The sequence below is a fragment of the Pinus tabuliformis genome, chromosome 3_2 (assembly GCF_031772625.1).
Source record: "Pinus tabuliformis cultivar Carrire ecotype Pingquan chromosome 3_2, CPIR1, whole genome shotgun sequence".
Classification (NCBI taxonomy): Eukaryota; Viridiplantae; Streptophyta; class Pinopsida; order Pinales; family Pinaceae; genus Pinus; species Pinus tabuliformis.
The window spans coordinates 57,348,342-57,420,430 of NC_142302.1; the positions used below are offsets into that span (position 1 = coordinate 57,348,342).

The 72,089-nt window shown below is 38.0% G+C and overlaps 1 protein-coding gene across 2 annotated transcripts; it reads right to left on the reverse strand.

Annotated features, from left to right (window-relative positions):
• Positions 1-5,774: 5,774 nt before the first annotated feature.
• LOC149179789 (Basic-leucine zipper (bZIP) transcription factor family protein) lies at positions 5,775-49,550 on the reverse strand. Of its 2 annotated transcripts, none has more exons than XM_089415810.1 (6): positions 48,995-49,550; positions 46,700-47,447; positions 8,084-8,159; positions 7,863-7,989; positions 7,193-7,567; positions 5,775-5,992 (listed from the first exon to the last, which is right to left on the reverse strand). In XM_089415810.1, exons 2-6 carry the CDS (start codon positions 47,428-47,430, stop codon positions 5,820-5,822), a joined length of 1,482 nt encoding a protein of 493 aa, XP_089271936.1. In that variant the 5' UTR covers positions 47,431-47,447; positions 48,995-49,550; the 3' UTR covers positions 5,775-5,819. The 2 variants fall into 2 exon arrangements, with proteins under 2 accessions (XP_089271936.1, XP_089271937.1); XM_089415811.1 differs by lacking the exon at positions 5,775-5,992 and adding an exon at positions 6,682-7,014 and having other exon boundaries at positions 48,995-49,548.
• Between the last annotated feature and the right edge of the window lie 22,539 nt (positions 49,551-72,089).

The window sequence follows — 72,089 nt, forward strand, 5'->3', positions numbered from 1 at the left end:
GTAAACTCAAATCTGCATCGAGGAACAAGAGGATCAAAGAAGATGGGGTGGCCAAGAGATTGGATCATTTTTAGTATATTTCTTATATGACTCCTTAAGGCTAAAACAATGTGTGAATGCCCGCAAGGGACCTAGTCACTTTTCTGTGGTGCTAGAGTTAGCTTAAGTTGGTAAAATACCCCCTTATCCCTTCAAAGTTAACCTAGGTTGGTTAGAAAAAGAGGAATATGTTCAATTAGTGAAAGGGTGAACCCACCACATTACACTTGAATCAAACCTAACAAAATTTAAACAAGCCATCATAAGGTGGGTCCATAGGAAAAAACTTAGGATGGTGAGGATCTAGAAAAAGTTGACGAAAAATTGGGTTTAATCTATGAGATTGAAGGGAATGGATATCTGCTTGAGAATACTGAGATAGACATTGCATATCAAGTATTAAAAAGGGGAAATTTGTTAGAGGAGAAAGTAGTTACTAAGTGACTAAAAAGTATGGCCTTTGGCTTTCTAAAGGTGATAAAAGAGGTAAATAAGTTTGAGGATATATCAAGGGCTAGGGTGGAATACTTCAGTGCTATGTTCCAAGCAAAAGAGAGGGTCTTTGTAATAGAGGTAGTTAGGATGACATAGTTTTATCTTGGTTTTGTTAATGAGGAGAACACTACTTTAAGAGGTGTCAAAGGAGGAACTATTGACTCTATTTTGTAGTTTTCGAAAGGACAATAGTCCTAGAATAGATGGTTGGCCTATGGAATTCTTTTTGTTTGAAATGAGATACCAAAGATTGATTAGTTGAAGGTGATTGAGGACTTTGGAACATGTAGAAAGATGTTAATAGTGTTTAATACTACACTCATTTGCTTTGGTGCCAAAGAGTTATAACCCTTTGACATCAAACCCATATCACTTTGTTTACCAACTATTGAATTGGATAGTATCATTTTACCCATGTCACTTTGTAACTATGTTTGCAAGATTTTTGCAAATGTAATAGCAAGAAGGGTAAAAATATTTTTGTCCAATTCAATATTTGATTAAAAAATAATTTTTTGAAAGGTGGGAGAATCCATGAGGTAATTGGGGTGGCACAAGAAGGACTACACACAATCAAAACCAATAATTTAAAATTTTGTCAATGTGCACAAGGAATCTAATCACTTCTCTATGATTCTGGAGTTAGCTAAAGCTAGAAAGAGGCCCCCTTGTCCTTTCAAATTTAACCAAGGTTGGTTAGCAAAAGATGAACGTGTTCAGTTAATGAAGGGGCGAATTGACCTCATTACAATTTGAATCAAACCTAATGAAACTTAAACAAGCCACCATAGGGTGGGTCCATTGAAAAAACTTAAGTATTACAAGGATCTACCAAAAGTTGAAGAGAATTTGGGTTTAAGGGGAATGGATATCTATATAAGAATACTAAGGCAGAAGGTGCAAAGATGTTATTAAAAAGGAGAAAGTTATTAGAGTAGAAAGAAGCTACCTATATACTAAAAAGTATAGCATTTTGACTTTCTAAAGGTGACGAAAATTCAAAAAAAAACTATTATTATGCAAACTATAGAAGAAGAAAAATTATTATTTGGATAGTTACAAGGCCAAATGGTTTAGAGGTAAATAAGTTTGAGGATATATCAAGAACTAGGGTGGAATAATTAAGTTCTATGTTCAAAGTAGAAGAGAGGGTATCAATAGTAAAAGTAGTTAGAATGAGAATTATTTCCTAGTTTTGTTACTGGGGAGAATACTACTCTGAGAGGTGTCAAAGGAAGCACTAGAAACTCTATGTTATAGTTTTTGAAAGGACAATAACCCTATACTAAATGGTTGGTCTATGGAATTATTTTTGGATTTTATTGAGATAATAGAGATTGATTTGTTGATGGTGATTAAGGACTGTAGAACTTGTGGGAAGGTATTAGTAGCCTTCGATACTACATTTCTTTGGTTCCAAAAAGTGATAACCCTTTGACTCTTGAAGACTCAAACCCATATATTTCTGTCACTATGTTACAAGATTCTGGCAAAGGTAATAGAAAGAAGGGAAAATTGATTATGTCCAATTTAGTATCTGATAAATAATCTACTTTTTTAAAGGTAGGCAAATCCATGATGCAATGGGGTGGCCCAGGAGGGACTATACACAATCAAAACAAGGAATTTAAAAGTTGTGGTGTTCAAGATAGATATTTCTAAAGCTTATGACAAGGTCGGTTGGATGTATTTATGATTGATGTTACCCTAGGATTTTGTGTTCCTTTCATTACTTGGGTGATTAGTTGCATCACATTTGAATCTATTTTTGTTCACATAAATGGAGTTGCGTCGAATTTCTTATTATAGTTGAAGGATTAATCGAGGCCTTACTTGAGCCAAGACAAGCGAAACTTTAAAAGATTGAAACTTCGAAGGACATTTTATCCGCCACATCTTTTCTATGTGGATAACATCTTAATTTTATGTGATGGTATTAGGTTACATTAATAGAGATTATGATCTTCACTATGTCACTACAAGTATGGAAAATATGGAAAACTAATCCATTTCAATGGTAGATGTAGATATAGCAAAAGGAGTACTTCCTAACTTTGTTCTCTTTCAAACAAGTAGGTCCAATGTGACTGAATGAAATACTTGGAGTTCCATTTAAAACATAAATCCTATTTGAAAAAAGATTGGAATTGGCTACTAGTAAAATTATAAAAGAGAATCTTCACTTACATCTTTACTTGGTTGTCCAAAAGTGGAAAGTTAGTGCTAGTCAAAATTATCTTGGTGGCAAATCCAGCATATTGGATGGGATTTCAATTCCAAAAGGGATTTTTAAGAAGATGAAAGGGGCAAGAGTAGTGAAAGAAAGAGGTGTTTCTTAGGTGGGGACTCATAGACATGTTTCTTTCCACCAAGGCTTTGGCAGCAAAAAGTGTCTAGAGGATCATTAAAGGGAACACATTATGGTGTTTAGCTATACAAATATATATATACATCCAAGATCAACTTAATGGCTCAAATGACCAAAAAAAGAACTTTCTTAATGTATTTGCAATTTGGAATGTTATAATTTTGTCTTTCCCTCTTATTAGTGATGATCTAGTGTGAAAGCTAGGAGATGAGAAGGTGAGACTATGGAAAGATCCTTGAGTTGGGAGTCGATTGGGAATGTAACCTCCTTGTTCAAGTTTTAAACACCTTGGAGAGAGAGATTGTTTCCATATTGTGTATAGGAGATCCAAACTTTACAAATTTGTGGGATCAAGGGTGGTTATTTGTATCAAGATTTAATTGTTTATGAAATGTACATTGTTAGGAGGGTTTTTTCGCAAAATTAAAACCATTTCGTATCATATTATTAAAAAATTATGATGAGTTAGTATGGACTAATAACACATTTAGGGAATATACTCCCAACCTAGTTACTTTGCTTTCTCACTTTAAGCGAAGTGGAAGGTCAAACACAAATTGCATGGTGATGGAAATTTCTCTAGAAGTTAAATTGCCCTTCAAAGGCTCAAATTTTCATGTGGAGTCTTTCAAAAATAAAATCCCAACCTAGGACATTTTATAAAGGGACAAAATTGGAGTAGGGAGATGCCCATTAGCCAATGTTATTGAAGCACTTGCCCACTTAAAAAATGTTTGAGGAGGTTTCTCTATCAAATAAGAATTGAAAAATTGTTGGGGCAATTCTCTCATCACATGATTTAAAGCATTTCCAATTATCATTCCTTTTCATTGGGCTTCTCGGAGCATTGGTGTTTTTAAATTTTCCTGAAGAGAAAGTGTAAAGGCTCCAATGCAAATTGAGAATGAAATAGGAGATAGTGAGACTCCTTGGGCTAATTTTGATGGGGTTGCATTGGAAACACTAGGCTTGTGGAGCAAGGCATATTATATATCAAAGAGAGTTACAGAACAATACAAGATTAGGCCTAGATACAAATAATCATGCAAAGCTCTTGGCCTTTAAGTTGTTGCTATTGAGTTACAGAAAAGGAATACTAAATTGACAAGTATTCAATTATTTTGAATGTCATAAAGTGAATAGAGTGGCATTGGAGCAATACTCAATTTTCATTACCATTATTAGAAGAAATTCAAAAGGTCATTTCAAGTTTCAATGATGAAGCATATTTACAAGGAAAAGAACTTGGTTGCAAATGATTTATCAAAAGCTAGAGTGCACATGAAGTATAGAGATGATCGCCACATTCAGAATATTATTGTCAATTTCACAAAATTCCTCAAGTGTGAGTTGAACTCTTTACATTACTTCCACCACTTTATCATGACATAGTATATTGATTTCTAGAAAATTTCACTTGTTTTCACTATTTAAATATTTTTACACTGATTAATTATAGATCAATAGTATTCTTGAACTTCTTTGAAGTGTTGAATTACAACTTGAAATGACATGCCTTGCTAATTTAGTTACAAATGGGATGTGAAATATACCTTTGCATGGGCCCAATAGTGATATAACCCCTAATTTCTCATATTTTCTACTAAGAACGTGATCATGAAGCCTATCCTAAATGTAATTTTACTTTTTGATCAAATAAAATTACAATTTTTTCCATGATTTTCCAAAGAAAAAAAAAAGATTTAGTTTGCCAATAAAATTTAGATTTAATATTGTTTAGATATCATCTATCTAACATTTAAAATACTTATAAATATTTCCCATAAATGTATTTAAAAGAAAATTGATTTTTTAATATTAATTAAGCGTTGAAAAATACATAAAATTTATTTCGAAATGACTTTTATCTACAAATTTTTACAAATTGTGTTATAAGTATTCATAAAGTATCTCTTATTTAATTTACATTTAACAAGTGAAAACTTTTCTTTTCCTCTTCCCATCACAAACATTATTTGAAAAAAAAAAGGGCCAAAATAATAAAAACCGCTCAAATTGAACATAAACTTACAAAGAACAATATATAGATCACATATACTAAAAATTAAACTGAGATATATATTTTGTTTCTATATCACATAGAAAAAATTATACTGAAATATATATTTTGATGTATGCAAATATCGATGGTGGCATATGCAGCCACGACAAAAGCCTCTGACCAACATAAACCACCTATGTGATATTCTAAAACAAATTTCAACACTCCAAATAATTCCTCGACAGTCTTGATGCATAGTGCATATATATCTTGTCAATCAGTGTTTTGAACTTAATGGTCTATACAAGTTGTCATTTTTACGAGTACTTCCCTTAACCATCACCTTTCCATTTTTAATTAATTCAAACTTAAAAAGATCCGTCAATGCAAACACAAAAATATAAAATTTGTCAAATTACCATAATATTAGCTTGAAATAATAGTTTTTCGAAGGAAAAAAACACAAACTTTCATTAATAAAAGTTGTTCATATACATGGATTTCTCAACTGTTTCATCCCTTCATTACCGGCCATACTATTTAATTCACAGCTATTTCTATATTCTATTATAGTTCTCAGGTCTCTGTCTTACAAATTCTTCAAAAAAATTCTAACTGATAACAAAAATCATCACAGATATTCAACGAGTCTCCTCGCTCTACATAAATGGCTCTGTAGAGCCTTGATACAAAAACCATATCGAGAATGGAAATAGTTACATATTAATAGTTACATCCTTGTAGAATGGAAATGAAGCGCAACATGGTTCTTGAATGTGATTGTATAATCCAATTTTCCAAATTACAACAGATAGATTTAGAAGCACAGTGTGCACTTGTCATCTCTCCAATTGCTAATTCAATATTCCGTTTAAATTAAAGCATTCCTAAGAATAGTTCATTTTACTTTAAAATTTATTTGTTGTTGGATACCAAACACGTTATCACCACATTGTTTGCATAGTGCAAGATGCCAAATTCTATAAGCAGATTGATACCACTACGATCGGGAGGGAGGAAACATAATGGAAGTCCAGAAATATAGTAATTGACTGACCAAAATAAGTCCCCTTGACACTGGCCTCTTCCTGAAACATACAATCACAGAAACAAAAACATAAATTTAATGGAACACGACTCGATTTGCAGTTAGCCCTGAAAACCAGTAATAGAACTTGAAAATTGTGTACCATAGCTACATTCCCCACAATACACTATCACTATGATATCAATTTGGTCCTAGTTGACACTGAACATGAAAGTTCACAGAACAGCAAACTCAACATAAAAAATTTGAAACCCCTCCAAAGATGCTGAACGTCATATTCATTTTTCTTAGAATAAAGAGAATGAAAATGAAGGGTTGCAAAACTCGCATTCAATATAGTGCCCTTTGCAAACGCATTGCAGACTTCCAACAAATACATCACCCCCAATAAGTAATGTAGCAGAGGAAGCTCTATACCAAACTACTAGTTATATTTGGAAAAAGAAAATGGGATTTAGGAAAACTTTCCAAGAGCAAAAACTTAAGCCTCGATACAAGGTCTCAACAAGGCATATATACTTAGAAGGCAGTAGGGCAACAAATAGTACTACAAAATGAAAACTTTAGTAACATTGAGGCACAATAGCCTCACAGGAACATCGAGAGATTTCAGACTGTCAAACTCAATGACTTTTGGGCCACCAGATGTTTCGCAACTCTCTATATTGTGAGATTGGAAGCAATTGACAGAGAGACATCTCAATAGTTGTAATGTAAGTTATTAGCAAATTTTAACCAAATCACAATTGTCTTCTATTGACTTTGCTTCAAGGTACAATGTTCAGAGAACGAGTTAAACATGTAAATCATGCAACTCCAGAATGAATACATTCTGAGTTAAGCCGTAAACAGTTAGAAATCACAATATAAAGTCATAGAACAGGTCTAATCTAGCAACTAAATTATCACCCTTCAAACAGGCTATTCTGCAAAAAATGGGACACAAATAACCTGTGAGGGAACAAAACTAAATATTCCAGAACAGTTCAGTTCACGGAGATGAAACTGAAGTATACGCAGCCTGGCTGATCATTATCTACAAATCCAGCTTATAAATATGCCCTGCTCACAAATTCAAAACAAAACTCACTTTGGCTTTAACATGGAACTATTTCCATACAGGAAACCACAACTCAAAAAGCAGCAAACAAGACTAACCGACCCTGCCTTGAGACATCAACCAAATAATAACTAAACAACTAAGAATTCTGCAACATGAAATCAACAGGTACAAGTCCACCTCCAGTCATCATTCTTCTGCCGTCGAGCTTTTTGCTAGTGCCAGCTATCATGCAAGATGAAGGAATGTTGCCCTTCGAAACCTCAGATCTTCCATTCCTATGAGTTGTTCCACCATCATTTCCATCAACTATAGACATTCCTCCCGTATCTTTTGGTTGTCCGAAAACACTATTTGACATGGAAAACATTGAATCTACAGGCTTCACTGTACCAAGACTGAGCTTGCTAAACTGCAACTGCTGCAAATCAAGATCCAAAGAAGTTGGGAGCTGATGCATATGACTTGGCTGTAATGAAGAATGCTGCTGCATTTGCTGTTGTTGGTACAAATGTTTCAATCTTTGTGCCTCCTTTATCAGCAATTCATGTTCAGCTGTATGAAACAATATAGATAGCAAAGGCTTATCATTATTAATACACCGAAGTTATAAGAGGAACAACTACATAACAGTCGTTTAGAGAAACTGCGTACATATTAAAGAAGCAGATATTTCTTTCTTCAAGGGCATAACTCAGAATCTCCATACAATTACTGGCAATGAATCTATAGCAGGAGATTCTTAACAGTTCTTGAGTCACATCAATGCACTCTTTTATTTTATTTTATTTTATGGACATGCACAGAGAGGCATCGAATTTGTTCTACTGATGACGCAGAAAAGACTTACCATCTTTGATTAACTTTTCCTGAGCAAGACCAGTTATACGCTGCTTGAGAGCCTGATTCTCTAAAGTCAAAATAAGGCGTTGCTGATTCAAGAAAGCCAACTCGGCTGACACTTCTGACTCTTCGGCCTATAGATAAGGAAGAGAAGTCAATTTTAGAGTATAATTTAGAGACCAAATCAAGAATAAGGATTTAACATGAAAAACGGTTTTATCTCATTACCTGCAAAGCACTGACATTTCTTTCAAGTTCAGAAATGTACTGAAGTTTCCGAACTCGAGAACGCTGAGCAAAGTGCCTGTTGGAAACAATCCACAAAAGAGTTATGCACTGATTAAGAGTGGAAAAAATGAATAGCTTATGTAATGAGCAAACCAGGGATAAATAAAGTAAATTAAGGTGTTGTCATGAAATAACAAAATAGAGAGCTACATATTAAAAACCAGATTTCTGCAGAAAGTGCATACAATAAGTAGGAACTGCCACGTAGATAGTGGCCCCTCTGGTTCCATTCTGGTAAATGAATTAAGAAAATATAGCATCGTAGTCAAAATAAGATATTGCAGCATCAATGACTCCTGTGGGCCGTCTATTTATGTCCTGTAAGAATGAAAAGAGTAAAAGAAGCAATCGTGCAACAGTAAAACAATCAGGATGCAACACCGATTTTGATGAGTAAGTTAACTCTTCAATTTTTTAGAAATACATATATGGCAATACTGGCCTGTCTTTGGTCACTACTGGATCTCCTAACATTGTCATCAATATACTTTTAATCATGCGACCATGATAATCTTACTCACTGTCGAGAGCTGCAATTATACCCCACATTAACTGCTCATATCTACGCTCAGCTCCACCACCCGTTCACCTTGCCTCAATGACTTGTAATTTTATCAAACTTTATGTTGCCAACAGGTAATACATAAACGCTTAAATCTTTTATCTGGCAACTATGAACATCTCTCTAATATGTGTTGAGGCTTGTCTCTTTCAAGATCCAACTGCATAAGAATCGAACCCTATAACTAGTTGATTCACCCCTCTGCTTCAAAATGAAATACAGAACACGGACTGCCTCATTTTTAGTTTTACAGTAGAATGAGAAGCAGATTTTTGAACTACAGATAGTCTAGACTGCCTTCCTTATTCTATGTAACATCATGACAACCAGAGTACAGAGGCAACAAGAAGTTCACCTCATCGCCAATCACAATAAGTTTAAAATCCAGCATTAATATTGAAATCCTGAGAAGAATACCCAGATGTGGGTGTTTGATCTGCAGTCATGTCATGCCATGAAGCCAAGCAAGTGGATCATTAAAGTGGTTTCAAATTTGGCAGGGAGAGGGGATCGGCAAACTTCCAGGTGTATGATGGTATGAGCAGTTCTGGCGATCTTGGGGAATTTGAGCCGCAGAACATCCATACATAGAGCTCTTCCCCATGGCATCTTCATTCATCAAGATAACTGATTATTTTTATGGTTTCTTCGTGTCTTCCTCTGGTGGTGGGCCCCTGTATAGGGTCTTCAAGTGACTCACTCCGGAATCGGCAGACTCACTCCTGACTACCAGTAAGCACACTGGTGGTGGGCCCCTGTATAGGGTCTTCAAGTGACTCACTCAGGAATCGGCAGACTCACTCCTGACTACCAGTACGCAGCTGCTTTAACTCCAGCGTTCCTTCACCTGGCAGACATGTCCCCTTTTGGCTGTGTCTGGAGGGAGTGGTGAAGGTTAACTGCAGCATCACTAAGTCTGTCCAAGCATTGTTACAGTCAGCAATAGTGAGGGCAAGGACATGCGCCGGCATTTGTAGAGGCACTACTGGAAGAGGGGGCTCGTAGACTAGGCATCTTCAGCATTTTGAGTTGCAGTCAAGGCTTCTCTTCAGACCTCCCCCGGCACACAGCAATCTCCACCCATAATGATGAAGCCGAGGAGACATGGGGAAGCTTGGCAGGTAGCGACTTCCACACCTCAGGAGTCAGAATCATATGTCACACCTCATGTATCCACACTCTATTACCCCTTCTGGACCAAATTGTTTTGTAGGAAATGAGAGAAGCTAAGGTGGAACTGTTAGCAAGAATGGATAGGCTGGAAGAAAGGGTCTCAACCCTGAGCAAGAAGCAAGATTTGTGCCTATCATGGCTCCAGGTACTAGCCCAGGAGCTAGAGGAAGATCCTGAGCTAGAAGAAGACCCTGAACCTCCTGTGCTCCATTCCAGGGCAGTCCCAATCAGCCCAAAGGAAAATAGAAAGTGACATCCAATCTGTGTTTTTTGCATTTTTGTAACAGGTCATGTCAGCGTGGCCAGGAGGTTAGTAGACCAAGTCTCCTTGATGGCATCTATATTTTATTTAGAATAATGCAGGTACAATTTTGGTCTGACATTTCCAGATTTATCACAAAAAAAAAATTTAGTTGACGTTTTGAGCCAGCAAATGTGGCTCATTATCAGGACAATAATAAGCAATCTGTTCAAGCTTTGAAGGATAAATAGGTGAGAGATGCAAGGTCAAGAATAGAAAAGAAACGTTAGGTGAATGTTAGAAGGTTAAAAATATAATAATATCAAGATATTAATTAATATCAAGAATTAACAGCTATATCAGTTAATTAAATTCTTGATATTAATTAATCTCTTTATTATTATATTTTTTACATTCACTTAACATCTCTTTTCTATTCTCCCGGATGCGGGTGTTTGAATGCTATGATGGTACGAAGGTGGCACTTCACATGGGCAGGTGTCAGCCCATGCACGCCACGAGGTACCTTGCAGAACTGGTGAGCTGGTCTCACGCAAGGTTTTTAATGCTGGTCTTTAACTCCTCCATCCGCCTCTTGGTTAATTGTGCAATGGCGCTCCATAAACTATGCGCTCCTGCGGCCTCCTCGCACTCCTCTGCGGTCTCTTGGCATTCCTCTGCGGCCTCTTCGCATTCCTCTGCGGCCTCTTCACACTCCTCTGCGGTGCTGTGGGTAACTCAAGGTCAATCAATTACAGTGCCCAATTCCGTCTCAGTTTCAAGCACAAGAGTGTTTCACAGGCATTGGGCTCAGGCTCAAAGGGCTCACGTATTTGTTGGTCACTCCCCTCCGTGTATCTGCTCACTTGTTAATCCTCTGTACATCGCAATGCCGAGAGAGCGACCTAGGATGGGAAGCAGACGTGGAGGCTCCCGTGGACGTGCCACCTCTCAGAGGTATGCCCCCATCTCCCCCTCTTCCTCGGTCGAGTTGGCACCTGAGCAAAGCCGTCCTCATGTTACCAGAGCCGGAAGAGGCAGAGGACACGGGCATGGTAGGATGGCTGAATGTGAGCATGCGGCGCATCCAACAGTTCGTTATCGTATCCCCTGTACTCTTGCCAATTCCACTTTCTTAGTTTCTGTTACTATAGAAAATTGTGAAAATCTCAGCGGCCAGGCAGCAGCACATCCGGCAATTCCGCCAGAACAAGGGATGGCGCCTCCAATTAATACTCAACGCCCGGTCATGGGAAGCTCCTCCTTGGCGGCTCAAGCTGCCCCTGCAGGTCCAAGCGAACCAGCGCAGGGAAACCCAACCGGCTCGGTGGTCCTTCGCTCAGACTCGGAAGACTCTTTGCAATACGGGTGTAGGGTAGTGGAGGAACCCTATACTACGGATGATGATTGATCTTGTATGGCATTCTGCTCTCGGCAGCCTAAGAAGTAGGCGCATTACTCTGTTTTTGAAACTCGCAATTTTGCCTGTGTCAGGTCATAGTATGTGTCTATATGTCTCTGTGTCGACTGTATGTGTCTGTATGTCTGGAAGTCCATGTTTAGCGTTGCATAGTTGTGCAATGGTTGTATGTCTCAGCTTGTCCCTATTTAGCAATGTTTCGGGTCTTAGGAGAAGACACAACAGAAGGAAGTCTACCAATTTTTGGAATGTGTTCATCTGGGCTAATTGCCAACCTCATGGCAAGATTTTCAAGGCCAAGGCCTTGCTGTAACTTTTTGGATCTTTTTGTATAATAATAGAAGTAGACAGATTGAGAAAAAAAAACATCTCTTTTCTATTCTTTACCTTGCATCTCTCACCTATTTATCCTTCAAAGCTTTATCAGATCTCTTAGGAGGGTGGAAAGCATTATATGCTCTTCAAACCAGAGATATAGAGAGGCAGAGTTATGGGATTGGAAAACAATTAAAGTGCTTTTTAGACTCCTAGTTTGTCCAGTGATGCTATATGGGTGTGAATTTTGGGCTACCAACACTCCCATCTCAAAATGGAAACAAATTGAGAAAATCCAAAAATGCTTGATCATGAGCAAGTTCAAAATAAAAAGTTCAGTACCTTTATGAGAAAATGTTGAGTGAAACAAGAGCAACTCCCATTGAAGCAATTGCTATGGTGGGGCTCGTTAAATATCTAAAAAGAATTGAGCAAATGAGAGTAGGTAGATGGCCTAATGTTATCTTCAATGAAAGCATGAGTGAAAGAAAGAAAACATTGATGAAACAAAACTACACATGAATGCAAAAATGGAATATCTACCTCAATGCCTGTCCCACAAATAGCAAGGAGCTAAAGGATTTTGTTATGGAGAAGTTTCGTAAAAAGGTATGGGGAAAAGAGTTGGGTAGAAAGAAGAAATATTACATTGAGGAATTCAACTCTATGCGTAATCTACAACAAAAAGAGTTCATTGGAGCTAGCATTTCGTGGGGAGCAAAGGTTCTTATTGCTCAATTAAGGACCAACTCGCATCAACTTCGGTGTGAAACAGGACGGTGGAAAAGGCCTAAAGAAGCTTGGGAAGAACGGATGCGTACATTTTGCACGTCTGGGGCTGTGGAATCGGAAAAACATTTCATTTTGGAATGTGATGCACTCAAAGACATCAGAGAAAGTTATGAGAACATGTTAGCATCAGTTTCTTGGCATTGTCTTTTTAGCGAGGTGATTGTTGGAAGGTTGGGCCAGCCCATCATCAATTTGAATCGGAAAAGGATTGAATTGCAATAAGCGAATAACAGGGAACTAATGGTCTCATAGACTATTCTTAGTCTCGTGAACCTTAAAATATTATTTCATTTCTTATTATTGTCCTGATGATGAGCCACATTTGCTGGCTCCAAACATCGACTTAAAAATTTTACTGTGATGGATCCAGAAATGTCAGACCAAAATTGCTCTACTCACCAAAGCCTTAACTCTAAAATGCAGGAACAAGGATATTTTTGGAATGTTTGGACCAAAGGCTTCAAGCCTGGCTTCTGATACAGCCAGGGATGGTTTCCCATAGGGCATCCCTCGCTGTTATGACTGTACACTACGTATGTTCTGTTTTAATTATTAATATAGTGACCAACTTTGCAAAAAAAAGATAGCCTGAAAATAATTATTTTGGTTTTACAAACTTCATCAATGAAATGTGTCACGGATTGTTCATGAGATATATTAGTTGTGATTATAAGGCTACCCAATGGCATATAGGTAGTATATGATTTGAAATAATATTGTTTTCTATTCTAGTCCCAATAATGGCCAGAAAAACTCTCAACAGCTTTTTGGTCAAAGAAATCACCATCTCACATTGAGCATAATGGGATCTTCAGATTATTTTCAATAATTTTTAATTGGATCATTAACTAGCTTGTAATGATACCAAGCAAAACCCAGGGGTGGCAGGTGCGGGGAGGTTATCATTAATCCCCAAGAAAATCCCAAATATTCCTTTGCTTGGGTATCATTAATACCTTTCAAGGTATAAATCTTATGACATCCAGAAACAACACCACAGCAATCATAACAAGTGACTCTACAACAATCATTATCACCCCGATGCAAGGTCAAGCTACCTTTTATCTTAGAGTGGCTCACATTCTTCAGTGTACAGGCCCTTTTCTTCAGCAATTCCAGGAAGTGATACAATATCAGGGGATACACACACTCGACACCACGAGAAATGCCGTGGAAAACATCAGAGCCTGAAGGACTGAGGGCAATTTATGGCTTAGGTTAGGTGGCAAGAAGAGAAGTGTTCAAAGCCTCTTTCGATGAAGTTATATTACCAGAAAGCTATGTTGCCAGGAAACATGGGTGCGGGGACAGGGACTGGGACGGGAACGGCAATTTTTGGAAACAGGGTGCGTGGGTTCGTCGGGTAATATAATAATATTAAATTTTAATAATTATATTTTATAAATTATAAATTTATAATTAATAATATATATGAAATTTGAATTTGTATATTTTTTCAACTTTAAACAAGAAAACTTTAATGATAATCATTTAAATGGGACAGATTTTGTCAAACACAGCTGACTGAGATACACTAGCCAAGTTTCCTACAAACTCCGGAGTACGCTCAAAAATCCTAAAGTATTCTGAGTTCTCAAAGACTCAACATTTTAAACTTTATTTTATTGAGCTGCCTTGTGTGTTTGGTGGGACAGCAGTGAAATATATGCTGCCAGCAGCCATAATTTATACTTTAATGTAGCCACAAGCCTAAAAAAAACCATAGAATTTATATGTTAATGACAAATGTAATGATTCAATTTTTCAAAAATTAAAATATATATACTATGAACTGTTTTTCCTGAACAAATTCTGAACCATTTAATTGGATTTTGTTGATCCATGGTGAAATTACATTGCAAGGGCAAGCAACACCATTGTTAGAGGGTAGATAATGAACTGGCTTGAATGTTGTGTAGATGATTGAGTTGAAAATTTGAAATACATTCTCACTGAACGGTTTATATTGTAAAGAATAGCACAGAGCTATATTCAGTGTATGAATGCAATTATGTAATGCCATTCATTAATGCAAAAAATGATGAAGATTTTTTGCGCTTTATTAATCTAATTGCAACTATTTCAGATTAAAAGAACTGAAACGTATACTTCTCATATTATAATATATAGTATAAAAAATTAAAAATTTAACAAGTCTCGGCTGAGTAGAGATAAGTTTGTGGCATTGTCATCTCTGTTTAGGGCTTCGGTTGGGTACAGGAGTCTGCATAGGGAGGCCGAGGTCTGTTCCTTAGTGAACAGTGAGCTGTTTTGTGTAAACAGTGGCATGAATCAAGCCCTACAGCTCAATGTTTGACAACAACAAGGAGGAGGGACTATGCCGCAGCTGTAGGAGGCAAATTGAGTGTATAAAAGTGGACTGACAGTTGTGGCTCAAGTTGCAGACAGTCCGAAACAGCAAGAAATTGTGACATTCATTCCTGCAATTCTGCTTAATGTAGTTGAGCCCGTGTGGGTGTTCACTGTTCAAATGTGTAATATAATGCACCTATATTTTTCACACGTGGGTCTTGTGAAACTTTTTCATGGAATAATAAAATTGAAAAGGAAAACTTGTAAATACCGTTGCCGCTGAAGCTGCTCTATCCACTGCCGCTGAAGCTGCCCACTGCTGCTGAAGCTGCCCACTGCCGCCGGAAATGGTAAACGGGGATGGCTCAAGCCTCAACCAAATGGAAAAAACTTAAAAGTTAAATGAAATCAGTAATCACATATCAGATATTTGCTTGTGTGCGTTCATAAAGAGTTAAAGTCTTAAAGACTTAGGGGTTTTTAAGTTTTTTACCTTTGTTATAAGTTATTTTTTAAATTTCAATAAAAAAAATTATCTGAAAATTAAATTTTTAATATAGTTTTTTTTATGAAGAACCCGAAGAACCCAACCCGAAGAACCCCAAGAACCCCAAGAACCCTTTAAAAGAAAAGAACCCAAATTTGTTTTTGAAGAACCCGGTTCTTCTGGGTTCGTCTGGGAAGAACCCGTACCCGAACCCGGTACTTGGGTGCGGGAACCCGGGACAGGTTCGACAACCCCACCCCCAGGTGCGAGAACCCGGGACGGGTTCGACAACCCCACCCCCGGGTGCGGGTACCCGTGCAACATAGCCAGAAAGCATTACCGGTGCTTTGCCTCTTACCACCTTCAGTCTTTGAAAAGCTTGCCAATGGGGCCAGCAGTAACCTCTCCCATTGTCAGGGACCCTCTTGAAATCACATCAAGGTGAATATAATTTTAATTACCACAGAACCTTGCCACAAAATTTGTCTTTCCTCGAGCATGGGAGGTTTGGAGCATATTAAAGGACTCGTGGTTATTCTCAATGCAAGCCAGGCAAATTTAAATAAATGGGGATGGAAAGGATAGACAGCATCATCTCCCTCATTATACAACCCATCTTATGCACACATTGTCAGTAAAATTTAAATAAATGGGGATAGAAAGGATAGACAGCATCATCTCCCTCATTATAAAACCCATCTTATGCACACATTGTCAGTAATCTATTCACGCTGCATTATTTTTCCAATTGGGAACCCAAGTAAGCGAGAGCGTTGGCCTACCTGCATTGGCAATCACACATTGTCATTGCTGTTACGCATCTGTCAGGGAAGTGAATGAGGTCCAACAAGCCATAAAGAACTATAACCTCTCCCATTGTCATGGACCCTCTTGAAATCACATCGAGGTGAATAGAATTTTAATTACCACAGAACCTTGCCACAAAATTTGTCTTTCCTCAGGCACGGGAGGTTTGGAGCATATTAAAGGACTGGTGGTTTTTCTCAATGCAAGCCAGGAAAATTTAAATAAATGGGGATTGAAAGGATAGACACCATCATCTCCCTCATTATACAACCCATCTTATGCACACATTGTCGGTAAAATTTAAATAAATGGTGATAGAAAGGATAGACAGCATCATCTCCCTCATTATACAACCCATCTTATGCACACATTGTCGGTAATCTATTCACGCTGCATTTCTTTCCGAATTGGGAACCCAGGTAAGTGACAGTGTTGGCCTACCTGCATTGGCAATCCCACATTGTCATTGCTGTTACGCATCTGTCGAGGAGGTGAATGAGCTCCAACAAGCTATAAAGAACTGTATTATGGAACTGGTTGTAGTCCAGGATAACATGACCAAGCAGAAAACTCACCAAACACTGAATCAGGAAAACCCGATATGGCAGAAGAGCCAAGAGTTTGACTCAAATAGGGAAAAACTCGCCAAATACAAAAATAAGCAAATTCGGAGTCTGGAGGGGTTTATAGCAACCCTGGAAAATTTCACTTGATCAAACCAAGTTAAATTCATGATTAAACACAAGTCAAAGTTTTATTTGTGATTAATCATGAACCAAAAAAAACCCTTTTCCAGACCAATCTGAGTCAAAGTCGCGATTGGCTCGTAATCCCAGTTACACCTGTCAGGGAGACAATGGCAAGTTGGCAACTGAGAAATGGAGGAGCACAGTTCAAACCCCATAGGCAATGAGCAAATAAGGCTCGAGAAAAATTCACTGTTGAATCAGGGAACCACATTCTCAAATTGCATAAATGGGTGTAGAAATCTAGGCCCCCAGTTTCATTTCTATGCATGAAGTATCTAAAACTGGATGCTTCACTTTCAGCCATTCGGGAACTGCAAGTCAAAATGACAATTTCATCAACCTTCTGCCAAAGAACCTGCTTCAAGAACCCCCTACCCCACAGGATGTTTCTGATGACTTCACGAAGAGCTCAACTCTTCTACACAAGTGGAATCGATGGCAAGCCCACATTTAGGGTTTTAATTTTCTTTGATAACTGAATGTTTTTTTAGTGTTTATTTATGTTATGACAGTGTATTAAACTCTATAAATGCAAATTTTGGAGCAGGAACCTCTGGTCTATTGAGAATTTTGTACGTTGGTCATGTCAGATCTAAATTTCAATTTGAAAACTGTAAAAGATGATCATCAGATTGTAACAACGATTGTATGGGAAAACCCAGAACACTTTTTTTTTAATAGATTAAAAACTAGCTGTTATTTTATCGAGCAAATATTTTATTGTAACTTAATCAGGTTGCAAAGTTCGAAAAGTGTTGGTTCTTTCTCTTGCTGTGCTATCAACCAAAGTCACATTCACACCATATTCTCCAAATATTACTTTAAAATTCATGTCACTTCATTCTAAAAATATTTTAACGTCACTTCTTTTTGTTATAGGTTTCATTTCTCATGTCAATCAAATCCCTTAAAGCCACTTCAGTCTAGGTTAGAACAAAAAGCTTGCTGGGCTCTGAATTTCATTGGGCATAACAAATCACACAACTATTGTTATATCAATCTAGAAGAAAGAATGCATATGTGAGGATGGATAACTAAGGAGGCTCCTCTCTTATACAGAAATGGGAAGTGAACAACGTATCTCCAACTAAAGTAATCTCCATATCTAATTTTAGAAATAGGCTCCTTTGGCTTGAATTAACAAAAATGGCTAGAAGTTCTAAAATTCTTCAAGTTGAGACTCAAAACTACTTCTGTCTAGATTCTACAATACCTTTGTCGACATCAATATCTGAAGACCGTCAGTATCTTCTAGTGTCGCTCTGGAGTCTGGAGTCTGGACACCAATATACAACTGAAAAGATTGAATTTAATTCCTAAACAGAATCACTAGGTTCTCACAAATGGATCTAAAAGATGAGACTACTGTGATGCTTTCACACAAATACTCTTAAAATCATTGCTCTGGAAAGCCATCTAACCAAGAGAAATTGCAGAGTGAAGAGCACATGTGAACATGACAGCAATAAACTTTGAATGAAAGTAACACCTTCCACCTCCCAGCTCACTCAACAACATGCAAAAATATCTGAACAATGAACATTGTGATAGTTTCCCTTGAGAATCTGAACGTTATCTCTAACAGGCATCTATTCTTGTAAAATACCATCACCTACAGTGACTAAGAATTCCATCAAATCTAAAAAATAACAAACATTTCAGGGCAGACCTCCTCGGTTCAACTGGTTAACAATTGCTACATTGCATTGGCTTCGGCCATGCAGTCCTTCATTGCAGGAGTTTCCTCCGCCCTCCAGATCCAGACTCAGTGACCTTCCGTGCCCTTGTTTCCTCACTCAATCCACTTAGCCCCCACCATCTAGATTTGTGGAAAAATTGGATTGTTCTATTACCTCCTCCTCAGCAAATGGCTCTCAATGTCTTAAAAAGGGCCGATCGGTCAGTTCATGGGAATGTGGCCCTCTCCAAGAACTATGGCCACCTGGGTCCAAAAGAATTGGGTCGAGGGTCATATTCAGATACAGTCCCTATCTTTTATGCACCAGAGGAAGTTATTTAACCTCTGGACTCCTGACTTCAACCCAGAAAGTTATGTGTGTTTGATGGTTCCTGTTTGGGTTAGGTGGCCCTATGTAGCTCTAAATTGTTGGGGTGAAGACTCACTGCAGAGCATTGGGAATACCCTAGGAAAGTATACCAACAGGGCTGAGCCAAGAGATGGCAAGTTTGCATGTACATGCATATGTGTGGAAGTGGATTTAAGGGTTTGCTAAATGCAATTCAGTTGATCCTGTTCAACTGGAAGCATATCTAGTAGATAGATAATGAACAGCTACCATCAAATGTAAACACTTCTCAAAAAATTGCAAGAAGGATGTCCAAGAAGTGCAACCTGTTCAGTACAAGGAGGATCAATAGCAGCAGACAAAAAAGAGGACAACTGCTAATAGGCCAACTACATCTTGGGTAAATCCAAATCAAGTTTTCCCCGTGTTATTTGTCCTTGAACCCAAAACCCAGAAAATCATTAACCTGACAAATTGCATATCTACTAGACAAAAACACAGCTAAGTTCTCAACTTAATTAGCATAAGCAAATTTCACACAAGCAATCTCAATCACGACACATCTGCCCCATCAACACTTCTTCATTAATATTCAGAACTTACTTGGGCTCCCATTGAACCAACTGACCCTAGATCGCTCCTCAATACCCTTGGCTGATCTGGATCTCCAAGCTGCCCTTATGTACTTCCTCAGACCTGACACACTAGAGTATCACACTCCTCACTAAGATGCCTCTCTCAATATTTTTTGCTGCTATATGATGTGTCTTCTCCTCTCCTTAGCCTTGCTTTTATAACTTTACATTGAACTAAATCCCTAACCCTAATCTCCAAAGTGATTGACGCCTGAGATTAGATCTCACCTCACTTGATACCAAGGGCTGAGATTAAAAAAAAATCTTTAAAGTAAATACTTTACTTTTCCTAAGTTTACTTTAGCTCACTTAGCCAACATGATAATTATGTGTTTTCCTAAGTTAGAATTTAGACTACGTTACAAAAGTGTTCTAAGGAGATCTGTGGGTGCCTTCTTGCACACCTAGACAATTAGGCCGGTGCAGAAGTACCTTCCCGAGCTACAAATGCCAACACCTAGTGATTGGTCAATTGAAGTTTTCAGGACCAAGGCCAGCTTTGTGAATAACCAAGCAGCAATTAGTAAATCCCCAAAGCACACCAAAAGAAAATCACCGGATCCTGCAGGGGAAGATCATCAAGTCCAAACTCAAATAAATATGAAATCCTAACTCAAGGAGAATCAGTCCTAGTTTATTAAACAATAGGCATACCAATGTATAATTCAGGTAAGCAGCTAGCAACACCAATTTTGGTAGAACAATCTGGAATGATGCCTTCGCCAAGAGCTGATGGTAATAACTCTAATTATGACAAGTTGGAACAATATCCTGAGAAAACCCAGTATTTATCTGGAATGCCCACTGTGCAAAGAGCTTGGAAGACAGAACAATCTCCTCGCGCAGTATTTATCTGGAATTCTCACTAGGCAAACAGCTCGGCAGCATAGTGAGGAAATACATAAAGAAGGAAAAGGGGATGAGGAGGCCACTGAGGAAAGGGCAAGCAAAAGATAGGGTAGAAATCCAGGCAAAGAACATAGGGAAGAAATTGCCAATAAGGAGAAGGAGCTGGACACTCAAACCACAATTGAGGAATAATTTGGAGCTGGAGGGCGAAATATCAGAAATCAAGACATTGCAAACCCACCTATTGGGGTGTTTCAAAATCAGCTGGTAAATAATGAATGTTGTCTCTTGGAACTGTAGACACTTGGGAAGTAGAACAAAAGTAGAAGCAGTCAAAGATTTAATAAAGAATGAAAAACCCTTTGTCCTCTCTCACCAAGAGAAAGATGGACGCTGAGAAAGTAGTTAAAGTTGATAAAAAAAAATTGAAAACTAGTGAAGCAACGAAAGTTCCAAAGGAGCTTCTTGAGGCTTATGCACAATATAGTAGAGTTCATTCTTGCAACTAGAACACAATTTGCAGTCTCAACTTTGGCTATTAGCAAGTTTCAAAAACCATTCAGGAGAAATCTTAAACTTTATTACTGTTTACATGACATCTGTCTATAATCGACTGAAAAAGTTGATTGTTGGGATTCTGTTTTATCCTTTAGGAACGCAGTTTTGGGAGAACAATATAATTGTTGGTGACTTAATATAATTGTTGGTGACTTCAAAACTACTCTTCATCAGAAGGAAAAGCGGGGAGGGAGCATAGTACAAGATCCCTTCGAGGAAAGAATGGAGGATCTCATGCAAGGGAAGATACACATGGACAAACAAGAGGCTAGGTTCAGGGAATACTGCTACTAAGTTGTCATGTTTTCTGGTTCAAAGTTCCTTCTTAGACATAATGCTATCCATATCTTCAAGAATACTCTCATGGGTGACTTTGAATCATGATTAAGGAAACTCTAGATTATGGTCCAATCCCTTTCCACTTTAGTCCTTTGTGGTTACAGAATCAATCTTCCAAGGAGTTAATTACTGAAGTCCAACGCCAATGGATAGTCAGATCCTTAGATTTCATCTAGAAACAGAAGTTAAAAGCCACCAGCCTTCAAAGATTGGATTAGATTCCATTATTTATCAACAGAGAAGGATATCAAACACTTAAACCAGATGGACAAAATTCAAGGTCGAATTGGCACAGAATTAATTACAAAGGATTTGTTAGCAGAGGAGAAAGAAGTATTTATTATGGCGTTCCAAAGGGAAGAAAAACAATGGAGCCTAAAGTCTACATGTAGCTTGCAGTTAAATTCCAGTGACCATAATATCATTTTTCATAAGCAATCTAAAGCAAGGCTCTGGGAGAATTCAGTCAAGGAAATTTCAGCAAAGGACAACACAATCCTTATATCATTTGATGGTCTAAAGGAAGCTTCCTTCTCCCACTTTAGAGAGTGTTATATTGAGAGAGGTGAAGCAGAACCAGAAGAGACTGAGCAGATGTTGAATATTCCAACTCTCATCACACTAGAGGATAATAAAATGCTAACTCAGAAAATTTCTGAAGATGAAATACTCAATGCTATATGGGACTTGGCTCTAGATAAGACACCCAAACCAGATGGGTTTTCAATGCAAACCAAAAGAAGATAATCCCTCTTCCTTTAGTCAATTTTGGCCAATTTCCTTATGCAACACCTCTTACACAGTGCTGAAAAAGATAAATTGGTAACCGCCATGAAAAAGAGTGCTCTTCAAAATTATATCTGAAAATCAAGAAGGCTTCATGGAGAGGCGTCAAATCATTGATAACATTATTCTGGTTCAAGAGGCAATTCCTTTCAGTCATGCAAATGAGAATAAAGATATGACTAACAAGGTAGATATGTTGAATGCTTTCAATAGAGATAAGCATTCTTTCTTTTTGATTTGCGACATAGGTTTGGCTTCTGTGGTGCTTTCATTCAGTGGATCTACTCTTGCATAATCAATCCTTGGATCGCCCCTCTAGTTAAGGGGTGATCCACTCCTTTTTTTCAAAGCTTGTAGACTATGGCAGGGTTGTCCCTTATCACTCGTTCTTTACATTTTCATGGAAAAATAGATAAACAGAAAGCTCAAAGCATAAAGACTTTTGTGGTAAATTGTCAAAGATTAAAGAGGTGAACGGGGTAAAGGGTATCAACCACCAACAATTTGTTGATGACACACCTTTGATGGGAGGAGCTTCAATGGTCATAACTTCTAGGTTCAAGTCAGTGTTGGATTTGCTCATCAAAGTTTCAGTTGGAAAAATAAATTCTAATGAATGTCAGATTTTTACATGGAACATTAAAAAGGAAACATTGCAAGCAATTTCCAAAATCTTTTCATTTCCTTTCCAAGAGGAGTAGGCTTCTTTCAGATACTCGAGTATGCCCATCAACATATCTTCTCCTACTTCTAAAGCATCGCAACAGATAATCAGTAAGATTAAAGCTAAGTTTCAAAATTGGGGGACTCACTAGCTAAACCTAGCCGATAAATTAGTCCTTATCAAATCTGTCCTCTCTGCCCTGCCATTGTTTCAATGCTCTACTCTTTTAGCTCCAATAGGAGTGATGCAAAAATTGCTCATGAATTTAGGAAGTTTTTATGGCAGGGGGTAAAACTAATGCCAAACAGGTCCGTCTGGTTAACTGATCTAGTATCAGAGCCCCCAAGGAAAATGACAATCTGGGTATCAAAGATCCCTCCCTAATGAATTTGGAGCTTGAGGCTAAAATCCTCTCGAGATTGGTTTCTAGAAAATGTGGTTAGTGGAAGAAAGTTTTGCATAAGAAATATTTTGTCAAAAAGGGAATGAAATGCATAAAAAATATCCAAACCTTAAAGAGTAGCTCACCTATCTTGAGACTTTTGAACAGTGTTGCAAACATCCCAATTTTATCACGACAAAATCATGAAATCGCGATCTTTTGGCCTAGATGATGTTTGTCGAATTTTACTGATATTTTGGTGGTATCTTAATTTTGCCAAATTCTATCGATATTTTCTCAATTTTTAAAACTTTTTTGGTTTTCCAAACCCTTGCCTAGTTTATCCCAATGCCTATGTTTGCAACATTATTTTTGAAATCAGACGCTCCCATAATAAGAGAATGGGTTACTTGGGTTCTGGCAATGGTCCATTGATAAGTTTGTCTCACAGTAGCATAATCAGTTTTCCACGGGGACATGTCCCCTAGGGTGGGGTGCACGTACCCCACACTTCCCACACACCTAGAACGAGGAGACACCTGGGGAAATGTTTCCCCACGTCCCCCTTTTAGGAATACACAAGGGGAAACCTTTCCCTAGCATGGGGTACACGTCTCCGTGCTTCTAGGTGCACCACCTTTGGGGGGGTGTCTAGAAGCATCCCTTTTGAGTTTTAAGAACTTTTGTGTGGGGAAGCCTAAAATTCAAACCTATGACCCTATTATTGCTATGCAATTCATGGTAATGTTAAATTCTTACTTTCTCCTTTATTTTTCATTTTCATCATTTTATTTAAATTTTTAACATTACCATGAAATGACTCAGGTTGTTTGCAAGTGGTTCCGACCTCATTGGATTTCACATGGAGAAAGTAAAATTTTAGATCTCACTCAAAATCCAACAGACTTTAATAGTTTTTCAAGATTTCAAGATGGTGGAGTTGCAATGTTTCCATTGGATTTTGTCATGTACAAGGGCATGGAACTAGTATTTAATCAAGAGCACCAAGCCCTCTATGTACCTTGATGTTAGTGGCATTGGTTGTTGTTAAAATTGGCAACTAGGGACAAACTCCATGTGGGTCATCTTATTTATGGCAGCTGATATTTTTCTTGGATCCCTCTCATCGAGAGGTGTAGGATTGATCTAAAGATCATCAGATTCCGATAAGTGTTCATGGAGTTATGAATTTATTTGCATTATAAGACAATTTGGCAAAGTCGGCCAGCAACCAAATAAACCCCACATGTGCTCAACGTTTTAGTATAAATAGAGGTGGCCTTCAAGTCATTTCAACACACTTGGAGACTCTTCCTCCCTCTACTTGTCTTTGGGTTTTAGTAGAAGCAGAGATCCTAAGGAATAACGTTGCCCTGATCCAGAGGCCAGAAAGCCGGAACTGTCAGAAGAGCCGGAACTATCGGAATATTTAGATCTGCCGGAAAAGTCGAAACTGATGGTTAATCCGAAAAAGTCGGAACTACTAGAAAAGCTGGAACTGCCGGAAAAGTCGGCACTGCTGGAAAAGCCGGAAATGTCGGAAAAGCCAGAATTGCTGGAAAAGTCGGAACTGCAGGAAACCAGAAATGTCGGAAATGTCGGAAACGCCGGAAATGCCAAAAAGGCTGGAAAAGCCAGAAAAGCTAGAAATGTCGGAACTGCCAAAAAAGTTGGAACTGTCAGGACTGCCGGGAACAACCAGAACTGCAGGAACTTCCTAAACTGTCGGGAACAGCCGGCACTGCCAAAACTGCCGCGAACCGCTGAAACAGTCGAAGCATCTGTCTCCAAAGGAGAGCAACATGCAAGGGACAGCTAACTAACATTGGGACAGTTGTATGGTACTTAGCAGCAAATACACCAAGCATGCAATGTTACAGCGAGCATGCAAGGTACAACTAGCATGCTAGGGACAACAAGCAAGCAAGGTGCAGCGAACACATAGGTCAGGATGGCAACATGGTGCAGCAATGGCACATAATGTAGTACAGTGATGGGTACAATCATGATTAATGAAGCATGATGAGATGCAGCATAGTGATGATGGGTGCAGCATGGTATGACGAAATGCAGCACAACGATAGGTGAAGGAGTCACCTTGGAGAATTAGTTGAAGCAGCATGTCTTCCACTGATCTCATGTATCATCTTCTTAGAGATGATCTATGCTCTTATCTAGATAAGTCAAAGTGTTGACTTATGTTGTAAACGTACTATCTCTCTCTCTCTCTCTGCTGAACTATTGAAGAACATATAAGAAGAATTGATCAAGGGTTTCCCCACATTGGGGTTTGTCCCTGGCTAGCGCCACATCTTGTGTCCTCTTGTCTTGGCTTGTCTTCTGCAATTTATGTTTATGTTCTATCTGTAGTTTACTTTAATGCTGATGTGATTGCTAATCTGGAAAAGATATGGAGCTAACTGTGAAAATTGAAATAAATTGCTCTAAGCATAGAACATACCTAAAATTAACATGGTATCAGAGCTGAGGTGAAGACAATGCCTAAGCAAGAGTGAAAGAGAAATCACCAAAGACAGTTGGGAAAGGACAAAAGGATCAATGGATTCCTCATCCCTCTTCAAATTCACCAAGGATGAAGTCGAAGCAGAGAATATTATCAGAATGGCACAGCGGAATATGGCCTACCTAAAGATCACTTCATTGGAAGACCGGATCTCAGGGTGGAAGGAAAGGCAAATAACTAGTTTGGCCATTATGCGAAGAATGTCAAAATCAGTGTTTTACAAGCCGGCCGTTTCGAATCCGACTCAGCCGTTTCGAACCGGTTCATTACCCGCTGGAGTGACTCGGCCAAGTAACCGGCCCGGTGGACCAAGTCACACATGACTTGGCCGAGTCATCCAATGACTCGGCCGAGTCATGTGTGACTCGGTCAACCCGGCCGGGTCTGATATGACTCGGCCGAGTCACAAGGGGACGGCTACAGGGTCTTGGTCTAGGAATTTTTAGCTTTGTTCCAGGGTATAATCAGGTTCCATTGCTCCTATACCTCACTGTTTCGCTGTGTTTCCTTGCTGAAGTGTTCTTCCAAGTGAAATTTTCCTTTTGTATTCACTGAGTACTCATATTTTAAGACTCTTCTGATCATACTTTTGTCATTTACTAGCAATAACTAAATTTTCTGGGTTTGATATGAGATGTATGAGTCTGTTTGAGAAATCTATTCATATATGTGGAACATTTTATAAACTGTCCTGAGAACAGAATTCATAAAAATCACCTACAGCCTACAGGACATTGTCTTCTAATTGTTTGCTTAAATCTCCCAAAGGAAGCATACCAGAGATATTCTACTTGGGAATCTTACAGTGGTATTCAGAAGCCTTCCTTTAAATCACTGTGTTATATATCTGAAGCATTTTGATGGCTGCTCCTTTGGTTCTAAGGGAATTTTTGGGCTACGTGTATAGGTCTATTTGCTATTACAGGACCACATTCAAATACAGTCTATGAGGCCGATTTTATATGTAGTCTTTGGGATGGAAATTCTCCCCATATGCATCGCCATACCTCAGATCAGCTGCTTCAGGAAAGGCTGCAACTCTGCACTTGTATAGATAAAGGAGCCAAATAGCCTATCTTGGATCCAGATCAGCCCTGTGCAGTGTGGAGTCTGGACCAGAGAAGGGCAGTTTCTTATATGCCTGGGTTAGCCGCAGTGGAATGGAGGTGTTTTAGGTTGGAATCTGGATGAGTGAGACAATAACAAATAGTATGCAGCCCTAAACAGACTGTGGGTATCTTCTGTTGACAATGTGCTGAGCCACTTTCATGTCTAAGGTTGGACTTTCAATGTCACAGAGATGCTCGCACATGAAATTGTGATCAATATACTTCAAAATTCAAATAATGCTCAGAGAAGGAGGCTTCAATTTTTAAGAAGCTCGAACCAAACTAAAAGACTTAGGTCTTCAATAGTATTAACTTATTAAGCCTTTCAAACTCAAAGGAACTTGGACAGGCCTACACACTTAATTTAACTGGTATTGTAGCATAATACTGTCTCGGCCTCAATTATTTTTCTATGATACCTTCCACCACAGAGGCATGTGAGGCTTGAGCTCCTTACACAATTAAGACTCAGAAGTAAGCAAGGGATTAAAGTGTTATTGTCACAGTCATGTTTTTGAGATTCAAAATTGGAGTTTAGGCTTGCAATTCCTATGCCAACTGTGTTAGGAGAGTATTAATGTAGAGTGAATCCCATCAATGGATATGTTGTCATAGCATGATAGCTGCAGATATCACATAGATAGGAATGGGACATCACATAGATAGGATATCACATAGATAGGAATGGTTTTCTTTAAAATTATGTTTAAAATCTTTAAAATTATGTTTTTTTATAAAAAAAATAAATATTTAATGTATTTTTTACAACGACCGAGTCATTGAAATCGAGTCGGCCGAGTCATTACCGTTTCGGAGTCGGAGTCGGAGTCGATCCTCGGCCAAGTCGGAGTCGGAGTCGGAGTCTTAAAACATTGGTCCAAATGGCAGGGACAAATCACTTGATGATGATAACAATCATTCCAGGGACATCTTCAATGATCAAAGGAATGACAAGTAATGCAGGTCATCAAGGAAATGACCAACTCTTCATAGAAAGCAAGGAACCCCAAGTATGAAGAATCAAATGTTGTTTCTGATAAGATAAAGAAGCGTTATCTTGTATTGGCCTTCTCCTTCAGATTCTTTGGGAATCTGGCTTATAGATTGTAGTGCTTCAAGGCACTTCATCGGATAGATGGGTGCACTCTCTAATTTGGTAGAAATGGAAACATTTGTGGGATTATACTTGGAGCCGATGACACCTATCCCCGAAAGGGTGTAGGGAATGTTAACTCTCAATTGAATAAGGGTAACTCAATTCATTTACAAAATCTCTTTTATGTACCTGATCACAAGAAGAACCTAGTGTCATCTAGATAAGTCAAATTGTTGACTTCTGTTGTAAATGTACTATCTCTCTCTCTCTGCTGAACTATTGAAGAACATATAAGAAGAATTGATCAAGGGTTTCCCCACATTGGGGTTTGTCCCTGGCTAGCGCCACATCTTGTGTCCTCTTGTCTTGGCTTGTCTTCTGCAATTTATGTTTATGTTCTATCTACAGTTTACTTTAATGCTGATGTGATTGCTAATCTGGAAAAGATATGGAGCTAACTGTGAAAATTGAAATAAATTGCTCTAAGCATAGAACATACCTAAAATTAACATGGTATCAGAGCTGAGGTGAAGACAATGCCTAAGCAAGAGTGAAAGAGCAATCACCAAAGACAGTTGGGAAAGGACAAAAGGATCAATGGGTTCCTCATCCCTCTTCAAATTCACCAAGGATGAAGTCGAAGCAGAGAATATTATCAGAATGGCACAGCGGAATATGGCCTACCTAAAGATCACTTCATTGGAAGACCGGATCTCAGGGTGGAAGGAAAGGCAAATAACTAGTTCGGCCATTATGCGAAGAATGTCCAAATGGCAGGGACACATCACTTGATGATGATAACAATCATTCCAGGGACATCTTCAATGATCAAAGGAATGACAAGTAATGCAGGTCATCAAGGAAATGACCAATTCTTCATAGAAAGCAAGGAACCCCAAGTATGAAGAATCAAATGTTGTTTCTGATAAGATAAAGAAGCGTTATCTTGTATTGGCCCTCTCCTTCAGATTCTTTGGGAATCTGGCTTATAGATTGTAGTGCTTCAAGGCACTTCATCGGATAGATGGGTGCACTCTCTAATTTGGTAGAAATGGAAACAATCGTGGGATTATACTTGGAGCCGATGACACCTATCCCCGAAAGGGTGTAGGGAATGTTAACTCTCAATTGAATAAGGGTAACTCAATTCATTTACAAAATCTCTTTTATGTACCTGATCACAAGAAGAACCTAGTGTCCATCTCGAAAATGGAAGTCAAAGGTTTCAGGGTGGCATTCATCGATGGAAAGGTACGTGTTAAAAAAAATATAATTTTCAAAGATGCTTTTTCTCATGGATTCAGGGTTGGCAATTTGTATCAAGTTGCAAGATGGTCCATTGGGGATCATGTCAATTGACATATCACATCTATAACATCGGAGGTCTACCTATGGGGCCCTACCTGATGTGAGTCAAATGGTGATAGGGATGTCTGAATTCAAGTAGAGCATGAAGGTACATGTCTAAGATGTACCGAAGGAAAATCTTATAAGGGTACCATTCCCCTCATGCAACAGGTCCACAGGTTTGGAACAACCCGAGGAGTTTGAGATTCGTGATCGGGAATCTCATGTATACAGGTGGAAGAAAGCCCTCTATGGCTTGAAGCAAAACACCGCGGGCGTAGTATGAGAGGATTGATAGCTGTCTGAACCAATCCAAACCATTACCCGAAGGTTGTGGATGATAGACCTCTCATACCAGCACCTTATGAGGACGACCTATTTCTGACAAGTGCAGACCCTCTCATTTGCAGAAGTAAGAGGGAGTAGGATTCCGATGTGGAATGATAAACTGCAAGCCTGTGACTACCTCAAGGATCTTAACTTTCAAAAGTTATATGGTAGTGATGTCGGACCAGATTTGGGAAATGCCTCTGAGTTTCATAAACTCATTCGCATTGATGTTCTTGGTGAACTTCCATCCAAACATATGTTTTGCAGTTAGCATGGTGAGCTCATATTTGGTTGAGCCTCACTGGATTGGTGCCAAGAATCTTCTGAGATATCTTAGGGGCACAATCTCTCACGGATTGAGATACACTACCGGAAATATGAAACTACATGATTATTCGAACGCTGACTGGGCAGGCAGTGTGGAGGATCACTAGAGCACTTCTCAATGCTGGTTCTCTTTGGATTCTGCTTCGATATCATGGATGAGCAAGAAGCAGAAGTCGGTTGCTATAAGCGCCACCGAGACCGAATACATAGCTACGAGTATGATCTCGTGTGAAGCTGCATGGTTGCAGAAGCTCTTAAGTAAGCTGTTTGTACACATGATGAATACCACTGTGATTCTCTGTGACAACCGGAGGGGGGATTCGATTATTGAGGAATCCCATATTCGATGATTGCTCCAGCAGATAGACATCAGACACTGCCTTCTCTGCGATATGGTAAGTTGATGAGCGAGGAGGCTCCATCGCATTGAGACTAATGTACAGGTCGCAGACATTTTGTCAAAGCCCCAGGGAAAGGTCAAATCTGTGACTTTCCCGAATGACTTGGAGTCATTGAGAGACCTTCTTATAAGGGTCCCGCAAGTTGCATGCATTGAGCTGTGGGAGCTCTGGGGGGCTTGGGGTATTTACTGGAGCAACATACGACCACAAGGCGACTCACCCTCCCCTAGTGGTGCGCTATGAACAGGATGATTAGTTCTTCTGTGGGCCAGGATGATTAGTTCTCCCGTGGAAACTATGGAACAGGATGATTAGTTCCCCTGTGGGCCGAGATGATTAGTTCTCCCGTGGCAACTGTGGAACGGGATGATTAGTTCTCCTGTGGGCCAGGATGATTTGTTCTCCATGGCGACTATGGAATAGGATGATTAGTTCTTCTGTGGGCCACGATGATTTGTTCTCCATGGTGACTGTAGAACAGGATGATTAGTTCTCCGTGGCATCCACTGACAGGATGATTCGTTCTCCTCTGGACAGGATGATTAGTTCTCTTATCGAGGCATCCTACCCATGCAGTCTGGGACTCATGGGAAGTACCTCTCATCTGATCAATGAGCAGGATGATTAGTTCTCCTGTGGGCCAGGATGATTAGTTCTCCGTGGCATCCACTGACAGGATGATTCGTTCTCCTCTGGAGAGGATGATTAGTTCTCTTATCGAGGCATCCTACCCATGCAGTCTGGGACTCATGGGAAGTACCTCTCATCTGATCAATGAGCAGGGAAATGAGGATAGGTGCCATAGTAGTACTATCGATAGACGCATTGCTGTATCTACTGTACTGCCTATGCTAGGATGACCTCCATTGACCTGGAATCAATGAAACTGATCTAGGATCAGTATGAGTGGTTTGAGACACTCTCTTGTGACATTGATCTGGGATCAATGAAACTGATCTGGGATCAATATGAGTGGTTTGAGACTCTCTTGTGACATTGATATGGGATCAATGAAATTGATTTGGGATCAGTATGAGTGGTTTGAGACACTCTCTTGTGATATGGATCTGGGATCAATAAAACTGACTTCGGGTCAGTAAGAGTGATGTGACACACTCTCTTCAGATGAAAATGACTTCGAGTCAGTAGAGAATGGTATGAGACATTCTCGATCAATTCTTCTTCTTCATGGTTTAGCAGAGCAGAGCAGAGCTCAGCGGATCAAAGCAAAGCAGAGCTCAGCAGATCAGAGCAGTGCAGGGCACTGATGGCAGAGATAGTATAGTCGGACATATGGATCAACGGATGGAGTTTTCCCTAGTTGAGAGGGAGTGTTAAAATTGGCAACTAGGGCCAAACTCCATGTGGGTCATCTTATTTATGGCAGCTGATATTTTTCTTGGATCCCTCTCATCGAGAGGTGTAGGATTGATCTAAAGATCATCTGATTCCGATAAGTATTCATGGAGTTATGAATTTATTTGCGTTATAAGACAATTCGTCAAGGTCGGCGAGCAACCAAATAAACCCCACATGTGCTCAATGTTTTAGTATAAATAGAGGTGGCCTTCAAGTCATTTCAACACACTCGGGATCTCTTCCTCTCTCTACTTGTCTTTGGGTTTTAATAGGAGGAGAGATCCTAAGGAAAAACGTTGCCTTGATCCAGAGGCCAAAAAGCTGGAACTGCCAGAAAAGTCAAAACTACCGATTAATCTGGAAAAGTCAGAAAAGCCGGAAAAGCCGGAACTTCTGAAAAAGCCAGAAAAGCCGGAAATGCCGAAACTACCGGAAAAGACAAAACTGCCGAAAAAGACGGAACTGTCGGACAAACCAAAAAAGCCACAAAAGCCGGAAATGCCAGAAAAGCCGGAAAAGTCGGAAAAGCCGAAACTGCCGGAAAAGCCGGAACTGCCGGAACTGCTCGGAACAACCGGAACTGTTGGAACTGCCAGGAACAGCCAAAACTGCCAATACTGTCGGGAACTGCCAAAACAGCTGGAGCATCTGTCTCCGAAGGAGAGCAACATGCAAGGGACAGCTAACTAACATTGGGACAATTGTATGGTACTTAGCAGCAAATACACCAAGCATGCAATGTTACAGCTAGCATGCAACAACAAGCATGCTAAGGACAACAAGCATGCTAGGGACAACAAGCAAGCAAGGTGCAGCCAACACATAGGTCAGGATGGCAACATGGTGCAGCAATGGCACATAATGCAGTACAGTGATGCAACATAGTGATGATAGGTGCAGCATGGTGCAGCGCGGTGAGGTGCAGCATGATGACGAAATGCAACACAACGATAAGTGGTGGGACAATTGTATGGTACTTAGCAGCAAATACACCAAGCATGCAATGGTACAGCTAGCATGCAAGGTACAAGTATGCTAGGGACAACAAGCAAGCAAGGTGCAGCCAACACATAGGTCAGGATGGCAACATGGTGCAACAATGGCACATAATGCAGTACAGTGATGCAGCATAGTGATGATGGGTGCAGCATGGTGCAGCGCGGTGAGGTGCAGCATGATGACGAAATGCAACACAACGATAGGTGGTGGAGTCACCTTAGAGAATTAGTTGAAGCAGCATGTCTTCAACTCATCTCATGTATCATCTTCTTAGAGATGATCTATGCTCCTATCTAGATAAGTCAAAGTGTTGACTTCTGTTGTAAACGTACTATCTCTCTCTCTCTGCTGAACTACTGAAGAACATATAAGAAGAATTGATCAAGGGTTTTCCCACATTGGGATTTGTCCCTGGCTAGCGCCACATCTTGTGTCCTCTTGTCTTGGCTTGTCTTCTGCGATTTATGTTTATGTTCTATCTGCAGTTTACTTTAATGTTGATGTGATTGCTAATCTGGAAAAGATATGGAGCTAACTGTGAAAATTGAAATAAATTGCTCTAAGCATAGAGCATACCTAAAATTAACAGTTGTCAAACTCCTCTATCAAAACCGTACTAAAAATGTACCCATCACTCAAACAAAATCTTGACTTGACATGCTACGTTTTTTTAATTTTATTTTAATGCTTAGAGGGAGATATTAATTTCGAAGATCCCAATATAGGTAATGATTTTAATGATATGTAGGTATTTATTGTAGCATGATTTTTTTTGGATGTTAGAGGCCATCTAGAGACTGTTTGTTGATGTATTTTCGGTTCAAAGACAAATTGCACTCGGTGCTAGTTTGGTTTGTGAACCCTTACATGTTATATAAATGAGAACTTTTGCTTATTTGTGTATAAATGGTTTGGATTCATATCAATGCACATGAATATATGTGTTTTCTTTAAATTTTGAATATTTTAGGTGTTTTTGGTACACTGGTTTTTTGGTCTTGTTTTTTACCAATTCTCAGTTCGGATGGTTTTCCAATTCGATCACTGGTTCGATTTTGATAACACCGGTATCTACTATAGTCTATTTTAATTAGTACTAATTAGATTTTAGAATGATGAATTTATATTTTAAATCAATTTACATTCTAGAATGATAAATGATAAATTTAATTTTTAGATCGATTTAGACTCTGGAATGATGAATGATGAATATGGATCAATATATTTATGCTTTCATTATTGAATATATATATATAGCCCGACATCTCTCGATTCCCCCCCTAAATTTCCCGAAAATTTGAGGGTACTCCCACATGTTCCCCTATGTGTCTCCCCTGACTCGCGTCCCCCCACCATGGAGTCTTGGTGGAACATTGAGCATAATGGGGAAACCTCCATATTATTCATTCATCAAAAGTTGCATCCATTGAAAGAATGGTTGGATGAACAGAATAAAGCTACTCCATTCAATCTATCATTGTGGGATCACCCCTCATGAATTTTGAAAGATTGGGTTGTTGGCTCCCCTCCTCTATAATTTTCATATCTTGTTGTACAAACAATTGACCTTTTGAAAGGCTATGCGCCAAGGCATTTAATTGCTAGCAACCCAAAGAGATGGTGTAAGGACAACTACAACGCCAAATACTACCATGAACTTCAATTAAAAAGTGTTTCTCTTTCTCCCAAATCCTTAATGTAGCAAAATTGGAAATCAAATAGACTCCTTAAAACAAATTTATTTTGCTAGGTTCATGTGCATGGGAAATCTTGACAAAAAATCACTTGCATAAAAGAGAAATATGAGGCCCCAATAGATGCACTCCTTGTCTTTTGGTGTGGAAAGTATTCCGCATCCATTCTTTGAATGTGAATTCATAGTTCAAGCTCAAGTATGGGATCAAAGGGTTAAATCACAACTTCAGAAGGTCAGATTCATGGATAGGAATGTATAAGCAGTGGAGTACATATTACATTGGTTCCTAGCAAAACAAGCATGTCTTCAAGAAGCTTGGGTAGCACTCCCAAATTTTTGTATTGGTATGTTTGGCTTGCATGAAAGAGGGGCCATATTTTCTCAAGAGGGCATAAAACCTAGGCTCGTCACAAGGCCTAAACTTGATCAGTAGAACAGTTAAAGTTAAACATCAAAGGGATAAAGTGCATGGAGAATCAAAATCTCAATAAAGAAGAATGGATAAGTCAACCCCATTTAGCAACTTTGTATGAATATACAAGATTTCCTAGAATGGCAAGAAAAACAAAATTCTCATTCTCTTTTTTTCATGGAACCTCAAAGTTGAATCCTATGGTGGTAGGTGCAAGGGGATGATTTGGGGGTGGAGGTTATTCCTAGCCTGTGGGAAATCAAGAAATTAAATATTCATGGGGTCTAGGTACATCAACGAACCGCCAAGCAGATGCCCCCACTTTGTTGCAAGGTTTAAATTTCTCCTCAAGCATGGGCATATGAAGTTTAAGTTTAATAGGTGATTCCAAAAATATATTTCGACGTCCTTCACTTACATGAATTCGCATTCATTCTCACATGCATTTGAACCTATGGAATGTTCTTGTTAACATTATATTGAGGGGTAATGGTGCATAAGGAGAACTACTTCCAGTGAAATTATAGGTGCTTTGGCTTTTTCACTAGTCAAGCGGACTCTAGTTTCTCGTGTTAGTTGGTTCACCTAGCCTCCTTCCTCCTTTGGTGCACGAGTAAGTTAGGCTAACCTCCTCTCAATCCCTCTCCTCAATTCAAAGTGTATGGTGCAATGACTTCGAATATAAAGGTTTTCTATCAAGTCATTGCCTCTATTAAGAATTATTCTAGTTTTTCAGCCCTTCTTGAAATCAAACAGGGCCAACCCTCTTTTCAAGAAATCTACTTTACATGGTCGGTCTCGGCCTTGGCTATTAAGCCCTCTCGACTTCATTTCATTGTATCTTCTCCTTTTGAAAAGGAGTTTGCTCTCTCTAGTATCTTAGGGAGCAAGGTTTCATTTTCCTTTGTGTTAGAAAAATAACTAGGTTCGGTCTTCATAATTGTATTTGCACTCATGTTATTATGCATATATGATGTAAAGAAGAAAGAAAAATTATTTATTTGTTTAGGAAGATGGGTTTCATGCTTGATAGGTCAAGGCATCCTGCATGCCTTTAGGATTTGTCATGTAATTTTGATTAAGACCTCTAGCTATAAGTTAAACTACCTTAAGTCGGCCTTAAGATCTTGCTCAAGTTGGCTCAGTCTCATGCCTATTCGACGCATAGAAACAAGTATCAAATGGAAGTTATTTGAATGCTTTTGGAGACATTTTTTCATCTGAGGTTTAGAGAGAGTAAGAAAACAAGACAAGGAACAAGATTTAAAGAAGAAAATAAGACAGAGGAGAACTGAAGCATATACTATAGCTTGCTCTTAATTGAAACTCAAAAGGTCAGCTCAGGTCCGAGGTCTAGTACATTTCAAAAGACTTGAGAATCATAAGGGTCCAAGCTTTAGGAGGATTACAGGGGTCCGAGACTGCAAGAACATTACAGGGGTCCGAGCTCAGGAGTCCAAGACTGTAGGAAGATTACAAGGGTCCGAGCTTCAAGATTCCAAGACTGTAAGAAGATTACAAGGGTCCAAGAATTTAAGTAAGGTTGCAAAAATATCTCAGGAAGTCTGAGAAGTTACATTGTTGCAGTGAGTTTACAAGTGCCCTGAATTACAGTAATGTTGAAGGAATCCAAAGTTTATTGTGGTATTGGAGAAGAATTACCGTGATTTGTCGAGAATAGGTAGCATCTTGTGTTGACTTGCAGCTAGAGAACTGTCTTGGTCTTTGGGTCTTAAGCAGTCTCATTTTGACTTGATTCTATAAGAAGGAGATTGTTTGGGTTTGCCTCAAGAAGTGAGGTTTATCCCTAAACTGTCAAAATCATAATCATGCTCTTGTACTTGTATATTTTGCCTGGTGACACTTGTCGGTGAATAATGCAGGTACATAATGAAGGATGCAAAATAAGATGGATGGCCAAGCAAAGCTAATCTTAAGCCATGACAAGCATGATGAATGGAGGGAACTGTAGAAATCTTGACGAAACTGATGCTACCAATGTTCATTGAAGAAAAGATGATAACTTGGTAGTCAAGTTGGATCCTTGGACACTCTGATGCATAAAGGTAGACTCATATGGAACTGGACCATGAGGATGTTGATGCTTTGTTGAAGAAAATCGCCATGGTGAGATAAGTCTGATGTTAATATTTATTACCGGTTCTCTAGTTGACATATTATTTTTGCTATCTGGAAAGATGTTGTAGGGGTACACGATGACAATTGAAACAAGTTCAATTGTGTGGATATTGAGGGAAAGCTCAACATCTGGTACCTGGCATCCATGAAGATCAAGATGTGCTCATCTTGGGATTGGAAAGTAGCAGTGTGAGAAGATAACCTAAAGGTCTAGAAGGAAAATCACTTTCATAAGGAAGCTATGGTCAACTTGAAGTTTGGGAAGGTTCAATAGAATGCCTTCATTAATAAAGTCGAGACAAAAGTGATGTGTAAGATGGATGACCTGGAACCTGTCGTGAGAAGATGGCTCCATGATCCATGAAAGAAAGCATGCTTTGTACAATGAGATGCGAAGGAAAGAGGGAGCCATGCAAGCTATAAAGAACTGATAGTTGGTGTTTTTATGAAAGACAAGTAAGAGGACTTGTGGCTGTGAAGTCGAGAATCTCCTCTAAGCTTGAGAGGGAGTAAAAGGAGTCTCCTTGAATAGGAGAAGGATCTATTCTCTGATTAAAAGGAGAATATGGATGTCCTCCCTGATTGAGAGGGAGTATGGTTGGACACTGGTTCTCCCTGTGTCATGTACTAGACCAGGACTAACAGCCATAAGTCTAGTGCATGCATCACGGATAGGGAGAATGATGACTTGTTTGGTTCTCCTTGTGTCAAGTACTATGATGGATTAGGACTGATGTCCTAAGTCAAGTACATGGACATGGATAAGGAGAATGTTGGATTGGATAAGCATCTTGGACAAACATTCTTAGAGTCATGTAATGTGATGGATTAGGATGAAGATCCTAAGTCACATGGACTTGGATAAGAATGGTTTAGTGGTAGGATTACTCCGGTATCCTAGGTGGAATATGTACCATGATGAGGCAGTGTGATGTCCTATGAAATACTTCCTAGCATTGTGCTTTGATCTTGTGAGAGATAGTGTACTTATCAAGGCCTTAGGTAATGTGCCAATGTTGGCTATGATGAGTGATGCTTATCAATTTGGATCCCTTCTTATGAGAATATTTCAACTTGAGATAGACCTGTTAAGTCATTATGAATACCTCCCAAGTTAAGTGGGAGTGTTGGAAAAGTAACTAGGTTCGGTCTTCATAATTGTATTTGCACTCATGTTATTATGTATATATGATGTAAAGAAGAAAGAAAAATTATTTATTTGTTTATGAAGCATGGGTTTCCTGCTTGATAGGTCAAGGCATCCATTGCATGCCTTTAGGATTTGTCATGTAATTTTGATTAAGACCTCTAGCTACAAGTTAAACTACCTTAAGATCTTGCTAAGTCAGCTTTGTCTCATGCCTATTCGACACATAGAAACATGTATAAATTGAAAGTTATCTGAATGCTTTTGGAGACATTTTTTCATCTGTAGTTTACAGGGAGAAAGAAAACAAGAAGAGGAATGGGATTTAAAGAAGAATATAAGAAAGAGGAGAACCGAAGCATATACTATCGCTTGCTCTTAACTGTAACTCAAAAGGTCTGCTCAGGTCTGAGGTTTGGTACATTTCAGAAAACCCGAGAATCACACGAGTCTGAGCTTCAAGAATCTGAGACTAAAGGAACATTACAGGGGTCCGAGCTTCAAGAAGATTACAAGGGTTCGAACTTCAGGGGTCCAAGACTACAGGAAGATTAGTCTGAGAATTTAAGTAAGGTTGCAAAAAGATCACAAGAAGTCTAAGAAGTTACAGTGTTGCAGTGAGTTTACAAGTGTCTTGAATTACAGTGGTGTTGACGGAATCCAAAGTTTATTATGGTATTGGAAAAGAATTGCAATGATTTGCAAAGAAGAGGTAGCATCTTGTGTTGAATTGTAGCTAGAGGATTGTCTTAGTCATTGGGTCTTGAGAAGTCTCATTTTGACTTGATTCTATAAGAAGGAGATTGTTTGGGTTTTCCCCAAGAAGTGGGTTTTTGCCCTGGTGTGAAGCCTACATTTGGTGTCGTGTCTCTTGTATTTATATTGTTGATAATTGCTTGATGAAAGAGAACCAAATAATTAATAAGAAGACAATATACTTCACAAGTAATTATCAAGATAAGGAGAATCAATATTAAATCACATCTACCTTGATTTTCCAACACGTTGTTTATCAACAACACTACTCTAGGGATTCACTGCTCTTGTTCTCAATTATACTACAATTAAACTATTGTTCCAAGTATCCTCTACAAAAAGGCAAGACATAGTCACAAGAACCCTAATTTTAACTCAGGTACAATATAATTTCAGTTCCAAAACGTATTACAAAGAATTACAAGATATTAGAAAGGCATTGAGAACCACAAGGAAGCCATTCAAGGCTAAGTTGCACGAAGCGCTAAAACGTTTCAGAGTTTCTGAAACGGGTACATTTAGAAACGTCACCTCCCAAAAATGGAAACGTCGACCGAAACGTTGGCTGAAATGTCAAATATGTTTATATATATAAAAAGAAATTTATAAATAAGTGAATAACACAATATCTTGCGAGAAAAAAGGGAATAAGACCCATAGATGACAATTTAGAAGGAAAACCAAGTCTATATTAACTCTCATAGATGATACATAATGGTCAAGTTTCCATCGAGTTTCAGAGTTTCAGTTACAGGTACATCCTGAAACGTTGGCTTCCTAGAAGTTTCGTGGAACATATATTCAAGGTAATAAATCTGCTATTGTCACAGCGAGAGGAAGAATCTAGGAACAGTGTAATTCAATAACAACTCAAATTGATTCGGTGATGGGAACCTTGGTCCAATTCAAATGCCAAACATTTATTTTTTAAGTGGATTGTACTATGCTCCAAACTATGATTATAAATTTGTCTAAAAGGTCCAAAGGGGATTAGTCAAATGCATCCACTCAAGTGCAATCCAACAAATCAAACTGAAATTGTTCACCAACTTCTAGAGAACGCAGAAATCATTAAAGTAGACTCAAACTCAACAACTACAACTCACGAAGAGGTGGCCAACCAACATGACTTTTGTTCAACTTGTATGGTTTTTGAAGTAGCTAATATTCTAGGTCAATAATGTAGAATATATACAAACAAGATCTATTTGAAGCAATTGTTTTTGGCTTTTAAATTTTGTTTCAGAATTCTTAAAATAAACATTATTGTACTATTGTTCTGAGCTTAGCTACAATGTTTTACTTAATATAAATATCCTCTAGTTTTGCTTAATATAAATATCCTCCAGTTCTGGTTAAAATAAAATTAGTCCATCAAACCTTTTAATAATTTTCATTTATTGTTCAAACCTTTTAAATGTTCACATTCTTCATTAACTCTTCAAAATTTTATATAAATGGAAGTTCCAAGGTGAAATCAAGAAGATTGGACATGGTATACTGTGAAAAGACCCAAGTAGCTATTGATCACATTGAAATTTTAGCAAATTTAGCTAGAATTAAGGTGTTACCACCCAAATTGTATGTAATGACGAAATCCCCAATCTACAACGCATAATCCAGGGGTAACCACTAGGAAGGCTGCCACTGTCACCTCAACAACATATCCTCTACACTTTAGGCTGCCTCTCCTCCAATTCAAAGGGGGTATCCCTACTAAGACTATTAAGGCCAACCAATGAAGCACAAGGTGATGTTGAGAATACCCTTAGCAAAATGAAGTTTTGCGCTTTTGGGGTTTCTTAGAATAAGTGATGGAAGGACATATAGATCAGCGCCAAATCCAACTAGGGCAAAGGATTCAAGTTGAATCAAATGGCAATGAGGTCAGGAAGAAAACCCTCCAAGAAGTTGCCTTATTTCCCTCAAGGATTAGGGTTTGACACTAGAACCATAAGGAAGAGTAATCCCTTACCCAATCATGATCAACAATGAATTCAAGGTTTACAAGAAGGGGGCTTCAATGGAAGACAACATTCACCATCTAAAATCAACTATGACTTGATGAAATCACTTAATACTTCAGCCAAGGAAACATAAGTAAGAACAAAGCATGGTATCAAATACTCACCAAATCAACAAAGGAAGAATGAAAACAAACATTAAATTTCTTCCTTCCAAGTGATAAAGTTATCATTCAGATCTTCCTTCTAAGTGATAAAGTTATCATTCAATGGATCGATCTTGAGAGGCTTGTAAAATACTTGAACATTACACCATTAATCTTCATGCACCAATAAAAAACCAAGTAGGAAAAGCTTCACAAGTTGACAACATTCATCCAAAAAGAAAGAACCCTTGCACCATAAATGTTCCAAGAAAAGATATGTCAATTGAGCTCCACCATGAGTTCAAATGAGGAAGTGCATCTCTTTATAGAGATGATGATAAACTTCATTTACAATAACATAATATTATCTCATGTGATACCTTAGATCTAGACTAAGGAAAGTAAACTTAACTAACTAATTCTAAAACAACAATAAAAATAAATGTGGTCAAGCCACATGTACGATGAATAAGATGATGTAAACCCCCAAAGAGAGGTCCTCTCCAAAGAAAGGTGAATGACGTCCCAAGCTGCCATCTTGGCCTCCAAGGGCCCCAAGCATGTGTAGATCCTCAAGATACCTCACAAAAAGTGCAAAATGATCCTCCAAAATGGTGACATTAACCCTCCAAAGGGGGAAGCTCCTCCAAAGCAACTCTAAGAAAGGTGTAATATGATGCTCCATTACCTCCAAAATAGGCCTCAGTTGAATGCCCATAGCCATATCTTAGGTCAACAGACCTCCATGAAGTATGGGAATGACTTTCCAAGTCAAAATTTGATCATGAACAGCCATCTTGACGTCTAAATACCATGGTGTACACCTTCAAATTCAGCTCATTAGTCTTCCAGTTGTTATGTCCAAATCATCATCCTAAGTGTTTCAAGTGAGTGCCATATCATCCCTTCAAGCATTGATACTTCAAAAATTCATCTAAGTGACCCATTCCATGTCATCCAAATTACCCCCACAGCTGTCATAAAGCTCCCATGTGTGGGTCGACCTTCATGCATGATGATAACAAGCTCATAGAATGACCCATCAAGAGAACACTTCTTCATCTTCCACATGGCATCTGTAGATGAGGCCTATGTGTGCACAAATAGCCCAAAAATGCCTCAGAGGGTGTTGACAAACATTCATCCAAAAAGAAAGAACCCTTGCACCATAAATGTTCCAAGAAAAGATATGTCAATTGAGCTCCACCATGAGTTCAAATGAGGAAGTGCATCTCTTTATAGAGATGATGATAAACTTCATTTACAATAACATAATATTATCTCATGTGATACCTTAGATCTAGACTAAGGAAAGTAAACTTAACTAACTAATTCTAAAACAACAATAAAAATAAATGTGGTCAAGCCACATGTACGATGAATAAGATGATGTAAACCCCCAAAGAGAGGTCCTCTCCAAAGAAAGGTGAATGACGTCCCAAGCTGCCATCTTGGCCTCCAAGGGCCCCAAGCATGTGTAGATCCTCAAGATACCTCACAAAAAGTGCAAAATGATCCTCCCAAATGGTGACATTAACCCTCCAAAGGGGGAAGCTCCTCCAAAGCAACTCTAAGAAAGGTGTACTATGATGCTCCATTACCTCCAAATAGGCCTCAGTTGAATTCCCATAGCCATATCTTAGGTCAACAGACCTCCATGAAGTATGGGAATGACTTTCCAAGTCAAAATTTGATCATGAACAGCCATCTTGACGTCTAAATACAATGGTGTACACCTTCAAATTCAGCTCATTAGTCTTCCAGTTGTTATGTCCAAATCATCATCCTAAGTGTTTCAAGTGAGTGCCATATCATCCCTTCAAGCATTGATACTTCAAAAATTCATCTAAGTGACCCATTCCATGTCATCCAAATTACCCCCACAGCTGTCATAAAGCTCCCATGTGTGGGTCGACCTTCATGCATGATGATAACAAGCTCATAGAATGACCCATCAAGAGAACACTTCTTCGTCTTCCACATGGCATCTGTAGATGAGGCCTATGTGTGCACAAATAGCCCAAAAATGCCTCAGAGGGTGTGTCTCTCAAAAACCATGAAAATGCTCAAAAATCAGAATGAAGCTGCCTGCCCAAGAAGTGTCATGCCAAGTCATCTAACCCTCATGCTCATCAATATAAATGCGTATGAATACCCCTGCCAAAAAGAGGGCTAGCACAAATAAACTTTTGAATGATAATGGTTAAATGGTGGTGGTCTTATTTATAATCATGAGATTTGTCTCAGAACCCAAATAACTGGAATCAAACTTCATTACTTGGGCTGGACACCTGCACTGTAGGGATGATGTAATCCCTGTGGAGCTAAATATTTATCAAGGAGCAAGTGTGCTCCATTTTATCTGCATCTGATCGAATTGTTCACACTGCCTCTCTAAGAAACAATTCTTTTTTTATCCTTTCTGACCTGTTAAAACATATGTTGCAGTCTTTGGATGGTATCCCTTTCACATTCCATAGCTTCTCTGTCTTGATGAAAGGGACTCATTCACTCCATCTGTAAATTCCTGTTAAAGCATGGTTGCTATTGGATCCAACCCGCCTTGAGCAAGACCCTCAGATACTTCTAGAAAGCATTTATGTTTACCAATATTGAACTATATAAGGCTCAAGAGGACTCCAACCCTAAGAATCCAAATAGCTTAAGTTACAAGTAAGATGTACATGCACTGCATCTCTTATTTCAGAGCAGCGATGATGCAAGCATGTCCAATAGGGGAATTCTTCATGGCCTGAGGGGCCTCAATATATAACGACTCTTCTCACATAGCATGTTTATTTAGTCACACATTCAGGTGACATGATCAGTGTTTGTCTCCCTTCTGAAGAACCAAAGAAAAAAAAGACAAACTGCTCAATGTTGCCAATATTTGTATAAAATTACACCATAGCACCTACTGATATTCCAGAAGATTCCCCTAACAGCTTGGCCAAAAAAAGCTGCAAAATTACCCAAGCTCTTAGGTCACTAATATACCACATGTCACATGTAGTTCATCTTAAAATTAAGCTACGCAGTAATTAATCTTAAAAGCATGAACAAATCATGCCATGTTCAAATGAGAATATTACATGGAATGTGATTTCTAAAATTACAACAGCAACTTCAAAAATGCACCCAATCGATGCACAAAAGCTTGGGTAAAAACAATAAAAACCACTGTAAGATATAAATGTAAACATGGTAGAGAAGGCTCTAGAGCTGCAAGTGATTGAAACCTTAAACTTTCTTGGAAAATGGGGACAAGAACTTGAGACATGCTTCATAACCACAGGACTGAAAGGTACATGGATGCATGGATGCAGTAGTTTCTCTATGGAAATATATGGTATTTCTTAGCAGTATACAGACCGCACAAAAGGTAAAAGCATAAAACCCTGTCAAAACCGTTATAGCACAGCCAGACCATATTATGGGCAGATGCAAATCAATTAAATATGCCAGAAGGATGGTCAGGTCAGTGTCTCAACGTGTCCCATATAAGATTGAAGGGGCAGGGCTAACACTCTGAGTTGGGTGCACTCCCCTCATGGGGAATATACGCCAAAGATGGGATGCTTATATATCAATGCTGACAGAGAGCCCAAAGCTTTATCTTGGTGGTGGAAGAAAATATGTAAGTTACACTGTCCAGCAAAATCTAGACTCCTACTATGGTGCATTTTGGAAAATAAGATTCCTACTGGTGAAAACTTAAAGAAGAGATGCTTTTTTGGGCCTAGCTGGTGTACACTCTGTAAAAGTTGAAAGGAGGCAGTGGAACACCTATTCCTGGTATGCCCTTTTGCCACTGCAGTATGGAATATTGTGCGTCATTTTTTTCATTAAATTCTATATGGCAGGGCATCTCTTGTAGTGAAGCTTGGCAAGTCTGGTGGGAACAGGCAGCCCCAAAAAAACTCAGAAATCTTCCACCAATTATCAGATGGGGCCTTTGAATAGCTATAAATGTCAACGACATTTTCCAAGCAAAAGCAACAACTCCCAAAAGGGCAGCGGCTCAAGTCTTGGCCACTTATGATTTAATTGCTGATGTCATCTCTGTTCACAGGCCGAGGAATATCTCTCCTGAAGTTGTGGACTGCTCCCATCCATGGGCATATTTTGATGGAACCTCCATTGCTGGGGGCGAATGTGGGGGGGGAGAGCAGTTCTTTTTCTAAATGAAAACCATTCCCACAAAGTCCAAAGTGGGCTGGGGTCCAGGGCACCAATACAAACGCTGTATAAAGAATTATACAGTCTAAAGCTTTTACTTCTTTTTGCCACTGAAAAGGGTTGCAGGCAGCTTCAGATCTTCGGGGACTCTATGGTTATTATTAATTGGTTTAATGAGGTCACCAGATGTCATATACACACTGATTCCTATTTTGGATGGGATCATGTAGTTAAAACATGGTTTTGATCAGATCTCCTGCTGTCACATTTACAGGGAGAGGAACACCATTGCTGATGCCCTTTCCAAGGCAGGCCCGGAACAGAACCTGGGCAGTGGGCACATGGAAGAGTATGGAGCAGACAGATGGCACACATTATGAGTACTACCACCGGCATTTTATAGAAGGCCAGCTGATGGATCATTGAGCATGTTCCAGGACTTCTTTGTTTTCTTTGATTCTGTTTATTTGCTGAGAAGTTTTCCTGGATGGCATTTTATTATGATGATGTATTTATGTAGTCGATGAACACACCTGACAGTATTTGGAAAGGCCTTCTAGGCCTGCTTGTTGGTTATTTTAGAAGAATGCCTGGTTTCTAAAACAGCCCTTTTTTAATGCACTTCTGTGCATATACAAAATGTAATTTTCAATCCTATTAATGAAAATTGTGATTTTTCTTTGGGAAAAAAAAGCACAGCCAGACCATAATTGTAGCTCTACTCAATTAGGCTCAAAGATCTGACCCCATCCACAAATATCCGATTCCAAGTTATACTGCAACCAATCTAAGCATGAAGTCACAAAAATTATTTATGCACGAAACTGCCCCTACCACAGGCTGCACCCTACACAGCCATGGCTAACTACACAAAATCCTATTCTAGTCCGTGATCAGCACAGCTGTAGGATAAGTAATATCTACGAGCAGGGGTTGCAAAAATACAACTTAGTTGCTTTTAATCAAAAGACAGAATCTGGGGGCTAACTCTTAGACAGAAACCATTCGTTAAACCACTCTAGGCTTGCATGTTATCACATAACATCTTGCCGTCCATTCATTTTAAATCAATTTAAATAAAAAAACTAATTAGGTTTAGGGTTCATTAAAACACAAAAAGAATGCCAAACCAACTAGTATAAGAAAACTGCAACAATCATATAAAGTGCTTGAATTGTGTTTCTTGGCAACTAGCATAGCCACAAGATAGGCACGACTAGTATAAGAAAACTGCAACTATCGTATAAAGTGTTTGAATCATGATTCTTGGCAACTAGCATAGCCACCAGATAGGCACGACTCCAAAAGAAACCACAGAGTTACAGCTATAAATTATAATGAAATGCATTGGAACATGGAGAAGCGTTGTATAGTTTAATATCACAAAATTTCATTAGAAGTTTAAGAATCATATATTTCATTATGAAAGGAAACATGGAAGAAACGAATATACTCCTAAAGCAAATGACTATACCAAATATGTCACATACAAATACAACATACATATGAATACAAATATTACTCACTGCTTTGTTCGCTTTTGATCCACATCAGGATCATCCTGTTTGAAATGTGAGGTGTCCTTCCCTTCTAAACCTGAACTTGTGGCATCATGTCCATCACATTCTTGTTGTTCTTCTCGTTTAACCACAGAGGTTGTTGCACTTTCGGAATCTTGTGTAAGCGATGATGCACCCAGATTTGCTATTTTACGACTCTCCCTTGCATTGTTTGAACCACCCTTGTATGGTGTTCCTAAATTTACAGAGGCATCCCAACTTCTGATTGGTGGTTTTTTTGACTTTGCCTGATAAGAGTTCGATGTACGATACTCGTGATCAATCCAATCAGCATCTGAAGAAGTTCGTGAGAGTAGAGATTTTGCACTTCTATCAAACTCCGCTTCTGCAATGTTCTCTATTCTTGAAATTGTACTAGGAACGTCCAAAAAAGTAACAGAATCACTGGCAGAGCGTCGATGAGAGCCCTTCTTGACAGGAGTTTCAGGTTCATTCAGCAGATCATCAAGCCAGGAAGGCTGCTCTTCTATGAGAATGCTTTCTGAAGAAGTTCGTTGATGCTGCCTATATCCTTCCCTTGCATGCGGAGAGCTTCTTTGTCCCATGAAAGGACTAGGACTATAATCTACAAAAGCTGGCCCCATGCTTGGAAAAGGACTTTTAGGAGGGAGATGAGGCTGCCTTGGTGCATAAGACCAATTTACAGGCTGTGTTTTTCCTTTCATCTGGTTTGCCATCAATCCCTAATCCTTAACTGTACAGTCAGAGCAGAAAGGCTATTGTTAGTATTATAGGTTAAAAACTTGAACATTCCCATGCCATTAGAAGTCTAATGCTTCGAGTTCAATATCATCAAAATACAGTTAAAATATTTAATAAACATTAACAAATGACTATCAACTCAAAAAAAAAGGTAGTGATCACTCCATTTTTTTAAGTTTTCTTGATGCTCACCAATACCTGCTATTGCACCAACATGCAATGCCCTACCCGAGACTTAAAACAGGCTATATTCAACCAGCGTTTGGACCTGATCGAACAAAAGTACAATATGCATATTCTTGTGTGCATGTTGAAAATCTTAAGCAAGTACACTATCAAAAAAGCACCTGGCAATAAAAACCTTGTCTTCGAAAATGCTAGGGCGGTCACTAGCAGACGGAAAATTTTACTGTTTGTTTCAACTTAATATACAGTAAGATGCAAATTTAAAATCCAATACATCTCACATAAGGAAAGAATGAAGAATGTGTTTATGTTTAAAACAAGTTTGAGACTCCTGAAAAATTGATACATTGTAGACATTAATATGCAGGGGAGGCCTTCATACAAGTAAGAAATCCAAACACTTATCAGCTAAATACGGTACCTGGATTCCTTCTTTAACTTTCAAACAAAGCATTATTTAGTACTTCCGAGTTGAAAATTATATTCTGGATATTTTTCACACAGATAAAAACATCGGTTTTCAGAATGATTCAACATGAATAAAACAAAACAAAGGTCAATTAGAGGAAAAACCAACCTGACAAGAACAATACTGTAGAATAGTTAGGTAAGGAAAAGTGAAATAACATAACCCTGTGCATAAAGGTCAAAAAGTTGCGAAAACATCTAGAAAAGGGAACCAGGTAGCTAAAGAATAAAACTGTAGCGATAGTATCATCTAAAAGCTCAAAGGGCACAATTTTCAAATTCAGAACAAATGTCTTGAAATAAAACGGATGGCTGATCTTCTAACTCCCACTTTCTTTAACCATCTCCTAATCAAGCTTATCTTTACAATACGCAAAAACTTACCCTTCAAAGATATATGCAAATATAAATCATTTTTCAAGCTTAAGAACCCACATTCCGCAAAAGAGATTACGATAGAGAAAATCCCATTACAGAATAAAAAAGTTCCAATATATCTTCAATCTTCCTCACCTGAAATCCATGTGTACATCAAACAAAAAAATATTTACCAATGCATATGCATAGGTTCCAGTATCAGCTCAGACAAACCTGACATGGATCAGTAGCATTAACCCATAAAGAGAAAAAGAGAGAGATAGGGAAAACGAAAGAAACCATTACTCTGTGTAATTCAAAAAATAAAAACCCAATTATTCACAATCACAAAGAAGAAAGCAATAACAAAAAAACAAAAATAAAAACCCAATTATTCAAGTCAAAAAGAAGAAAGAAATGGCAAAAACAAAACAAAAAAATCAGAGTTTTACAATTACTTAGCTGAAAACCCACAAAAATATACATACCACATTAATCACAAAAAATTTATATAAGAAGATAACTGACCTCTAATACACATACAATAGTTGCAATTTGTAAGATCTGTGCCGACCAGACTTGTGCAAAGTGAAAATCGTTAGTAAATTGGTGTAAAGCGATCCGACTTCTCAAATGGGCTTGAAAGCCTTCACAGATCTAATTGGCCCATTATTGACAGAAATAGAGGATTCGATGGGACCTTACAACCCATTAGGGAAATGGGCTCTGGCTAAAAGCTTCCACCTGGTATCCCTGCTGTAGTATTTTATATGGGCAGTACACAGAGGGTTTAGGCTCTGCATTAGACGAAACTGTACAGTGGCGGGATTGAAGCATTTGACTCTGTCTCTTTTATTTCAAGCAAAACCAAAAACAGCCAGAGATTCGAGGGCCTGTAATTTTTTTTATTTTCAGACTAGACGGGGTGATGAAATTTGCACGGCCGACTGGATGAGAGGGAGGGAAGAATAAGGACCAAAGGCCTTATACAGAGTAGAAGAGGTCTAGGGTTCGAACCGCTACCTCGCCACCAGCACCAACCCTGAAGGTGCCAGACTTACCTTGCTTCGCAAAAAATAGACAAAATTAAAAAGCAACAGATAGTCCTCCCCCAATTCTGACCGCCACGTGTACATCGCTGCCCTCGACGCTCCGAATTGTCCGTTGTCTTTGTGGTTTGCGAATGAGCTTAGTTCATGGAGGCCACGTGGATATGATCCTCCACTGTGCGGGATCTTTTCCACAAATGGCCTGGCCACGTCATTTGATCATTGAAGCAATTTGCATATTTTCGATAATAAAAATCAAGGTATAGGGATTTCCTTATCCCTAAGTTTGAGTTTATCTTAGATTTGATATGATCTGATTTAGCAAGCTGTGACATCTATTATTGGTTTTGTGAATGGAATTATTTTAATATTTTGTAAATAAACTATTATATATTATTTAAGAGTGGAAGTGTAGGTGTATGTTGTTTTTTTAGTTTCGTGGATGTTAAAATATTTTTTTTTTTTTTCTTTTATCTATTTATTTTGAGGTGAAAAAGAGCTTATGTGTTTTATCAATCAAATTATTATTTCATCAATAAGAATTAAAGAAGAAGTGAATGGGGAATTAATTTAATTAGTTATCTTTATTGTTGAGAGCTATTTAACTAGTTTTATGTTAAAAGTATTATATTCAAATTCTTATTTTTTAGATTAAAATCGTTAAATTTTATTGATAAATTTATTACGCAGTTTTTTTATAGGTGGGAAAACTTATCATAATTTTGTTGTTAACCGCAATTGCACGCTACTATCGTTATTCAAAGAAAATCATACTATCTGGAATAACTTTCGAAGAAAACCATAGTATCTGGAATAACTTGTTAGTGGTTCATAAGGGGCAGACTTTCACTCCCGCCAGATACCTCTAAACCTTACATCCCAGAAAAACGAACTCTTAACCAAACAAAAATAATTTTAGAGCATACTCCAAACCCTATTAAAATATTATAATATAACATATATATATTTATATATATGTACGTTCTTTTAATTTTCTCACACAATTTTCAAAAAAATATAAAAAAATAAATATATAACCAACACAATTTAAATATTTATTCACTACAAAATAAATAAATTTTTTAATTGATTTTTTAAAACCATTAATTGAAAATGCCATGCAAAATTGCTTTAATAAATTTAATTTAAAATTCTATCTACAAAATTTGCAAAATAACATATTTTCATTACCAAAATAAATAACATATTTTCATTGCCAAAATTACTTTTTTTTATGATGAAATTGTGAAAAATCATAAAACTAAAAAATTATTTATTATATAATTAGATGACTCCATAACTAACCCAATGATGAGGTGTAGCATATGTCATGCGCATTCTCACTCATGAACCTTCATGTACACTTTCATCCCCAAAAGTTCAATGGTGAGTGAAAGTGTATAGGAGGGTGGGAGGTGGGAGTAAGAGTGTGTATGTAAATATTATCACTTCTACTTTATCTTCACTTAGAGATTTGGGTCAAATCTTATTTTTTTCATTTCATGTTAAGTTTAAATAATAAAGATATACATAAAAACTAAGGATGGAGGATGTAAGTGAGAGTGTATGTTGGGCCTAGAGTATGCCCTAAAACTGCTTCTGCTTGGCTAAGAGCTCGTCTTCCTCGGACGTAAGGAAACAGGTTAACGGCCCAAGACCCAGAGGCATCTGGCAGGAGTGAAAGCCTGCTCCCTTACAGACCACCAGCGGGTTATTTCAGGTGGCGTGGTTTTCCTTGATAACAGTGATGTGTCAACTGACATTCGCGGATAGCAGCCAGAGATGGCTGTCCTCATTGTTGGTTTGACAAACTGAGTTTGATAGGTTTTTCCACCTTTTGAAAAAAAAAAAAAAAAGTGAGAGTGTATGTGAGGGTGGGAGATGGGAGTAAGAGTGTGTATGTACACATTTTCATTCTGGCTTAATTATTTTCACTTTGGCTTAATTTTTATTTAGTGATTTGGTGAATTATTATTTTTGTTATTTTACGTTTTAAATATCAAAAAATATGTTTATTAAATTTATGGAGTGTAATTTAATTGGTGATAGCTTTATTATGAAGTAATATGAGCATAAGATTCAAAGTTTAAATTTTTTTAGGTTAAATTAAAATTAATAAAAATATATATTTTCTTTGAGATTGTTTTTCGGATTAATCACATGATTAGTTTTTTGGTTGATTAATCTGGAAAAGTGATCTTAAAATAATTAATTTGCAGAAATAATTCTTATTTTATTTTAAATCTTATAATTATAAAAATAAGTAATTTTTAATATTTTAAATTAAAATAGGTTTTGATGGAGGTGTTATCGTTATAATTATGAGGATTGGTCTTAAAATGATGGACCCTCTTGTCGTCCATCATTTGTGCATGCCACCATCTAATGGCACATTAATGGGACCTTGGCTGCCAAGGAGGGTAGCAGAGGCCCCCTGGCACATCTTATGTTTCAACTCTCAAGGGAAGCTTGTATACTCCACCATGCTCCTCCTCCTAGGTAAATTGTTGGCATTCTTATTGCTCCTTCTACGCCTCCTCCTAATATTCCCTGTGTCCACCATTAATTTTTATTATTATTTGGTTGCCCAAGTGTGGGTGCCATCTCCTGCCCCATTGGCTTTCCCTCCTCCCTTAGTGGCATTTTCAAACAGAGAAGGACTCGCCATGAACCTATCATCAATGTAGCCTACTTGTGATGACATTATGAATAAATTCTTCCATAATAGGCTCTTGCATCTTCCCACCCAACTCCATCCTAGTCTCAATGAAGTCTTGCTACCTAGAAGCCATGACCTACCAGCAAGCTCAATGTCAGCACAGAGGTGGAGTTCGCAATGCTTCAAGAGGCTTCAAAGCAAGACTTTTTTCCAAATCCTTAGCACGCAACTTGCATGAACACACCACTTTGTACATCTAGGAGGAAATTCATCTCATAGAGGTAAAAATTTCATAAGAAAGACAAGTCACCTTGGACTCATAGGTCATGGCATGCATAGCCTCTTGGGTTCCTGACACAAATAACTCCAAAGGTTGTCAGAATCATTATATTCATATTTTCGACCTATACTAACATGTTAAGCTATTGTCGAGAAAGATTCTTATGGATAGGAAAGAAACCCAACTCAGTCTCATGCATAGATTGGATGAGCTCAGGGATCTCATGTTAGGTGTGGAAGGGAGGCTTGTCAAGCTTAAGATGTGATCACCGCCCAAATCTCCCATTCCAAGGCCATGCAAGGTTGAGGAATTGCCCCATCTACCTTGACACCTCATTATCTTCCTGATGCTCAGAGTTATTTATTTCATGGTGTCAGTCTTTGTTTCTCATGCTTGCCCATATGGGCTGTTAAATATCTTATTTTTAGAGTATATGTCTAGTTTCTTTTCCTTGTTAATTAGACATTGCATATTCTAAATGTTGCCCATTTTGATTCTTATGGATGGTTTCCCCAATGGTGAGACATCATTATCATTGTGCACCTTCAAGTTTTGGATTGTCAAATAACGCTAAATATAACTACCTTAGACTCTATATTCTTCCATATCTGGTCTAATTTCCAAGATAGCAGGCTAGAGATAGTAAGAATAGTCATTCCCCTGTTGGAAGCATGGTTATGTTAAGGTATTTGATGTATAAGAATAAGCTTTACAACACGGAAGCCAAGAGGTTCCCCAAAATTGCTTCTAACTCTAGCTAAAACCCCCACCTCCAGCTTAAGCGAGGCTGAGATAAGGATGGGCAATCTTGGCTCGACCATTGGGGGATAAAGGAGGATATCATCTTAGAGAATAAGAATAATATTAAAAATACTATTACTTCCAAATTTAAGGATAAGTTGTGGGATGATAAGGAGTTAGAGGGGAAAAGGAAGCTAAGGTATTATAAGGAGGTGATCAACCCTAATCTTGCTAACTAAATCTATTTTTTTTGTCTTGACCAATGCTAAGAAGAAAATGAACATTGCAAGGATAATAACTAATTCTCGTGAGCTTTGAAGTGAAAATGGGCATTGTTCAATTCCTAAAATACCTGGACGAAAAAGTTTATCACCTTTACGATACTAAGAGGGTGGAAGATGAAAAACACTTTCTCTTGGATTACCCAACTCTTTCTCGCATTCATTCTCATTTCCAAAATCTTTGCCACGCTACCAAATTTCTTGACTTGTTACGTCAATAAAACTATAGTGAATAGGAACACTTCTCTCCCTTCTTTTTTATCATATAAATAAAATATTACAAAGTCTCAATTAATCTCTTACTTTCTCATGGTCCAATAGACCATATCGGTTTTACTGTACGTTAATCATCATCATCAGTGCTTTGGGATGTAATCATTTGATATTTTCAATGCAAAATTAATTTTAAAAAATAAAATAAAATATAAAAATAAAGAATAAATATGAGATGTAATCTTTTAAACTTAGTCAATTTATAGCTTTTCATTGAATATAAAAATTATATCTTGTCTTTACTAAAAGAGTGATAAAGAGAAGAGATTTGAAAAGAATTTTTTTATTAGCAATTAAAAAAAATGTATATATATATATATATAGAGAGAGAGAGAGAGAGAGAGTTTACTAATTATTATTATTATTTTAACAAAACGATTAACTTTTATATTATTAAAATCTGGATTCATGACCAGAACTATTTTACATTGTTCATAAATTTCAAAGGTGTCATTGCTCTAGAACATTCTCAATTGAATTTTCTTGCCTTTGAAAGATCTTCTTACTACCACCCTACATTGATATCTACCATAAATTCTATAAAATACCCCCAAAAAAGAGACAAACTTGCAATACACAAGTTAAAACATTATAAATTTAAAATCCACCATAAGGACCAACACCTTCAATTGTATTCAGATTCTCATTTGCTGTCATGGAAGTATCTTCTTACAACATTGTTGTAACACGATACTTGGAGGAACCTTTACCTTACATCGCTACAACTCGAAACTCATAGATGTTCTTGCCCTAACATTCACCATCACCCTCAATAAAGGTGTGCATAATAAGTACAACCTTCAACCTTGCCTTTAATGAAAATGAGAATGCAATTGTACATTGAAAGATCATTGAGAGTAGATTTGAATATTAAAAGTGTGCATTTATAACAAATGTGCACTTTGACCCTCACCCTCATATTATAAATGCGTAAATTCATTATAATTTACATTTTTATTCTCTAACCCTACTTTCAAAAAAATATAAAAAATATAAATATACATTTCCTACTCATATAAACTTTTACTTACACATCTTAACTTCATAAGAGTGAAAATGAGTGAAAATATGTAATAAATAAACTTACATCTTTATCCCTCATCTCAAATTCAAAAGAGCAACAAATGAGATTTCCACTTTGCAAAACTTTTACTTACACATCTTAACTTCATAAGAGTGAAAATGGGTGAAAATATGTGATAAATAAATTTACATCTTTATCTCTCATCCCAAATTCAAAAGAGCAACAAATGACATTTCCACTTTGCAAAATATAAAATGTATGTATAACAAATACATACCTTCTCTATTATAAATATATACCTGCGATCAACATTTTTATTCCCACACATATAAAACAATAAATAAATAAAAAGTAACCATATAAATAAATATAAATTTTAAAAAATAAATAAAATAAAGCAACAAAAATTGCACATTATTGATATGATATTTTGATTATTCCAATTCTATAAAACTACAAGAACATTCTTGGTAACTTTTAAGGACAAGTTGATTGAAAGCTTTCCTGATATATGTTTTGAATTTTAAATTGCTTTGAAGAAAAGTAATAAGAGACATGATGGTACATGGTTAGGTTGGATATGTGTGTGAAAATAAACAAACCTTATTGAGCCTATGTGGTTCATTATCATGGGTTGTGAATCAAGGGGATTCTCACTTTGTGGTTCAAAGGCGTGTGTTTCTTAAGAGTGGGACTCGACAATTGGTTGCTTATGTGATGTACTCTCTAGTCTTGTGCGTTCACACTCTTATAATGTGTATCTTGGTTGGGTCAACCGAATCATTCCTTCTCTTTCCAACCATTGAGGAATAACATTTCTAAATGGTTAATTATTAGTTTTTGGTGGGTGGATGATAATGATTGGCCATTAAGGAGTTGCATGTCTGTATATATTTTTTTCATTGGTTAAATAATTAATAGTGGTCATTTGTTTTAATTTATTTTGACTTTTAATTATTTCTATATTGTTATTTTTTTAGTGGGTTGATGATTCGATTGGTCATTAAGGAGTTCCATGTTTCATTGGTTAACTATTTATGAGTGGTCATTTGTTTTAACTTATGTTTGTATTTTAAATTGTTTTTCTTATTTTAGTGGGTAGATGATTATAATTAGTTATTTGTTTTAATTTATGACATTTATTAAATTAGTTAACATGGTTATTAATATTTATTTTAATGATGTGATAAAAATAAAATATTAAAATATTTTTTAATAAAATTTATTTAGTGTTTGTTTATAAACTAAAGTCAAATTGATGGTTTATGCGGCAATTTAATTTTATGAATCAATGTTAAGTTGAAAGATTACATATGTGACGGGAGGATTGCTATTTCTATCTTTTTCAACTACTTTTAAAACAATTACTTGCCCCTTCCCCTACTTCTGTATTAAAGACATTTTTGGGGTGGCTCTCGTCTCAGCTCCAAAATTGGGGTTTTTTACCATACTAGGATCATATCCTCCCTGGAGGTTGTCCCTATTCCTTCTCCCAAGCCCAATGTGCATTCTCTCCCTCCCTCGGATACCCCGATACCTAATTTTCAAGTGGTAAGAGCTCGACGAAGGAAATTTGCTCGTAAGATACTCATTTTAGATTTGATATTACCCGATGACCTCCTCACTGATATTCCGATCTCTTTTGAATCTCCTAGGCCACTTAGAGTTCAAAAGCCCTCAACAAAGTCGAAATGATCATAATGTCCTTCAACATTAGAGAAGTGGGAGGCCCTCCTAAGATCCGTGATCTCCGGTGACTTATTTCTGTGAACTGCCCTTCCATACTTTTTCTTCATGAGAGCATGGTCTCTGCATATAAGGTTGAGGAGTTTCTTCTTAAGGTGGCCACGGGATGGTAGGTATGTGTTATTGATGCTTCAGGGCATTCAGGTGGTTTGGCTATTTTGTGGGATCCAGGTATGGTTAAGTTAAAAGTTTTCTCTCTCTGGGAAAGAATCATCTCACTGGTTAACATTAGGGGTTTTTATGAGCAGTTAATCTTGGTTAATTGTTATGGGCCATACCGTGATCGGGTTTTGTTTTGGGACAATTTAGCTAACAGTGGATTATTAAATATTCCTAACCTCATACTTGGTGAAGATCTTAATTTTACCACTTTAGTGGCAACGATCTAGGGGGAGGCAGCCAAACCTGATTCTTTCTCATATTACATTTTTTATATCATATTGGAAGTTGGACTCTTTGAACCACGTCCTAGTCCCTTAAGCCCTACATGGAGCAATGGTCGAGTGTGTTCGGGGGGTGTTGCCAAACTTCTTGACATGTTCCTCATTTCTGAACCATTGATCTCCAAGATCGGCAAATATAGACCTTGGATATGTCCAAGGGTTCTATCTGATCATTGTTATATATGTTTCCAATTTGATTGGGGTATCCATCATGTTCGACCTCCTTTCAAATTTTGTCTTCTCTGGCTAAAGGAGTCCTCCCTACATACAATGATCAGACTGACTTGGAATAATTGTTCTATACATTCATTCTCATCTATAAAGGATCAATGGCATTTTAAAATGTCCTTGCTTAAATCTAAAGTAAAAATATGGACTAGATCTCTATTACATGATTTCCAAGTGGAACTAGATCTTATTAAGAATTTTATGAATAAATGTCAGTATATTTTATTTTCGACAGGTTTCCTTGTGGAATTAAAATAATATTTATGCAGTTTGGAGGAAAGGCAAGCAACTTTGCTCGGGGAAGATGAAGAAAGATGGCAGTTAAAGAGTCGCATTACTTGGATACAGGTGGGGGATGGGAACAATTTTTTTTTCACAAATATGCATCTTCGCGATGGTTAAAAAATTCCATTTGGGATTTGGAGGATTGTAATGGATTGAAAATATGTTCGCTAAAGGATCTGAGGAGGACTGCACATACTCACTTTTTCGGAGTCTTCAAAGACCCGGGCATCTGTTCACTTCAGGACCAACTTAAGGTATTGCTTCATGTCCCTTGTATTTTTTCTCCTAAGGAATCTATGAGGATTGGTGCCCTAGTCTCCCTAGATGAACTCTATTTTGCATTAAACTCATTTGCCAAAGATTGGAGCATTGGCCCAAATGGCTAGCCAGTAGAATTCTACCTTGCTTTCTTTGATCTAGTGGGTAAAGATTTGTTAGTTGTTGTTGAAGAGGCTCGATTGAAGGGGGTCATCTCAGGGGCTTTAAATTCCACTTTCCTCACTTTAATTCCAAAGTGCACTAAGCTTGGGATCTTTGATGATTTTCGCCCAATCTCACTCTGTAATTTGGCATATAAGTTTATTTCTAAGATCATTGCAAACATGATTCACCCTTTTCTCTCTGCTGCAACCACCTCCGAATAGTTTGGGTTTTTACCTGACAGGCTCATTCATGATGTGATTGGTATTTCCCAAGAAGCCATACACTCTATAAAAGCCAAAAATAGATGGGCCTTGGTTCTAAAACTAGATTTGTTGAAGGCATATGATCGTGTTAACTGGGACTATCTCCACTTGTTGCTTATTCATTCGAGTGTGGAATGGAGTGTGACTAATTGGATCATGTCTTGCATTACCTCACCGAAATTTGTTGTTCTCATAAATGACTCTGCTTAAGATTTCCTCACAACTTCACGTGGATTGATGTAGGGATGCTCCCTTTCACCCTTATTATTTTTATTGGTTCTAGAGAGTGCTAGTTGTATGATTGTTGTTGCAAAAGCAACGAGAGACATCCAGGATATTAAGGCGTCATAACATATTTATGTCTCCCATCTATTGTCCGTGGATGATGTATTGATCCTTGGTGATGGTATTGTGGAGGAACGGGGGACTTTTCGTAATATTTTCAATACTTTATTCCTTACTTCTGTCATGTCAATTAGTCAATATAAGTCTTCTTTTATACAACACAACGTTCATGATGAGATTTGGTTGACTATTAATAGTTTTCTCCCGTTTGTAGTGGCTCCTTTTGATTTTGGTTTTACCTATTTGGGTCACCATTTAAAGCTAAACTACTATTAAGTGTGTGATTGGCAATGGCGCTTGGATCGTATCGATAGACACATCAACCTATGGTGTAATAAGTGGCTTTCTATAGGTGGTAGGATGACCCTGGTAAAGGTTGTCCTGGAGACCCTTATTGTATACTAGTTCACTTTATCAAAGGTAGCAAAATTAGTTCTTAAGCACATGAGGTAGACTTTCTTCAATTTTTTATGGGCTAGCAAAAAAATGAAGGGAGGCTTTAACCTATTAAGTTGGGAGGTACTCACTAGACCTAAGAGTTCTGGTGGATGGGGTTTTAAGAACCTCTCCCACTTTGCAAATGCACTTGTAATGAAAAGTCTATGGATGCTTATGTAGGGTGTGGGTCTCTGGAGCAACATTATTGTTGATAAATACCTAAAAACCAAATCTTGGACTAACTAGCTTTGGTCTAGAAGCACTCTGTCTCGGGAGGGATGATCAAATATTTGTCTTGGAATTTTGAACTCTTGGCATTAGATCTGGAAATTTGTTGCTTGGATTGTGGGCAGGTGTGAAATTATTCATCTAGGTAGAGAACCTTTTATTGGTAGAGAATCCTTCTACAAACTGTCCTCTGAACTAATCACACAGTTATCTATGCCAGGGTATACATTATCTACAATAGATATATTTTAAAGAGGATAATACTAATACTTGACCCAGATGGTGCACCTGCACTGACTTGGGGCTCAATGGCTCTTATGTATTTTAATGAGAGGGCTTCATAAAAAAATTCTAATGCAATGGTATCTTGTTGACTAATAGACTAGATCAAAAGATTTGGAGGGGTAATCTAACAATTGGCAAGGTTACAATTAACCTGGCTTATTAATTGATTAGTGAACATTTTTCTCCCTTTGAGGTCAAATAGTGGAAGAGGAAGATTTGGGGTTGGAACGTCCGGCCTAAAATTAAGTGTTTTTTCTAGCTTACTATGGACAACAAAATCCTAACTTGGGAAAATTTGGTGCGACATGTTTTCTCTAGCCCAAATTGCTGCATTATGTATGCAGGACTCTGAGTCAACATCACATCTCTTTTTCTCCTGTAATTTCGCCAAATACCTTTGGATTAAGGTGGGTTGGGTCCTCAATCTTCCTATGTTGGGTCCGATGAGCTTTCTTGAGAATTGTGTTGCTTGGTGGATTCATTAGTTGGGTCCTTTTAGATTTCTTTCGACTCTCATTGCTTGGGGTATTTGGAAGGTTCAAAATAAGAAAATTTTTTAAGGTCCCCAATTCAATTGCACCTGGATCCTTTCACAAGTTGTTGGCCTTTTCCAAGACTATATGAGACCCTTGTCGACTTTTGGATGTCAGTATATCTCATCCTTGGATCTCCCTTTACGTGAACACAAAGGATATTTTGATTGGGCTCAACAATGAGGTGCCTGTGGAAATGGAGGCCTAACCTTGATGCATGGGGATATAAGTGTTCATTTTTGGATGTTTGCGGGTTTGGGTACTAATACCAGAGCGAAAATCATTGGGGTGTGGGAACTTTTGTATATTGTTGCCTCTTTGGAAGTGCCCTCTCTCCATATCTTTGGAAACTCCGGAGTTGTCATAGATTAGTTGAAGGATTGTGGTAATCTACATGTACTTCATCTTCATCACTAGATGTTTAGGATCTAGGTCTTGAATAATCACTTCCAGGATCTGTCTTATGTGCACATCCATAGGGAGAACAATTATATTGTTGATATCCTTTGAAGAAGGGTCGACGAGAGAGGAGGGTTACATCTGTTTGGAGAAATATCTGGCAGGCACTATGTTTGGTAGCTACAAAATCAAAATTCTTGTGCACCACATGCCTACACTTATCTTTGTTTTATTTTGGTCAAAGGATTTTTTGTAATATCTTTGTTGTCTAGTCTTCTCTTACTGATGTTGAGGTTACAAGTCTAGCTATTATCAGTTTTATGATATGCCGAGATTATGTAACAAACTCACATTGTTTTTCTTCTCAGACATTCGATGCAATGATTTGGGCTGTTTTTTTGTATCTATTTTTTCAAATGACGTTATATGTACTCCATTTTTAATTTAAAGGATGGATTTTTCCTTCTCGAAAAAAAAAAGAAAATAAATAAATAAATTTATAATGTTTAAAAAATAAAAATTATATACCTCGATCGGGGTGTGTGTCGGAGGATGATAGGGACTGCGAACAATAATGAGAAGTAAAGGCAGGGTACACCCCACAGCCCCCCACACGTTCAAGGTGATGGGTGCGGTGGCTCTCCGCATGAGTACATGCAAGGGTGGTGGGAAAGGTGGCGGGCACGACAGGGATGAGGTGAGAGGTATAGCAGTTAAGGAGAGATAAGTGAGGGTGAATTGTATTATGGTTTGCGGATTTTGGAGCTAGAGCAACAGAGAAAGAAGACATCGACACCATTAACGACATCCTTGGAGTGAAGACGGGTATGTTTCCTAGCCCTGTGCCTCCCTTGCAATGTCGACATGGTTTGATTTTTATTGGGGGGATTGGGAGAAACTTGGGAAGGGAAATTGGGGGAACTACTAGGGAAAGTGGCAGAGACATCGCACAGTTGTAGTATGGCTTTGCGTTCTAGTTATGAGGCTATCGAGAATTGATATGGCCAGTGACCGCGATGTCCTTCCTATGGGTAGCATTGAGACCCCGAGCTTTACATGGTGCAGACAGGGAGTGGTCGAGTACTGGGGATGGGTAGATGCCAATCCAATAATAGAAGTTTAGGGTAGCCATGCGCAGGCAAATAACTGGGCTAGTGGGCGAAGCAATAGACACAACATCGGTATGACCTGGGGAATTAAGAGTAGGAGTCACGCAGAGAAACCTGCTAGGATCTCTGGGGGGAGGAAGGGTATGACAAGGGCAAAGGAGAGGCATTGGCATACTGGGCAAAGGGGAACAAGATGGAATACCATGGCACTAGGATACATGCATGGTTGAGGAAGGGGAAAGCCAACCATATAGGGTATGCAATGTATCAGAGAGGGAGGGGAGAGAAGACTGTAAGGATAAGGAGACCGGCCTCATCTTATGATTGGGATGTCACCCAACCTGGCCCCTGTTTCGAGCATAATTGGGTTACGATAAGAAATAGTGAGAAATTTGGTAATAAGAACTCTAAGCAAGACAACAAACTGTATCAAAGACAGAGGTTAACACCTCTTTCAATTGAACAGGTTTCGAACATCGCAGAGATGGCTTGACCAACAAGAGGAAGGGGCCGCGGAAGGTGAGGGCGGGAGCCTGCAAAAGCCAAAGACCCAAGCACGTCGGAACCACGAAGAGGAAGGAAGTCAGTCGAACATCTCATAAGTGAAGTCGCTGCAGCATACTAGGAGGGAATGGATGAAGGAATCCGTAATTTGTTGGACGAATGAGAGGAAGAAATCAAGCAGAGCAGTGAGACAAAGGAGGAAATAGAGAACTGGAGGACATTAGTCCCGGACCCTGGGAATACCAGAGGAAGGATAACCCAATTCAAACAAACTTTATAGCTCTACTGGCTTATGAAAATCCTATTGGGGAAGGCAATGGAATAGATCTTGGTGGGGATGGCCCTCTCCCTCCAAGACATGCCCAACTACAAACAGGATTTGCAGTGCATCCAATTCCAACTACACAAGCAGGACATCCGTCTGGACAAAATTCAAAGTCACATCCCATGCATCATTGAACTGACTGAGATGCCTGGGGAAATTATCAAGGATCCGGCACCGGTGGAATCGACATCGAAAGAGAAACATGTATAGTCAGTTAATCTGGTTTCCATTTTGTTTTTATATGCGGGTAGCATTTACTTTTCATTATGCATGCTTATGGATAGATAGACATATAGCGTCTTGTCATGAAACATAGACATACTTAGCTTTGTTAAATATATTGAAACTTTATTGTTTTTGGATGGCCTATAATGAGGATAGGTGACCAACAAACTTGGTTTCCCAGTGGGCAAGTTGAGGCCACCTAGCAGACCTATGTGGTGTAAATTTGTTGTTTATAAATAGAAAATGAAGGGTCCTACCAAGCTTAACAAAAAAAAATTTTATATATATATATATATATATATATAATGCTTTAAAACTATTTTGGTTTGGCTAAGAGCTTGTCTTCCTAAGACGTAAGGAAAAACGTTAGTAGCCCAAGATCCAGAGGTATCTTTCCCCCTTAGGTAATTCCATGTAGCATGGTTTTCCTTGAATAATAATGACAAATGTGTGTGCATTTACAGATAACAACCAATAATAATTGTCTTCACTATTTATTTAACCACTAAATTATGATAGATTTCTCCTTGGACAAAATAAAAAATAAAATAATTAATATTTAATAAATAAAAATCTTTCAACTATATCTAAAGTAAATAAATTAAATTATTTTAATTAATCCAAAATATTAATATTATTTTTAATAAATCTATTCATATTTTACTTCTTATAAATTAACGTCAACTTGAAAAGTCGCATATCCTTGAATATTATTCTATATTTTGATTTTAATTAGTCGATGTCAAATTAAAAAGTTACATATCATTAAATATGACATAACAACTCATATCTAATTTCCTAATAAATAATACTTTTGCTTCTTAAAAATCACAATTTCTTAAAGATAACAATCAAATAGATTAAATTAAGTATATTTTATAATATTTTAGTTTTTAATAAATAAAAACCCTTTCAACTAAATCTAATATCCAAAGTGGATGAATTAAACAATGATTATAATTTTGTAAATGTTATAGTAAGAAAGAAAAATAAATCATCACGTATCATTGAATATGACACAACATTTCATATCTGATTCTTGAATCAAACTCAAGTTGAAAATTCACAAATATGAAAAGATACTCATGTCTAATTTCACAATGACCAATGAATATTCAATTCAATTTATAAAATAATAAAATAAATTTAAATCAACTAAATTAAATATATTTTAATTATTATTTAATATTAATAAATAATAACTCCTTCAACTCTAACTATAAACTAATGTTCAACTATAAACTTTGTAAATTTTATAGTAATTAAAAATGGCTTTATTATTATTATTTTTCATTATTTTATTTTTTATTTAAAAGAAATTACTTATTTATTTATTGATAAAAATAAAATTTATTTATTTTTGACAAAAATGAGTATTATTGATAGAAATTTGTGCCTGGTCGCAATAAGTTATATATGAGGTACATCTTTAAAGATCATTTTTAACAAAAAGACCAGTGTATAACGGATAATCTTCACTAGACTCTAAACTGACCATAAGCAAACTGAAGTCCTATTTACATGACTACAACAAGATTTGGTCAAACTTATACATAACATAAATGACTCTATGAACTGAGTGACTAGCTATTAGATTACCTCATTATATCTCATAGACAAACCATTGATTTCAAAAAATAATTAGCAGCGAACTTGACAAAAGAACCAAGGGAACCAAAATTTCCACATCTAGCATGGAGAAGGAACTAGCCATTATCAAAGGGTGGCTTATTGAGATCAATTTCACAATGCCCCGCGTCATCCTGGAGCTTGTCTGGAGACGCCTGGGATTCTTTGCTTAATTTGAGTTCCATGACCACAGTTCTGAGGGCATCCACTTCATCGACCAATTTAGAGAACTGGAACTGATATGCTAGGAGCTTATATGAAAAATCAATTTGTGTATGGGCCATTTGGCACATTTTAGTTTGTAGATCATAGTCTTCTTTGAGCAGAGCTTCATGGGTTTCCAAGCAGTGAGAGTGAGGGATTCTCATAGAAGAGGACTCAAACTCTGAATCCTGGTACATGAAACCGAGTAGAGGAGAAATCCAAATCTAATTAAAAATAAAACAAACACGTTCCAATAACCATGTCAAATCTTCCACTCTTATGGTAAAGATGAAGCTGCAAAATCCAACAAGCTTTGTGGATGGATTTTCGTTCAAAGGATTGATATCATGAGGAATAGGACAAAGAGAGGAGGCATACTTAAGATGGTAGCCCCTATGCAAACCCCTCAACTTTTGGAAATTGCTCAAAGAAAAATGTGTTCAGGACACCGTAAAAACCAACATAGTCTCAATTCTAAATGTAACAACCAATAAACCATCCCAAGGCCATAGGGAAGGGCAAAAATCTAGAAATTATCATTCAAATTCAACTTGGAGAATACATCGTTGATACAGTTAAGAAATTCAGCCTTACCTTTTTTAGACAAAGTATAAATTATACTTAACTCTGAATTATCATTCTGTCCCTGACCCGACTTCTCGTCCTTTAAGCCTGTGATCCCAGAGTTCTAGTGAAAACCCTCCAACACTACCCAGTTGAACAATTGAAACTTGATATGGTGATCCTCACCTGATAAGGACAAATCCCTGGACACCTCCCAAACCACCCACAACCAATCTAGACCTCAATTCATGACCTCTTGGGAAGGAAAAACTCTTGGGAGGAGGGTTTATGACATAGGGATATTATAAGAAAAATTACCCTGCGAATTAACATAATAACCCCTATCATTTTAACTGAGAAAATACATCATTATTTTAATTGTGGAGAAATTTCATTGTTGCAATAAGTGAGAACTAATGTGTCGATCATGCAAAGCATAGATAAATACCTTTGCATTATTATATATCTTGTAACTTGACATGATGTCAAAAAATAATTTTCCCACTAAGTACATTGAATGAACCAAGCCAGAGATTTTATGCTAATAGTAATGAAAGGAAAAAGGAGGAGGAAGGTGAAATAAGAATGATGACTTTATAATAAAAATTGTAATTTTCTAAAAAGGTTAGGAAGGTTAATGAGACGCGCTGCTGCTGCTGCTAATGGATCTGCGCAGCCCTAGCTAGAGAATGCAACATGCAACTGCCCCTCAGTGGCCTCCTACTGCTGAGGCCTTAGCTCGATGGATTCTCCAGAGGATGGAGATCCTCTTCCTGATCACCAAGAAGAAAATGAAGGAACAACAAAAGCATTCGCCTCTCTCATATTTGCAATGGGTTCGGCCAAGAATCGACCGTCAATAACTAAGTTTGTTAAAAGATTGGAAGACATCCCTGAAATCTCCCTCCCCCCTGCTCTCCCCCGTAGAGCAGCGCTGTCCCTGGAAAAGTGTGGATTAGTTGGGCAGTTTACTGGGTTATGGCCCTCACCCAAGACCGTCCAAAAATGGGTAGAAAGGAACTGGACTACATCAATAAATGGGAAAATTTCAATCAGGTTCTGTGGAAGAGGGTACTACACCTTCCACTTCGAAACCAAGGAGGATCGTGATCTGATATTTAGGAATGGCCCATACTTCATGGATACAAGGGGACTGTACCTAAACAAATGGACACCAGATTTTGATCCAGAAATGGATGTACCTAGCATTGTCCCAGTCTGGGTCAGGTTATCGCACCTTCCCCTTCATTGCTGGGGAGATGATTCAGTTAAAGCTATAGGAAATGCAGTCGGGAAATACATAGACAGGTGCGAGCCAAAGGAAAATATGCATGCATGCGCTAGAATCTGCATAGAAGTGGATCTAGGGAAAGGGCTTCTAGAAGCGATCAAAATCAAAGTGGATCAGTGGACGCATATTCAACAACTAGATTATGAGAAAATCCCCTTCAAATGCAAGGTATGTCACGAATATGGTCATTTTGCTAATAGATGTACAAAAAAAAAATGAAAATGAAAAGGTTGAAGATCCTGAAAACAAATGGGAACAGGCTAAAAGGAAGAAGACAACCAACAAACAACCCCTTCACCCTTCTTCGCAGCCCCTTGCATCCTCTGACCTCCTCCCTCCATCACCAAAAGCAGACAACAATCCTCTCATTAGCCTAAATCCTTTTGGGCCACTGGACCCCTCAGCCCCCCCATCCCCCAGATCCAGATCCAGATCCCCCCCCCCATACTCTCAACGCCCCAGCATCCCCCCTGATCTTAAACACTCAATCTCCTCCCCTTCCCTCAGTAGATAGAATTCCAACAAGAAATCAGTCAAAGGAAACTCTTCAAAATGTAGAACATAAAAAAAAAGGCAGGAAGAAAGTCAAACAAAGAACTAAGGGAGGAAGCGACAACAAAGGAAATGGCATTAGGAACGCAACAACCAATGAAATCATTTCTAGGAAGAAGCTCAGGAAACAATGATAAAATCCAGCAAAGAGGGAAAGGCTGCTTGCACCACCCAACAAGCAAATAATGATAGTGGTCTCCTGGAATTACCGAGGAATGGGATCGCCCTTTAAAGAAAATGCCACAAGAGACATTCTGGCAAAAGAAAATCCAGACATTCTTACGATTCAAGAGACCAAAACAAATAGCCATGAAACGAAAAAAATAAAAAATTACGAAGGGGAAGCAATACAGGCAACAGGAGCTTGAGGAGGAATCTGCACAATATGGAAGAAAGGACACTAGGAAATGATACAACAAAAAAATATCATCATTGGATACAAACATATCTAAAGCAAATAAGCACAAAAGAGAAGTACAGTTTCATAAATATATACGCCCCCAATCACTACAAGGAAAAAGAGCAATGCTGGGACACCATAAAGGAAGCACTAAAAGAAATACAAACTGGGAAAATAATTCTCGGAGGGGATTTAAATTTGGTAAGAAGTATAGAAGAAAATTTTGGAGGGACATACCACACAGACCCATCCAGGGATGCTCTGGAAGAGATAATGGAACAACACAACTTAATAGACATTCCCCCAAACAACGGAAAATATACCTAGAGCAACAAAAGAGTGGGCAAAAATAACATTAAAGAAAGGTTGGATAGAATTCTGATTCAAGAAAACATAGTAGCAATTCACAACTCTATTAAGTCTAAAATTCTACACACCACGACATCTGATCATAAGCCAGTGGCAATAATGATGGGCAAAATGGAAAATCAAGGACCGCTTCCATTCAGATACAACCCAATATGGGACAACAACATAGAATTCAGCGAACTAATCAAGGAAGCATGGGCACCAAGAATACCAGGATCACCCCAATATATCTGGGAAAGAAAATTAAAAAATTTAAGAGCCAAGCTAAAGGAATGGGCAAGAGTTAAAAAAAAAAAGAAGAAGAAGAAAAAAAGAACTGCAACAGAAAATGGACAACATACAAATTGAAAAAGAAAGCAAAGAAGAAGACAAACATGATTATTTAAGAGAGAAGGAGATATTTTTGGAAATATACAGGGAAAACATGAAAGAGGAAGAAGAGGCCAGATTGAAATCTAGAAGCTTGTGGCTCAAGGCAGGGGATAAAAACACCTCCTTCTCCCACAATACTATCAAGATAAGAAGAGCAAGAAATTAGATATAAAAAATACAAGTTGATGGTCAAGAGGTCAAAGGCGCAGAGGAACTAAAAAAAGCAACCCACAAGCATTTTAAAAATTTACTTTCAGCCAGAGAAGAAACGGCTGAGTATGAAATCTTCCTACAACATACAAGATTTTTTTTTTAAAAAGAACAAAACTTAGAAATATGCAAAGAGATAACAGAAGAAGAGGTAGTGGCGGCCATATGGAGCCTACATCCAGACAAAGCCCCAGGGCCAGATGGTTTTACAATAGCATTCTATAGATTCCATTGGAATACAATAAGAAAGGACTTCTTAAGAATGGTGAAGAATGTCTTAAAAAAAAAATAGGAAGCAATACAAAATCCTCCTATCTTGCATTAGTCCCAAAAGAATCCAACCCCTCCACCTTCAATAGATTTCACCCCATCTCCCTTTGCAATTCCTCCTATAAGATCATCACAAAAATAATTGCAAATAGAATCAAGGAAGTTCTCCCAACAATAATATCTGAAAACCAAGGAGGATTTGTGCCCAACAGGCAAATCATAGATAATGTAATTATTGTACAGGAAGTTGTACATTCCAGCATGCAAAGAAAAGAAAAAGGAATCATAATCAAACTGGATATGGCAAATGCATTTGACAGGGTCAGCCTCCCATATCTAATGGCAGTCCTAAAAAAACTTGGATTTTCAAGAGAGATAATAGAAGTCATCCAGGCTTGCATCACTACTCCTTGGATTGCTCCTCTTATAAATGGAAGGCCCAGCGAATTCTTTCAAAGCACAAGAGGCCTCAGACAAGGATGCCCTCTCTCTCCCTTCCTATATATTATAATGGCGGAAACTTTAAGCAGAGCCTTGGAAAAACAAAGAAAAGAAAGAAACATCACTGGGCTCAGAATAGCAAGAGGAGTAAAGACCATAAACCACTCTCTTTTTGCTGATGACACTCTGATATTGGGAGGGGCATCTACAATAATTGCAAAAAGGTTCAAAAGAATATTGGATGATTTCCTACAGGTTTCAGGCGAGCTCTTAAACAACACAAAATGCAAAATATATGGATGGAATACCCCTCCCAAAATCATGCAAAGAATTTCACAAATCTTAGAAATCCCCATACAGGAAAAATGGACTCATTTCTTTTACTTGGGACTCCCAATATCAAAAGAAAACATGAAGGTAGAAATATGGACCAAACAGATTGAAAAAATGAAAAACAAAATCCAAAGCTGGGGAATGATGTGGCTAAATACGGCAGGAAGGGTAATATTAATTAAAGCACTCCTAGCAGCACTTCCAATCTACCAATATGCAATAATCTTGGCTCCATCAAGTGCCCATAAACAAATGGAGTTAATCCTAAGAAGATTTTTATGGCAGGGAGTGAAGCAAGAAAACAAAAAATTCAGTTTGGTTAGGTGGGGGCAAGTAGTATTACCACAAGAACAAGGAGGCCTATCAATCCGGATACCTGGCATCATGAATGTTGTCCTGGGAATGAAAATAATATGGAGACTGATCACAGGGAAAGAGAGCTGGTGGAAAAAAATACTTGCCTCAAAATACATGGACAACTCTAGGAAAAGTTTGCTGAATGGAAATATCTCATCAAGACAATGTACTCAAGTCTAGAAGTTAGTAAAAAAGACAATTCCTTTAATGAGCAATTATATTTCTAAAATCCTAGGCAATGGAAAAACAATATCGACTTGGGAGGATAGAATTATGGGAAAAGAACCTCTAAAAACTCACTCAGAAATTGAAGGTATTCAAAAATGGATGAGAGGAAAAGGTCTAAATACTCTACACTCAATCTCTCTTTGGAATCAGAGAGAATGGCAAGAATGGCAAACCTTAACAATCCCTGCAAACCTGGAAGTGCAATGGAGCAAATTAAGGTAGTTTCTTAAAGGGGCAACACCCATAAACTATGATGAAGAAGATGACTTCCTTTGGGATCCAAGTGGTGGAAAATACATAGTCAAGACTGGATACAAAATCCTACAAGAACAACCAAATCAACAAGACTGGGGTTTCTGGAAGATAGTTTGGAAATCTGAAAGTCTGCCTAAGATCAAAATGTTCACCTGGACACTCTTAAAAGGGAAGATCTTAACTAGTGAAAACTTAAAAAAAAGGCTTCCAAGGCCCATCAAGATGCCCAATGTGCTTGCAGGCAGAAGAAACCATTCAACATTTATTTCAAGACAACACCTTTGCCAAAGAGTGTTGGCAATAGCTCATAAGTCCTCTTGAAATCAATATAAATTTTGAAAAGCCTCTACCGGATTTTCTCCAAACCTTGGAGAAGGCCTATCCATACACAACAAAGAGGAAAGTGACGATACAGAGGATCTGGAAGTGCATCCCAGTAGTTCTTTGTTGGCAAATTTGGTTGACGAGAAACAAGTGCATTTTCAAAAGCCAGACCCCAAGAATAGGGAAAACCCTCTCAAAAACATGGGGTTTAACTTCTAAAATCCTTAATGTTAAAGGAACAGCATCAACAGACTACAACACTCTTCAACAAGAAGAGAAAGAATGGCTTAACAAATCCATAATAAATAACAATGGTAAAACAGGACAAAGGAGGAAAACTTCAGAACATAGCTGGAAAATGAGACTGAATGAAGAAGAATTTGCAACTTGGAAAAAAAATCAGAGAAGACATTGTCTCTACTTTGATGGGGCTTCAAAACATAATCCTGGGAAGGCATGGGCAGGGGGAATTATTCTTGATCCGGATGGGAAAGAAAATGTTACATATGAATGGGGACTTGGAGAAGTCTCAAATAATAAGGCTGAAGCCTACAACTTGTTAATGGGAACAATAATAATAATAAAAAAGAGCGATACAAGACCCCATTATAATAGGAGACTCAACCATAATAATAGAGGCAATGGCCCGTCACAAAAATCCCAACAATGAATTCATGAACAGAGTATACAGGAGAATCAGGAAGAATTTAGAAGGCTTAGAAGATGTGATCTTCAAACATGTTTTGCGAACTCATAATCAACAGGCAGACCATGTCGCTAATCAAGCAGTGAAAAGAACTAAAGGGAGCATTCAGGAAAATAAAGAGGAATATCACACCTCTGTCCCATAAGTTCCCCCAAAAGATCACAAGCATGAATCTTATTAAAAAAAAAGGAACAATGTGCATTCCTAAAAAAAGAAAGAAAAAAAACTAGTAAGATCTCAGCAAAAAGAATATCACTGCAAAAATAAGCAGAAGGTCACAATAATTCAGAGGAAACATCATAGAAGATCAAAAAATCGGAATTGCTATGGCAGCAAGGATGATTGCGATCATGGTCATAAGAACCACACAACAATCCATCCCATTAGTGAAAGGCATTGGACAACCTCCAGCCTCTACAAATACACTTGGAAATGTAACATCTCCCGCAGCTCCAATCCTAGGCAAAGTTATTTGTTTCACTTGCTCCTCATATCCCCTACCCTGCTCCAAGTGTCCCCGCCTTCTCTAAATCCCTTCTTGATATCTCTTCACTGCCCACGAACTCTGCATATCCTCTCCTCCTCCAAACTTCCAGCCATCCACGGTGTGCAAACCTCCAGCCACCAACCTCACTCCTCCACTAGTGATCACCTCCGCCTCTTTATTTCTTCCCCCTCAGCGCCCCTCCTCCCTGTCTGTCACACTCAGGAATGCTAAGTTATAGCAAGTAGTAAAGATTAGAACAAAAGGCAGGCAGGCAGTAACAATAGAAGAAGGAATATTTTAGGCAACACAAGACACATGAAGCACAATAACACAAGGAACAACAAGCAACACAAGAGGAATAAGAAGAAAGAAAACCAAATGGAATTCAACCCCATTGAAAAGGAAGAAAGGAATGATGCATGCCCATCATGCAAAGCGAACAAATTTATGATTAATCAACTACAAGAGTCACCAAAAGACATCAGATCTGAAATGAGAATGGACTATAGCTATCAGAAAAGGAACATGGAAATGCAGAAAGAAGA

Bases quoted from the DNA above. Each gene is read 5' to 3' on its own strand.
- LOC149179789 (XM_089415810.1), bottom strand. From the start codon at position 47,430: ATGGCAAACCAGATGAAAGGAAAAACACAGCCTGTAAATTGGTCTTAT. The intron at 8,160-46,699 runs GTGAGTAATATT...TGTTTCCAACAG, and splicing joins GATCAAAAGCGAACAAAGCA to GCACTTTGCTCAGCGTTCTC. The intron at 5,993-7,192 runs GTGGACTTGTAC...TGTATGTTTCAG, and splicing joins CAGAAGAATGATGACTGGAG to GAAGAGGCCAGTGTCAAGGG.